Source organism: Lampetra fluviatilis, chromosome 49 (assembly GCF_964198595.1).
Source record: "Lampetra fluviatilis chromosome 49, kcLamFluv1.1, whole genome shotgun sequence".
Taxonomy (NCBI): domain Eukaryota; kingdom Metazoa; phylum Chordata; class Hyperoartia; order Petromyzontiformes; family Petromyzontidae; genus Lampetra; species Lampetra fluviatilis.
Window position 1 is genome coordinate 3,621,271 of NC_136323.1, and position 63,320 is coordinate 3,684,590.

Consider the following 63,320-nt stretch of genomic DNA (forward strand, 5'->3'; position numbering starts at 1 on the left):
GAGTACGTGGGGAGAGAGACGGGGGAGTAGGTGGGGAGAGAGATGGGGGAGTACGTGGGGAGAGAGATGGGGGAGTACGTGGGGAGAGAGATGGGGGAGTAGGTGGGGAGAGAGATGGGGGAGTAGGTGGGGAGAGAGATGGGGGAGTACGTGGGGAGAGAGATGGGGGAGTGCGTGGGGAGAGAGACGGGGGAGTAGGTGGGGAGAGAGATGGGGGAGTGCGTGGGGAGAGAAATGGGGGAGTACGTGGGGAGAGAGACGGGGGAGTAGGTGGGGAGAGAGATGGGGGAGTAGGTGGGGAGAGAGATGGGGGAGTAGGTGGGGAGAGAGATGGGGGAGTACGTGGGGAGAGAGATGGGGGAGTAGGTGGGGAGAGAGATGGGGGAGTAGGTGGGGAGAGAGATGGGGGAGTAGGTGGGGAGAGAGATGGGGGAGTGCGTGGGGAGAGAAATGGGGGAGTAGGTGGGGAGAGAGATGGGGGAGTACGTGGGGAGAGAGATGGGGGAGTACGTGGGGAGAGAGATGGGGGAGTACGTGGGGAGAGAGATGGGGGAGTAGGTGGGGAGAGAGATGGGGGAGTACGTGGGAGAGAGGTGGGGGAGTACGTGGGGTGAGAAATGGGGGAGTACGTGGGGAGAGAGATGGGGGAGTAGGTGGGGAGAGAGATGGGGGAGTACGTGGGGAGAGAGATGGGGGAGTAGGTGGGGAGAGAGATGGGGGAGTACGTGGGGAGAGAGATGGGGGAGTGCGTGGGGAGAGAGACGGGGGAGTAGGTGGGGAGAGAGATGGGGGAGTGCGTGGGGAGAGAAATGGGGGAGTAGGTGGGGAGAGAGATCGGGGAGTACGTGGGGAGAGAGATGGGGGAGTACGTGGGGAGAGAGATGGGGGAGTACGTGGGGAGAGAGACGGGGGAGTAGGTGGGGAGAGAGATCGGGGAGTACGTGGGGAGAGAGATGGGGGAGTACGTGGGGAGAGAGACGGGGGAGTAGGTGGGGAGAGAGATCGGGGAGTACGTGGGGAGAGAGATGGGGGAGTACGTGGGGAGAGAGATGGGGGAGTACGTGGGGAGAGAGATGGGGGAGTAGGTGGGGAGAGAGATGGGGGAGTAGGTGGGGAGAGAGATGGGGGAGTACGTGGGGAGAGAGATGGGGGAGTAGGTGGGGAGAGAGATGGGGGAGTACGTGGGGAGAGAGATGGGGGAGTACGTGGGGAGAGAGATGGGGGAGTAGGTGGGGAGAGAAATGGGGGAGTAGGTGGGGAGAGAGATGGGGGAGTACGTGGGAGAGAGGTGGGGGAGTACGTGGGGTGAGAAATGGGGGAGTACGTGGGGAGAGAGATGGGGGAGTAGGTGGGGAGAGAGATGGGGGAGTACGTGGGGAGAGAGATGGCAGAGTACGTGGGGAGAGCGAATCCAGGAGAGAGTGCACAAAGAAGGGAGAGTACACAGAGAGAGAGCGAGCGCAAGAGGGTAAGGAAGGGTGAGTGGCGGGGTGAGTGATTGGGTGAGTGGCTGGGTGAGTGGCTGGGTGAGTGGCTGGGTGAATGACTGGGTGAGTGACGTGGTGAGTGTTGTGGTGAGTGTCGCGGGGCCACTCACCGCGTCCCCGTCGGGCTCGGGTTTGACTCCACACCCGGGCCCCGCGCGCCCCGAGGGCCCCGTCTCGATCCGGGGCACCAACATCACGAACCCCGGTGCCCGGAATCGGGGGTTCAGGGGTCCGGGGGGGCGCGGGGGGCCCGGGAAGGGGGTCCGCGCGGGGCCCAGTCTCGCCAAGGCGGCGAGGGGGTCTCCAGGGGATGCTCCTGCGGGGGTCTCCTTCCTGTTCTTCCTCGGAGCGAACCACCGTGGCGGGGTTGCGAACCGGGGCGGTGGAGGTTCGGGGGCGATGGTGGTTCCGATTGGTCCACACGCCACCGCACACGCACCACACCTCACCACACCACACACCACACCTCACCACACCTCACACTACGCCACACCGCGCGCGCTCACCTTTCGCACCTATGCACACTCGCAGCCCTCCACAAACCCACATTCAGCCACAAACACCGCTCCCCTCCTCCTCCTGCTCCTCACACACCGCGAACGCCCCACACACCGCACATGCGCCCGCCACCCCCTTACACTCCCCTCAAACACACGCGCACACACCACGCACACACACACGCACACACACACACACACACGCGCACACACACGCACACACACACACGCGCACACACCCTCACACACACGCACACACGAACGCACGCGCACGCACGCGCCCCAAACCCACACACCACCCCAAGCCACAAGCGCACGCACACCCACCTCGCCTCGAGGTAGCGAATCGCCCGCTCACACCAACCACCACCACCACCAACCACCACAACCACCACCACCACCTCCTCCCCGTTCGCACGCGGGGTTCGTGGCTGCTGCTACCGCCGCCGTTCCCCCTCTGAGTCCCCTCGCTAGTGACCCCCTCGCTAATGACCCCCCTCGCTAGTGACCCCCTCGCCAGTGAACCCCCTCGCCAGTGAACCCCCTCGCCAGTGAACCCCCTCGCCAGTGAACCCCCTCGCCAGTGAACCCCCTCGCTCCGCGCTCTCCCGCGAGTGAACCCCCTCGCTCCGCGCTGCCTCGCTATAACTCACGGGGGGCGGGGCGGGTGGGGAGGGGGAGGAGGAGGAGGGGGAGGAGGAGGGGGGTGGGGGGAGTAGCGCAGACGCGGGGGTTCGGGGTTGGCGCGGGCGTGGGTTGATTTGGGGGAGCATGAGGCGGATGCGGGGTCCACCCTGAACCCCTGCGAGGGGGTAAGGCGGCCACCCCCTAAGCCCCAGTGCGGGGTCTGTGAGCACAGGCGGTGGTGCCGCTGCGATGGGGTCTGGTTGTTGTCTGGGTGTAGACTGCTTCGTTACACCGATCTGCTATAGACTGGGCTGTTATCCTGCTCCGCTTTATCGATCTGGTATAGACTGGGCTGTTATCCTGCTCCGCTTTATCGATCTGGTATAGACTGGGCTGTTATCCTGCTCCGCTATATCGATCTGGTATAGACTGGGCTGTTATCCTGCTCCGCTTTATCGATCTGGTATAGACTGGGCTGTTATCCTGCTCCGCTTTATCGATCTGGTATAGACTGGGCTGTTATCCTGCTCCGCTTTATCGATCTGGTTTAGACTGGGCTGTTATCCTGCTCCGTTATATCGATCTGGTATAGACTGGGCTGTTATCCTGGTCAGTTACACCGATCTGGTTTAGACTGGGCTGTTATCCTGCTCCGTTATATCGATCTGGTATAGGCTGGGCTGTTATCCTGGTCCGTTATACCGATCTGGTATAGACTGGGCTGTTATCCTGCTCCGTTATACCGATCTGGTATAGACTGGGCTGTTATCCTGGTCCGTTATACCGATCTGGTATAGGCTGGGCTGTTATCCTGGTCCGTTATACCGATCTGGTTTAGACTGGGCTGTTATCCTGGTCCGTTATACCGATCTGGTATAGACTGGGCTGTTATCCTGGTCCGTTATACCGATCTGGTTTAGACTGGGCTGTTATCCTGCTCCGTTATACCGATCTGGTATAGACTGGGCTGTTATCCTGGTCCGTTATACCGATCTGGTTTAGACTGGGCTGTTATCCTGCTCCGTTATACCGATCTGGTATAGACTGGGCTGTTATCCTGGTCCGTTATACCGATCTGGTATAGACTGGGCTGTTATCCTGCTCCGTTATACCGATCTGGTTTAGACTGGGCTGTTATCCTGCTCCGTTATATCGATCTGGTATAGACTGGGCTGTTATCCTGCTCCGTTATACCGATCTGGTATAGGCTGGGCTGTTATCCTGGTCCGTTATATCGATCTGGTATAGACTGGGCTGTTATCCTGCTCCGTTATACCGATCTGGTATAGGCTGGGCTGTTATCCTGGTCAGTTACACCGATCTGGTTTAGACTGGGCTGTTATCCTGCTCCGTTATATCGATCTGGTATAGACTGGGCTGTTATCCTGCTCCGTTATACCGATCTGGTATAGGCTGGGCTGTTATCCTGCTCCGTTATACCGATCTGGTATAGGCTGGGCTGTTATCCTGGTCTGTTATACCGATCTGGTATAGGCTGGGCTGTTATCCTGGTCCGTTATACCGATCTGGTATAGACTGGGCTGTTATCCTGCTCCGCTTTATCGATCTGGTTTAGACTGTGCTGTTATCCTGGTCAGTTACACCGATCTGGTATAGACTGGGCTGTTATCCTGCTCCGTTATATCGATCTGGTATAGGCTGATCTGTTATCCTGGTCTGTTAAACCAATATGTTATGGAATGGTCTGTTACACTGGTTTGTTAAATTGTCCTTCTGCTATACCGGTCTGCTACGTCTGTTATAAGAACGTGTAGAAATGACGGTCTAGTGTTAGCGGACAGTTATAATCATAAAAATATAACGGCGTCATACTATAGCTGGCAGGGTATACCGGCCTGATGCACAGTCCTGGATTGTGTTATATCTACACACACAATGATCAGCAGCCATGATCTACCCACTGCTGGATGCAGACCGTTTCCGGAGCCGTAGCCATCTTCTCTCTCTCTCTCGAGATACCCCGAGATGTTTGGCGACCCATCTCCTCTCTCTCATCTCCCCCCCATCTCTGTCTCTCGTCTCGACTATGAGTGGCCATCTCTCTCTCCTCTCTCCATCTCTGTTTCTAGTCGAGACCATGAGTGGCCATATCTCTCTCTCTCTCTCGAGACACCCCGAGATGTGTGGCGACGCATCTCCTCTCTCTCATCTTCCCCCCATCTCTGTCGACCATCCGTAGCCATCTCTCCTCTCTCTCTCCATCTCTGTCTCTCGTCTCGACCATCCGTAGCCATCTCTCTCTCTCTCGAGAGATACTCCGAGATGTTTGAACGCCCATCTCCTCTCCCTCCCCCCAACTCTGTCTCTAGTCTCGACCATCCGTAGCCATCATCCTCCTCGCCCTCGTGGTCGTCGTCTTCTCTCCTCCTGGATGAGTCGCCCATCACTCGCCCGGACCCAAATCGCCGCGAAGTCGCGAGCACCTCTCGCTTGACGCGCCTCGTAACATCCTCTACTCCACGTGCTCCTCTGTCTGTCTCTCTGTCTCTCTCTCTGTCTCTCTGTGTCTCTGTCTCTCTGTCTCTCTCTGTCTGTCTCTGTCTCTCTGTCTCTCTCTCTGTCTCTCTCTCTGTCTCTCTCTGTCTCTGTCTCTCTGTATCTGTCTCTCTCTGTCTCTCTCTCTCTCTGTCTCTCTGTCTCTCTCTGTCTCTCTCTCTCTCTGTCTCTCTCTCTCTCTGTCTCTCTGTCTCTCTCTGTCTCTCTGTCTCTCTGTCTCTCTCTCTTTGTCTCTCTCTGTCTCTTTCTCTGTCTCTCTCTCTCTCTCTCTGTCTCTCGCCCTCTTCGTCTCTCTCCATCTCGACGTGAACCCTCTGGGTGGTGATGCATGGGGCGGTGGCGCAGTGGTTAGCGTCACCGCGCTACCTACAAACCCCGGCCACCACAGTTCGATTCGCGCTCACGGCCACCACCAACACCGGTGACGATGATCGGAACCGGTCCTGGGCCTCCTCCCCTAGGTCGGCTCAGCCTCAAACGAGTACAGCACCTGGTGCGGTTGTGTAAGCATCGTCACTGGGGAGACAAAGGCGGCCGGGCGTGGTGCTGGCCGCCCACCCCCCGTGCGCCGTGCCTGACGTCATAGGTGCCGCTCGCTAACGGCACTTGCCCCAACAGTCCGTCAAGGCTACACGGGGGAGCTTTGTCTAGGAGCTCTGCTCTCCCACGAACCCGGCCACCTGAGTTTGATCCCCCGGCTAACATCAGTGGCGAAGCGGGGGGGGGGGGGGGGCGGGGGGGAAGGGTGGGGGGGGGTCTTCACCAACCCGCATTGACCAGAGTGGTGAAGTATGGTCAAACAACCAAACCCCACCTTGAACGCGGCACGCCCTGTGTGGACGGAGGCAATCATCCAGCAGTGGATGTAACGAAGGTGTCACACGTCAATCATGTTTCATTCATCTTCTTGGTTCTTTCGGTAAAGTCACGTAGAAGGGAAATAATAAATGAATAAAAATAAAACAATAAAATACAATTATGTTTAATTTTTATTATTTTATTAAAGTCACGTAGAAGGGAAATAACAAAATAATAAAAATAAAAGATAATCAAATACATTTTTTAATGTTTAATTTTTATTCATTTATTATTTCCCTTTTACGTGACTTTACTGAAAGAACCAAGAAGATGAATCCTTGCAGTCACGAAAGAAGCTTTAAATCGAAATTCATGTTTTATTCATTGATTTTTGCATCGCATATTAATCGCATAACGTACAGGCAGCGCGCGTCATACACACAGCATGCACACAACGCGTACACGTACCCACAATGTGTGTGCGCGTGTGTTGCGTGTGTTGTGTGTGTGGTACATAACGGGGACACACACAGTGACGCGTCTTTGTGTTAAAGCCCAGTGCACACGTTGAGAAATGTCGCGTGTGTGTTGGGGGGAGCGGTGGCGCAGCGGTTAGCGTGCTGCGCTTACGAACCCGGCGACCCAAACCCGACATATATCTACAGCGTTCCTGGGCCTCCCCTAGGTCGACTCAGCCTCAAATGAGTACCTGGTGCTGTGTGTAATAAACATCGCCAGCGGGGAGACAAAGGCGGCCGGGCGTGGTGCTGGCCACCCACCCCCTCGTGCGCCGTGCCGGCCTTCATAGGTGCTGCTCGCTAACAGCTCTTGCCCCAACAGTCTGTGAAAGGCTACACGGGGGATCTTTGTCTTTGTACCTATTTGTATCAAAGCACATGTTTGTTGTGTCATTGTTTTGCGAATTTTACATCTTTATATATATACACACAGACACACCGTATCGTGTCTGCATCTGTTTACTAGTGTGTACAGATACATAACACACACACACAATCGTGTGTCTAAATCAGTGTACACAGACACACTAGTAAATGTACAATATAAAGAAACATGACATAATAATATTACACAATGCTCATAATGATTACAGACACGATGCATGTGCGTGAGCAGCGTGTGTTTGTGTTGTTGTTTGTGTATATGGGACGTTGTTTTGCAGGCGTTAGACACACATCTCGTTGGTTTTGTGGGTGTCCGTTGTGTGTGTGTTGTGTGTATCCACATTGTGTTTGTGTTGTGTGTGTAGTGCGTGCATTCATTGTGTTTGTGCGGTGTATATATATATATTTACATTGTGTTTGTATTATGTGTATGCATTGTATACGTTGTGTATATTGGCTATGTGTACACTGTGTTGTGTGTATCGTGTGTGCATTGTGTATACACAGTGTGTATATGATGTGTGGAGTGCATGTATACACTGTGCTTGTGCTGTGTGTACTTTGTGTGCATATGTTATGTTTGAGACATTAATATGTCTGTGTTGTGTAGATATCGGTTGTATATCTGTCAAGACAAATTAGGTTTCTCTGTTATTTGGCCTCTCATTCTTACGTATTATATATATAGCATATGATACGTGTGTGTGTGTGTCTATGCGTATGAACAGTATGTGTGTGTGAACTGTGTGTGTGTGAGCTGTGTGTGTGTGAACTGTGTGTGTGTGAACTGTGTGTGTGTGTGTACTGTGTGAACTGTGTGTGTGTGTGTACTGTGTGTGTGAACTGTGTGTGTGTGTGCATGTGTGTGTGCCTATGTGTGTGTGTGCCTGTGTGTGTGTGCCTGTGTGTGTGCCTGTGTCTGTGTGTGTGCCTGTGTGTGTGTGCCTGTGTGTGTGTGCCTGTGTGTGTGTCTGTGTGTTTGTGTGTGTGTGCCTGTGTGTGTGTGCCTGTGTGTGTGCCTGTATGTGTGCCTGTGTGTGTGTGCCTGTGTGTGTGTGTCTGTGTGTGTGTGTGGATGTGTGTGTGTGAGTGTGTGTGTGTGCCTGTGTGTGTGCCTGTGTGTGTGTGTCTATGTGTGTGTGTGGATGTGTGTGTGTGTGGATGTGTGTGTGTGAGTGTGTGTGTGTGCCTGTGTGTGTCTGTGTGTGTGTCTGTGTGTGTGTGCCTTTGTGTATGTGTCTGTGTGTGTGTGTGCATGTGTGTCTGTGCCTGTGTGTGTGTTTGTGTGTGCCTCTGTGTGTGCCTGTGTGTGCCTGTGCCTGTGTGTGCCTGTGCCTGTGTGTGCCTGTGTGTGTACCTGTGTGTGTGTGTGTGTGAGTGTGTGTGTGTGTGCGCAAGCAACAGCACTGGAGAGACAAAGGCGTCCGTGCGTTGTATTTACCACGCCACCTCGCTCATGGCTCTGCCGTACCGGCCTTAATAGCTGCTCGCCAACAGCACTTGCCCCACCAGCATGTGAGCCTACAAGGGGCATCTTTGTCTTTGTACATTCTGTGTGTGTGTGTGCGTATATATATGCGTGTGTATAAGTGGGGAGCGGTGGCGCAGTGGTTAGCGCACTACGCTACGAACCCGTCACTGGAGAGACAAAGGCGACCGGGAATGGTTCTGGCTTAACCCCCCCCCCTCCTCCCCTCCTCGTGCACCGTGGCGGCCTTCATAGGTGGTGCTTCTCGCTAGCAGCACTTGCCCCTGCAGTTTGTGACGCCTATACGGGTGATCTTTGTACATGTGCACTGTGTGTGTTGGGAGAGCGGTGATGCTCGCGAACAGCACTTGCCCCAACAGTCTGCTAAAGGCTACCCGGGGAGATCTTTACCTTTGTGTGCATATAATGTGTACCATGCGTGGCAGTGCATGTCACGTGCAAACATGCATCGCAGGACACAAACGCGACACGCAAGACAACAGCATACACAACACACACGTCACAAACAACATACACAACACAAACACACAACACAATACAACACGTAAACAACATACACAACAGACGGACCGTGCTGTGAAGGCAAATACAAAGGTCCCCCGTGTAGCCTCAACAGACTGTTGGGGCAAGTGTAGTCGGCGAGCAGCACCTATGAAGGCCGGCACGGCACACGAGGGGGGTGGGTGGCCAGTGGCGATGTTGTTTACACACCGCACCAGGTACTGATTTGAGGCTGAGCCGAGCTAGAGGAGGCCCAGGACCACCACCGGTGTTGGTAGCCATGGGCTGGAATCGAACTCGGGTGGCCGGGTTCGTAGCGCAGCGCGCTACCTGCTACACTACCTCTGTGACAGGCTACAGCAGCAGACTCACTCACGGCCATTCTGTTCAACACGTGGACTTTCGCGACCGATCTCATTCACAGTAAAAGGTTTTCTGGGGAGGGGGACCCGGGGGGCGGGGGGGGGTTATCTCGCGTAAATATAAACGTCTCGTTAACCCACCCAACACCTGGGCAAAGCCACATTAGCCAGGTTCTTTCTTTTGTGTTTTTTTTCCAAGCGAGATAATTGCGACAACGCGCCTGATGAAGTTGGTTGCATGCGCCAGACGAATCGTCGCGGCTCCTCGACTTGTCAACGTTGTTGTGGCTTCACTCTCCAGCACACCGGTGGTGCTGAAGCAGTCACCGTTCGGCACGTGTTGTTTACGCGACAACCACTTTATAATTATTCTTGGTTCTTTCGGTAAAGTCACGTAGAAGGGAAGTAATAAAATGATAAAAATAAAACATCATAAAATAATTCTCAGGACGGCTGCTTGCGTTGTGGCCGAAACGTCGTGAAAATTATTTTATTATGTTTTATTTTTATTACTTGATTACTTCCCTTCTACGTGACTTTACCGAAATAACCAAGAAGATGAATCCCTGCAGTCACGAAAGCTTTAAATCACTTTATAATTGTCTTGCGTCGGGCGGGCTGAAACGACGCATTTATATCCGCGCGATATAACCCAAACAACAACAACAAAACCTTGATTGTGAATCACAGCGATTATATCGTCTTGCCTTGTATATCCCTGTGTGTCTGTGCATCTCTATGAGTCGTTCTACGTATCGCTGTGGGTCTCTATGTATCTCTATGAGTCTCTGCATATCTCTGTGTGTCTGTGCATCTCTATGAGTCGTTCTACGTATCGCTGTGGGTCTCTATGTATCTATATAAGTCTCTGCATATCTCTGTGTGTCTGTGCATCTCTATGAGTCGTTCTACGTATCGCTGTGGGTCTCTATGTATCTCTATGAGTCTCTGCAAATCTCCGTGTGTCTGTGCATCTCTATGAGTCGTTCTACGTATCGCTGTGGGTCTCTATGTATCTCTATGAGTCTCTGCATATCTCTGTGTGTCTGTGCATCTCTATGAGTCGTTCTACGTATCGCTGTGGGTCTCTATGTATCTATATGAGTCTCTGCATATCTCTGTGTGTCTGTGCATCTCTATGAGTCGTTCTACGTATCGCTGTGGGTCTCTATGTATCTCTATGAGTCTCTGCAAATCTCTGTGTGTCTGTGCATCTCTATGAGTCGTTCTACGTATCGCTGTGGGTCTCTATGTATCTCTATGAGTCTCTGCATATCTCTGTGTGTCTGTGCATCTCTATGAGTCGTTCTACGTATCGCTGTGGGTCTCTATGTATCTCTATGAGTCTCTGCATATCCCTGTGTGTCTGTGCATCTCTATGAGTCGTTCTACGTATCGCTGTGGGTCTCTATGTATCTCTATGAGTCTCTGCATATCTCTGTGTGTCTGTGCATCTCTATGAGTCGCTCTAACTATCGCTGTGGGTCTCTATGTATATCGGTGCGTCTCTATTTATTTCTACGTGTCTATGTATGCATGTGGGTCTTTATCACGATGTATCTCCACGAGTCTGTTGATCTCTGTGTGTCTCTATGGGTATACTGTGTGGTCCATATAGTCTGAGCTACACCATCATCAGTCTGGTGTTTATGACGTTCCGATCCGGTTGATCGTTACACCACCAGTGTCTTCGAAGAGGAGGTGGAGGAGGTGGAGGATGAGGAGGTGGTGGGAGGAGGAGGAGGGGATAGGTGAAGGGAAGAGGTGGAGGGAGGAGCTGGAGGGAGATGTTAACTACCTCGCCTGGTATGCAGGAGAGCGTGGGTTCGAATCCGGCCCCTGACGCCTGCTGCTGCTGTATATTCGGAGTTTGCGTGTTTCTCCCCGCGGTCGCGTGGATTTTTCTCCGGGTCCTCCCGGTTTTCCCCCCTCCACATTTAGAATGAAGGTCACGCGTTTAGAGTATTTGGCTCCTGCCAATATCCACGCGATGATGATGATGACGATGATGATGATGATGACGATGATGACGATGATGATGGTGATGATGATGACGATGATGATGGTGATGATCATGGCGATGGTGATGATGACGATGGTGATGATGGTGACGATGGTGATGATGATGGTGATGATGATGATGACGATGATGATGGTGATGATGATGGTGATGATGGTGATGGAAATGATGATGATGACGATGATGATGGTGATGATGGTAATGATGATGATGGTGATGATGATGGTAATGATGATGATGAGCCCACTTCGTTGAGGCTCTAATTTGTGATGACCAGGTCACTTCCGAAACAAAGATGCGTAGCTCAGTGCGCCCTACCTGGCAGATTTTAAACAAATTATTTTTTAATAGTTTAGAAAGACAAAGCCTGGAGGAGGTGCGGTGATCTTGTTGGGGTCTCGACTGAGGACGCGCTATTCTGGACGTCCGCTGTTGTTCAACTCTGTTCGCCAGGCAGCGTTCCTCCCGATCTTCTGGGTTGAGGGTCGATGTCTCTAGAGGGATGGGTGACCAGCAGCAGCAGCAGCAGCGCATCCCAGACGGGATGATCGGGGACTCGAGTGGGAGGTTATCAGGTGGTAGTAACATCGTGGAGGCACTGGTTGACAATCGGTGGTAGGTGATTGGGTTGGTGGGTGGGTTAATGGGTGGGTTGGTGGGTGGGTTGGTGGGTGGATTGGTGGGTGATTTGGTGGGTGAGTGGGTAGGTGGGTGGGTAGGTGGTTTGGTGGGTGGGTTGATGGGTGGGTTGGTGGTTGGGTTGGTGGGTGGGTTGGTGGGTGAGTTGGTGGGTGGGTGGGTAGGTGGGTGGGTAGGTGGGTTGGTGGGTGGGTTGGTGGGTGGGTTGGTGGGTGGGTTGGTGGGTGGATTGGTGGGTGATTTGGTGGGTGAGTGGGTAGGTGGGTGGGTAGGTGGGTTGGTGGGTGGGTTGATGGGTGGGTTGGTGGTTGGGTTGGTGGGTGGGTTGGTGGGTGAGTTGGTGGGTGGGTGGGTGGGTAGGTGGGTGGGTAGGTGGGTTGGTGGGTGGGTTGGTGGGTGGGTTGGTGGGTCGGTGGGTAAGTTGGTGGGTGGGTAGGTGGGTGGGTAGGTAGGTTAGTGGGTGGGTAGGTGGGTGGGTTGGTGGGTGCGTTGGTGGGTGCGTTGGTGGGTGGGTGGTTGTCGTATGAAAATAGACCTCTCGAACTCTCCTGCAATCTACGCAAGTTTGGATGTTGCAGAGCAGACCAACACGCACGCCTTTCCCACAGCATCATCATCATCACCACGATCCATGTGGGCCGATAGTCCCGTTGGTGTCCACTGCACATTCCATCGTTTGGTTCCACTTTCCTCTCTGTCTTGTCGTGCCAGTTGGCTCCAGTAGTGGCAACATCATTCTGGCAGCAAGCTCGTATGTCGTCAAGCCACACATCCCATCAGCGACGCAGCCTGCCTTCTGAGGATGCATGTCATCGGTGGTGTTGGCTCATCAGACGCACAACTCTGCACCGGGGTTTTGACTTTCAGCGTCTCATCAGCAGAGTCGGGCTCGCTTGAAGCGGTACCGGTGGCCTGCTCAGATGTTTATCATCAAGGGTTGGTTCCGACTTTCAGCCTCTCATCAGCAGTCCAGCTCGCTTGAAGCAAAGATGGTGACCTGCTCAGATGTTTATCATCAAGGGTTGGTTCCGACTTTCAGCGTCTCATCAGCAGACGGGCTCGCTTGAAGCAAAGATGGTGAACTGCTCAGATGTTTAGCATCAAGGGTTAGTTTCGACAGCCAGTTTCTCATCAGCAGAGTCGGGCTCGCTTGCTTGAACGAACGCTGGTGAAACTCCAAGGTAATACAACAACAACAACACACGGGGTCACGCATTCGTAATGTTAATGCAGCCTCGTGTCGCGAATGAATTATAGAACGGCTGAATGAATAAATGAGTAATGGAAACATTGAATGATTATCGGAATGAGCGGACAGGCAGGACTCTTTCCCGTTTTAAGCAACGGCGTTGAACGAATCGATTATTCGTTTCATCACTGAACGCTCACGCTTACAGAACAATGCATTGGCTCGAAGCCTAAACGACTGGATGAATGTGATATCAAATGAGTGAGTCTATGGCGTATGTTTCTCTGCGATGTATGGATGATTGAATGAGTTTATGGTGTATGTGTCTCTTTAGTGCATGGATGAATAAGTCTGTGATGTATGTGTCTCTGTGGTGTACGAATGAATGAGTTCATCTATGGTGTACGTGTCTCCGTGATGTATGGATGAATGAGTGAATGAGTGAGTGAATCTGCTGCGGTGTATGTGTCTCTGTGATGTATGAATGAAAGAGTGAGTATATGGTGTATGTGTCTCTGTGGTGTATGAAGGAATTAGTAAATCTATGATCAGTTTAACACGTCGGCTTTCGCGTTATTTATAAATGTGTCGTAACCCTCCACCACATTATTAATCTATGGTGTATGTCTCTGTGGTGTATGGATGAATGAGTCTATGGTATACGTGTCTATGTGGTGCATGGATGAATGAATGAGTCTATGGTGTATGTGTCTCTGTGGTGTATGAACGAATGAGTCTATGGTATACGTGTCTATGTGGTGTATGGATGAATGAATGAGTCTATGGTGTATGTGTCTCTGTGGTGTGTGAACGAATGAATGAGTCTATGGTGTATGTGTCTCTGTGGTGTATGAATGAGTCTATGGTGTATGTGTCTCTGTGGTGTATGAATGAATGAATGAGTCTATGGTGTATGTGTCTCTGTGGTATATGAATGAATGAGTCTATGGTGTATGTGTCTCTGTGGTATATGAATGAATGAGTCTATGATATACGTGTCTATGTGGTGCATGGATGAATGAGTGAATCTATGGTGTATGTGTCTCTGTGGTGTATGAATGAATGAATGAGTCTATGGTGTATGTGTCTCTGTGGTGTATGAATGAATGAATGAATGAGTCTATGGTGTATGTGTCTCTGTGGTGTGTGAACGAATGAATGAGTCTATGGTGTATGTGTCTCTGTGGTATATGAATGAATGAGTCTATGGTGTATGTGTCTATGTGGTATATGAATGAATGAGTCTATGATATACGTGTCTATGTGGTGCATGGATGAATGAGTGAATCTATGGTGTATGTGTCTATGTGGTGCATGGATGAATGAGTGAATCTATGGTGTATGTGTCTCTGTGGTGCGTGAACGAATGAGTGAGTCTATAGTGTACGTATCGATGTGGTACGTGAATGAATGAGTGAGTGAATGAGTGAGTCTATGTCAGTGCATCTGGTCAGCGATGGGAGTTCATCATCGCGGGGGGTGGATGGGGGAGGAGGAATGGGGGATGAATTCTGATTTCAGGCAACGTAGGGGATGTGTGTGTCTGTGTGTGTGTGTTTGTGTGTGTGTCTGTGTGGGGAGCGGTGGTGTAGCGGTTAGCGCTACGCTACACTACGAACCCAGCGACCCGAGTTCGATTCCACGCTCACGGCCAACACCGGCGACGATTGTCAGAACCCTTCCCTGGGCCTCCACTAGGTCGACTCAGTCTCAAATGAGTACCTGGTGCTGTGTGCAAGCTTCGCCACTGGGGAGACAAAGGCGGCCGGGCGTGGTGTTGGCCACCCACCCCCTCGTCTTCAGTGCCGGCCTTCATTTGTGCTCGCGAACAGCACTTGCCCCAACAGTCTGTTGAGGCTATACGGGGGATCTTTGTATTTGGTGTGTGTAAAGCAATGGGTGTTTTGTGTGATGCGTGTGTGCTTCGATGTCTCCGTGTGAGGAGCGGTGGCGCAGTGGTGGGCGCACTGCTCACGGCCAACATCGGCGACGAACATTCTGAACCGCTCTTGGGCCTCTCCTAGGTCGACTCAGCCTTAAGTGAGTATCCTCGTGCTGTGAAATAAACATGAGCATTGGGGGAGACAAAGTCGGCCGGGCGTGGTGCTGGCCACCCACCCCCTCGTGTACCGTACAGGCCTTCATAGGTGCTGCTCGCTAACAGCACTTGCCCCAGCAGTCTATATGGGGGACCTTTGTCTTTGTCCACGTGTGTACACGTGTGTACACGTGTGTATACACGTCCTCCCAGAGAGTTCACGCGCATTGATCCAACCCGGCCCACACAGAGACCAATTAGTCTTTGATTGACAGCCTGCCTGCTCACGTGATCGCGAAGATGTCGCGTGGTGATGGGTGTGGTGGATGATGATGATGTTGGTTGGTGACGGTGGTGATGTTGGTGGTAATGATGGATGGTGATGATGGTGATGTTGGTGATGTTGGTGATGGTGATGATGGTGATGTTGGTGATGGTGATGATGATGTTGGTGATGTTGGTGGTAATGATGGATGGTGATGTTGGTGATGGTGATGATGGTGATGTTGGTGATGTTGGTGATGGTGATAATGATGGTGATGTTGGTGATGGTGATGATGGTGATATTGGGTGATGATGGTGATGATGGTGATGTTGGGTGATGATGGTGATGATGGTGATGGTGATGATGGTGATGTTGGGTGATGTTGGTGATGTTGGGTGATGATGGTGATGTTGGTGATGATGGTGATGTTGGTGGTGATGATGGTGATGTTGGTGATGGTGGTGATGTTGGTGATGTTGCTTAATGATGATGTTGCTTAATGATGATGTCGGTTGGCTATGTTAGTAAGTGATGGTGATGCTGGTGACGCTCATTGATTTGTGATGGTGGCTGATGATGCTGCCTGGAAGTGGGTGATGTAATGTGTGTGTCAGGAGCGGTGGTGCAGTGGTTGTGGTGGTGGTTGTGTGTGAGCGGTGGTGCAGTGGTTGTGGTGGTTATGTGTGGGGAGCGGTGGTGCAGTGGTTGTGGTGGTGGTTGTGTGTGGGGAGCGGTGGTGCAGTGGTTGTGGTGGTGGTTGTGTGTGGGGAACGGTGGTGCAGTGGTGGTGGTGGTTGTCTGTGGGGAGCGGTGGCGCAGTGGTTGTGGTGGTGGTTGTGTGTGGGGAACGGTGGTGCAGTGGTTGTGGTTGTGTGTGTGAGTGGTGGTGCAGTGGTTGTGGTGGTTGTGTGTGGGGAGCGGTGTTGCAGTGGTTGTGGTGGTGGTGTGTGTGTGAGCGGTGGTGCAGTGGTTAGCGTTCAAGGCCACCAACGCCAGTGACGATTATCTGAACCGGTGCTGGGCCTCCCCTAGGTCGACTCAGCCTCAAATGAGTACCTGGTGCGGTGTGTAATCGTCGCCACTGGGGAGACAAAGGCGGCCGCGCGTGGTGCTGGCCATGCTACCACCTCATTTGACGTGCCAGCCTTCTTAGGTGCTACTCGATAACAGCACTTGCCCCAACGGTCTGTTAAGCCTATACGGGGGATCTTTGTCTGTGTTACAGTGTCTCCCCAGACACCGTACAGGCGTCAGCACCCCGCCCCTCACCTCTCCCTCCCCCCATCCCCCTCACCTCGAAATACTTACCCCCCCCTTCACCCGCCACTCACCACCCGCCACTCACCACCCACCACTCACCACCCGCCACTCATCATCCACCACTCACCACCCACCACTCACCACCCGCCACTCACCACCCACCACTCACCACCCACCACTCACCACCCGCCACTCATCATCCACCACTCACCACCCACCACTCACCACCCACTCACCTCTCTCCTGCACCCCCAGGCACCCAACATCACACCACATGCCAAGCTACAGTGTGCAGGTGAGTGTACAGGTGAGTGTGCAGGTGAGTGAGTGTGCAGGTGAGTGTACAGGTGAGTGAGTGTACAGGTGAGTGAGTGTACAGGTGAGTGTGTAGGTGAGTGTGTGAGTGAGTGTGTAGGTGAGTGTGCAGGTGACTGTGTAGATGAGTGTGTAGGTGAGTGTGTAGGTGAGTGTGCAGATGAGTGTGTAGGTGAGTGTGCAGGTGAGTGTACAGGTGAGTGTATAGGTGAGTGTGCAGGTGAGTGTACAGGTGAGTGTACAGGTGAGTGAGTGTACAAGTGAGTGAGTGTGCAGGTGAGTGAGTGTGCAGGTGAGTGTGTGGGTGAGTGTGTAGGTGAGTGTGTAGGTGAGTGTACAAGTGAGTGAGTGTGTAGGTGAGTGTACAGCTGAGTGTGTAGGTGAGAGTCCAGGTGAGTTCACAGGTGAGTGGGCGTCGTCCCCCCGTGACGTCACCCGCGTACCGCCCACAACCCGCGTCGCTGCTTCCTGCCTGGGCCTCCCGCATCGCTTGCGACCCGCGACACCCCGCGGAGAACCCCCTGGGACCCCCTTGGGACCCCCTGGGACCCCTGGGACTCGGGACTTGAAGACCTTGGGACCTCAAGACCCCTACAACCTTGGACCCCCCCCCCCACGACTTATGGACCTCAAGACCCCCTGAGACTCCGGGAACCCAAGAGCCAGGGTCACCAAGACCCCCTGAAAATCGTGACTTTGTGACAGACGCCCTGAGACTTGGGATTTCAAGACCCCCCCCCCCCGAGACTCAAGACCCCAGGACTTCGGGACCCCCCCCCCCTCCGAGTCGCTTGAACCCCAGTGACCTCAAGAACCTAGAGAGAGAGAGGGAGGAGAGATCCTATCATCATCATCATCAACAACAGCAGCAGCAGCGGTCGCCGTCAGGATCGATCCACTGCTGAATGAGGCCACGTTCCCAAGTCGGCCGTCGTCCCAGCGCTCCGTCTGATTGACGATTCCGTCGCTCCGTCTCCGCGAAGGACGTCCCCCCCCCCCACCGCTAGAGATGATTTAGATCCCCTAACTGTGGTACCCCCTTGATAACCCCCCCCCCATCATCGTGAACCCCCTCGGTTCGGACCTCCAACCCCTCGACCACCACCCCCACCACACACCCCACACATCATCCATCATTGGGGGACAAACTTCACTCTGTTACAAGCCGGGACCCCCCCCCTCTCTCCGAGGGGGTCTTAGACCCCCTTCTACCGCGTTCACAAGGGGGGCTACCTGCCACCTCCACCACCACCTCCACCACCACCTCCACCACCACCTCCACCACCACCTCCACCACCACCCCCAACCCATCTCCTGGATTCAATTGAATACCCCCAAATCTGGACCACCCTTCCTCTTGATCTCCGCGATGGATTCAAGGCTGAGGTGAGTCTACGGGGGATCTTTAAGTTGTCTTCAGGGTGTGTTTAGGGGGTCTTTAAGACGGGGGGGGGGGGGGTCTGTGTCTGTGTGTCCCTTGGGGGGGGTGGGGGGGTGTTTACCGGGCAGGGTGTTCAGGCAAGACCGAGGCTATACGGGACGCCAAAGGCCGCAACTGGCGGCGATTGTTCACGGGGTTCAAGGGGGTCAGAGGGGATAGTTGGGGGGGGGGGGGATTTGAGACCCCAGAAGACCCCCTGAAGACCCCCTGAGACCCCCATCCCCTCCCGGGTTTATTGTTTGAGCGAGACACGGTCCCAAACTGCGAGGTTCAAAAGTTCCGAGTTCGGCTTCAGGAGGAGGGGGGGGGTTGGAGTGGCGTCAAATCGTTGTACGGTACCTCTGGCTTCTTCCTATGGCTCCCGTGTCGCGATATACTGTATGCTTGTCCGCCTATAATGCAAGGCCGACACGGCGTACCGATGACCAGCGTGGTGAAGTATGGTCAAACTCGACTCCCGTGTTTGATTTGGTGGTGCTGGTTCTGGGGTCACTGCCTTTCGCTGTGGCAGTACAGAAAGTGGGTTTGCTGATCTTGCCATGTGCGTAGAGGTTTCAAGTAGTTGGTAACCCACCTGTTAATAATGCAGTGTGATTAGGGGGGCCATCCTAACCCAACAAACTGTGGATCATATGGAAAACCCATAGGCTCATAGAGATACACAGAGAGAGACCTGTGGATATACAGAGACCCATAGAGACACATCGAGTGATATCCCCTCGTAATAATGCAGTGCGATTAGGGGGACCATCCTAACCCAAACTAACTGTGGATCATTTGGAAAACCCATAGGCTCATAGAGATACACAGAGAGCGACCTGTGGATATACAGAGACCCATAGAGATACATAGATACCCATCGAGTGATATCCCCTCGTAATAATGCAGTGCAATTAGGGGGACCATCCTAACCCAAACAAACTGGATCATATGGAAAACCCATAGGCTCATAGAGATACACAGAGACCCATAGAGATACATAGATACCCATCGAGTGAAATCCCCTCGTAATAATCCAGTGCGATTAGGGGGACCATCCTAACCCAAACAAACTGGATCATATGGAAAACCCATAGGCTCATAGAGATACACAGAGACCCATAGAGATACACAGAGACCCAGAGAGATACATAGATACACATAGAGTGATATCCCCTGGTAATAATGCAGTGCGATTAGGGGGGGCATCCTAACCCAAACAAACTTTTGATCATATTGAAAACCCATAGGCTCATAGAGATACACAGAGACCCGTGGATATACAGAGACCCATAGAGACACATCGAGTGATATCCCCTCGTAATAATGCAGTGCGATTGATTGGAGGGGCCATCCCAACCCAAACAAACTGTGAATCATTTGGAAAACCCATAGGCTCCTCGAGATACACAGAGACCCATAGAGATACATAGATACACATAGAGTGATATGAAGAACAGGTCTGTCGGAAAGACAGCGTCTGAATGAAAGACAATGTTAGACGCTGTCTTTCCGACAGACCTGTTCTTCACCTGAGGACGGCTGCTTGCGTTGTGGCCGAAACGTCGTGAGAATTATTTTATTATGTTTTATTTTTATTATTTTATTACTTCCCTTCTACGTGACTTTACCGAAAGAACCAAGAAGATGAATCCCTGCAGTCACGAAAGAAGCTTTAAATCGAAATTTAACTGCCCAGATGTTTAGGGGCAAGGATTGGTTTCGACATTTCAGCGTCTCATCAGCAGAGTCAACGACAACTGATTGCCTGGACCAATGCTTGCTGATGATTTGTACTCCTGGAATGCCGTTCGGCCTGATGGGATGGGTGCATTGTTTTGTAAATGATATAATTATTGTTGTATTTTATTTATTTTATTATTTCCCTTCTACGTGACTTTACCGAACGAACCAAGAAGATGAATCCCTGCAGTCACGAAAGCTTTAAATCGAAATCTTTGTCTTTGGTGCAGGCCCAATCCGGAGAGGCTCATGGAGGTGTTTGTGGAGGTGGCCAGTCCCAAGGGGAACACGGCGGGTGAGTTACCGCACCGCTCACCCGCTCACCCTCACCTCTCCTCCTCACCCTCACCCTCACCGGTCCTCACCCTTCACCTGTCTGGCATGAAGAGCCCCTCACGGTACGGGTGGGTTTAAAAAATAAAAAAATTCCACCAAACCTGTGCCACGCTGGTCTCACAAGATGTCCCAATTTGGGCCAGGGCTCCCCTCTTTGATACAGACAGACAGATGGACAGATAGGTGGATGGACAGACGGATAGATGGATGGATAGATGGACAGGTAGACTGACAGAGACGATGCAATATAGTTCTTTGGTTCTTTCGGTAAAGTCACGTATAAAGATAAAATAATAAATTAAATGCTAGCATACGACGTTTCGATTGCAACACAATCAATCGTCATCAGGTATAAATTAAATAGAAACACCCTACCTGGTTGATTGTAATCAACCAGGTAGGGTGTTGACTGTTATGTTATCCGACTCTCTGTTGTATTACATTCCATTTCTAAGTATACTAAATTTGTGTTTCTATTTAATTTATACCTGATGATGATTGCTTGTGTTGCAATCGAAACGTGGTATGCTAGTATTTAATTTATTATTTTATCTTTATACGTGACTTTACCGAAAGAACCAAAGAATAATCCCTGCAGTCACGAAAGCTCCAAATGAAGTTTAATGCAATATAGGTCCAGTTCCTGATAGCAAGGCGACCTTGTAAGAGATTAATTGGTCGCGCAGGCTTAGGGGCCGGTATATCGTCATGTGGATGGACAAGACATGCAGACAGACATGTATAGAGTCGTCAGACAGAAATGTAGACACAGAGAGACAGACATATAGATACACGGGTAGACGTATAGACACGCACATTATATATAGACGCGCAGACATATACACAGACATGTAAATAGACAGATGTTGAGAGACAGGCATAGGTATAAACACAGACATATAGACACACAGATATGTAGAAAGACACACCACACACAGACGTGTAGACACACACACAGACAGACATACAGACGGACAGGGCTAAATCAATGAGGGTTGCCGCGTGTCCAGGGGCAGTCAGCGCACGTGCTGGACTGATTAAACCTCCACCACCACCACCAACGCCACCACCACCACAACTAACGCCACCACCACCACCAACTACCTCGTACCCCGGGGCGAGTTCCAGCCCAGCAAAGAGGACGCAAGACTCCCCCCGACTTTAGTGTTTTTACTGTGTGGCACTTAAACCCGAAATCATAAAGAGCGGCTCGGAGGTGGAGAGGAGGGGGGGAGGTATTGAGCGGGAGAGGAGGTGGAGAGGAGGGGGAGGGAGGGGAGGGGAGGGAGGGGAGGTGGGGAGGAGGGGGAGGGAGAGGAGGTGGAGGGAGGGGAGGTGGGGAGGGAGGGGAGGGAGGGGAGGGAGGGGAGGGGGAGGGAGAGGAGGGGGAGGGAGGAAGGGAGAGGAGGGGGAGGGAGAGGAGGGGGAGGGAGGGAGAGGAGGGGGAGGGAGGGGAGGTGGGGAGGAGGGGGAGGGAGAGGAGGTGGAGAGGAGGGGGAGGAGGTGGAGGGAGGGAGGGAGAGGAGGGGGCGGGAGAGGAGGTGGAGAGGAGGGGGAGGGAGGGAGAGGAGGGGGAGGGAGGGAGAGGAGGGGGAGGGAGGGGAGGTGGGGAGGAGGGGGAGGGAGAGGAGGTGGAGAGGAGGGAGAGGAGGGGGAGGGAGGGGAGGTGGGGAGGAGGGGGAGGGAGGGAGAGGAGGGGGAGGGAGGGAGAGGAGGGGGAGGGAGGGAGAGGAGGGGGAGGGAGGGGAGGTGGGGAGGAGGGGGAGGGAGAGGAGGGGGAGGGAGGGAGAGGAGGGGGAGGGGGAGAGGAGGGGGAGGGGAGGTGGGGGGAGGGAGGGGGAGGTGGGGAGGAGGGGGAGGGAGGGGAGGTGGGGGGGAGGGGGAGGGGAAGGGAGAGGGGAAGGGAGAGGGAGAGGAGGGGGAGGAAGGGAGGTGGGGAGGAGGTGGAGAGGAGGTGGAGGGGAGGAGGAGGGGAGGGAGGGGAGGTAGAGAGGAGGGAGAGGGGGAGGAGGGGGAGGGAGGAAATGCAATAGTGAGTGATTTAGTGAGCTGTGCGGTTTAACGGGGCCAGAGTGTAGCGGTAGGCATGCTGGGAGACGGTGGGGGCTTGGGTATTGGTGGACTCGGAGGGGGGGGGGCAAAGGATGGGGGGCACAGTGGGGGGTGGAGGGGAGGGGAGGGGAGGGCTGTGAGCCTGAGTCATTAATTTTAGACTCCTTGTGGTGCATGCTTATTTATGGGTTTGTATGTATAGTGCGTGTATGTGTGTGTGTATATATAAGATGTGTGTGTATATAAGGTGTGTGTGTGTGCGCGTAAGATGTTTGTTTTGTAAATGTTGTGTTTGTAGAGGTGCGTGCGTAGTTGGAGTGTGTAGGTCGACTCAGCCTCAAAATGAGTATGTGGTGCGATGCGTAAACGCCGCCACTGGGGATACAAAGACGGCCGGGTGTGGTGCTGGCCACCCACCCCACGCCCTCGTGTGCAGTGTCGGCCTTCATAACACTTGCCCCAACAGTCTGTTAAGGCTTTGCCGGGATATCGTTGTCTTTGTATGTTGTAGGCGTGTGTGAGTGTGCGTATTTGTGTTTTGTGAATGTGCTGTGTGTGTACTTGTGTGTGTATGTGTGTAGGTGTTGTGTGTGTACTTGTGTGTGTAGGTGTTGTGTGAATGTGCTGTGTGTGTACTTGTGTGTGTATGTGTGTAGGTGATGTGTGTGTACTTGTGTGTGTAGGTGTTGTGTGAATGTGCTGTGTGTGTACTTGTGTGTGTATGTGTGTAGGTGATGTGTGTGTACTTGTGTGTGTAGGTGTTGTGTGAATGTGCTGTGTGTGTACTTGTGTGTGTATGTGTGTAAGTGATGTGTGTGTACTTGTGTGTGTAGGTGTTGTGTGAATGTGCTGTGTGTGTACTTGTGTGTGTATGTGTGTAAGTGATGTGTGTGTACTTGTGTGTGTAGGTGTTGTGTGAATGTGCTGTGTGTGTACTTGTGTGTGTATGTGTGTAAGTGATGTGTGTGTACTTGTGTGTGTAGGTGTTGTGTGAATGTGCTGTGTGTGTACTTGTGTGTGTATGTGTGTAAGTGATGTGTGTGTACTTGTGTGTGTAGGTGTTGTGTGAATGTGCTGTGTGTGTACTTGTGTGTGTATGTGTGTAGGTGTTGTGTGTGTACTTGTGTGTGTAGGTGTTGTGTGAATGTGCTGTGTGTGTACTTGTGTGTGTATGTGTGTAAGTGATGTGTGTGTACTTGTGTGTGTAGGTGTTGTGTGAATGTGCTGTGTGTGTACTTGTGTGTGTATGTGTGTAAGTGATGTGTGTGTACTTGTGTGTGTAGGTGTTGTGTGAATGTGCTGTGTGTGTACTTGTGTGTGTATGTGTGTAAGTGATGTGTGTGTACTTGTGTGTGTAGGTGTTGTGTGAATGTGCTGTGTGTGTACTTGTGTGTGTATGTGTGTAAGTGATGTGTGTGTACTTGTGTGTGTAGGTGTTGTGTGAATGTGCTGTGTGTGTACTTGTGTGTGTATGTGTGTAGGTGTTGTGTGTGTACTTGTGTGTGTAGGTGTTGTGTGAATGTGCTGTGTGTGTACTTGTGTGTGTATGTGTGTAGGTGTTGTGTGTGTACTTGTGTGTGTAGGTGTTGTGTGAATGTGCTGTGTGTGTACTTGTGTGTAGGACTGTAGGTGTTGTGTTATGGGGAGTGGTGGCATCCCGAGTTCGATACCTGCTCACGTCCAACACCAGTGACGATTATCTGAGCCGGTTCTGGGCCTCCCCTAGGTCGACTGAGCCTCAAATGAGTATCTGGTGCGGTGTGTAAACATCTCCACTTGGGAGACAAAGGCGGTCGGGCGTGGTGCTGTCCACCCACCCCCTCGTGTGCCGTGCCGGCCTTCATAGGTGCTCGCTAACAGCACTTGCCCCAACAGTCTGGTATGGCTATCCTGAAGTCTTTGTATTTGTATGTGTGTAGGTATTGTGTGTATGCGGGGTGTACGTGTGTATTTGTAGTTGTGTAGGTGTTGTGTGAAGGCGGTGTGTGTGTGGATGTCTGTATGTGTGTGTGACGATTATCTGTCTGTGTGTAATTTGAACTTCTTTTGCACCGTACGTAGCCAACTGCACTAATCGGAAGTGCGGGGGAAGGACAAGCTATGGGTCTCTGTGTGATGAGTCTATGGGTCTCTGTGTGATAAGTCTATGGGTCTCTGTGTGATGAGTCCATGGGTCTCTGTTGTGAGTCTATGGGTATCTGTGTGATAAGTCTATGGGTCTCTGTGTGATGAGTCTATGGGTCTCTGTGTGATGAGTCATCTATGGGTGTCTGTGTGATGAGTCATCTATGGGTCTCTGTGTGATGAGTCTATGGGTCTCTGTGTGATGAGTCTATGGGTCTCTGTGTGATGAGTCTATGGGTCTACGTGTGAGTCTATGGGTCTCTGTGTGATGAGTCGTCTATGGGTCTCTGTGTGATGAGTCTGGGTCTCTGTGTGATGAGTCTATGGGTCTCCGTGTGAGTCTATGGGTCTTGTTGTGATGAGTCTATGGGTCTCTGTGTGATGAGTCTCTGTGTGATGACTCTATGGGTCTGTGTGATGGGTCTATGGGTCTCTGTGTGATTTCTGTGTGATGACTCTATGGGTCTGTGTGATGGGTCTATGGGTCTCTGTGTGATGAGTTTCTGTGTGATGACTCTATGGGTCTGTGTGATGGGTCTATGGGTCTCTGTGTGATGGGTCTATGGGTCTCTGTGTGATGAGTCTATGGGTCTCTGTGCGATGTCTCTGTGTGATGAGTTTATGGGTCTGTGTGATGGGCCTATGGGTCTCTGTGTGATGAGTCGTCTATGGGTCTCTGTGTGATGAGTTTATGGGTTTCTGTTGTGAGTCTGTGTCTTTGTGTGATTAGTCTATGGGTCTCTGTGCGATGAGTCTATGGGTCTCTGTGCGATGTCTCTGTGTGATGAGTCTATGGGTCTGTCTGATGGGTCTATGGGTCTCTGTGTGATGAGTCTCTGTGTGATGACTATATGGGTCTCCGTGTGAGTCTATGGGTCTCTGTGTGATGAGTCTCTGTGTGATGACTCTATGGGTCTCCGTGTGAGTCTATGGGTCTCTGTGTGATGAGTCTATGGGTCTGTGTGATGGGTCTATGTGTCTCTGTGTGATGAGTCTCTGTGTGATGACTCTATGGGTCTGTGTGATGGGTCTATGGGTCTCCGTGTGAGTCTATGTATGTACGTTGAACTTCTTTCGCACCGTACGTCGCCAACCGACTCGGGGGGGGGGCCCGTGTGGCAGGATCGCGAACGCTGGTTGTCGGCTTGGGTGTAGGCCTTCCTTCCGGCAGTAGATAGATGATGGCTGACGATGCTGATGAGGAGGATTGGAAGGGTTTGAGGAAGAGATGGGATCCCGTTATGAGCAGGAATCGAGGCGGATTATCGGAAGTGGGATTTTGAGAGGGGAAGTGCTTGTTGAGTGAGAATGTATGCGAGTTACAGTGTGGGGGGGTGGGGGGGCGGTTAGCGTGCTGCGCTCCGAACCCGATTATCTGAACTGGTCGTAGGCCACCCCTAAGTCGACTCGGCCTCAAATGAGTACCTGGTGCGATTAATACATCGCCACGAGGGGAGACAAAGGCGGCCGGGTGCGGTGCTCACCACCCACCCTTTGTGTGCCGTGCCGGCCTTCAGAGGTGCTCGCGAACTGCACTTGAAGGCCGGCACGGTACACGAGGGGGCGGGTGACCAGCACCGTGCCCGGCCACCTTTGTCTCCCCAGTGGCGATGGTTACACACTGCACCAGGCACTCATTTGAGGCTGAGTTGACCTAGCGGAGGCCCAGGACCTATTCAGATCATCGCCGCTGGTGTTGGCCGTGAGCGGCAATTGAACCCAGGTCGCCGGGTTTGGAGAGCATCGCGCTACCCGCTACACTACCCGCTACACTACCCGCTACACTACCCGCTACACTACCCGCTACACTACCCGCTACACTCCCGCTACATTGTCCGCTACACTACCCGCTACACTACCCGCTACACTACCCGCTACACTACCCGCTACACTACCCGCTACACTACCCGCTACACTATCCGCTACACTACCCGCTACACTACCCGCTACACTACCCGCTACACTATCCGCTACACTACCCGCTACACTATCCGCTACACTACCCGCTACACTATCCGCTACACTACCCGCTACACTATCCGCTACACTACCCGCTACACTACCCGCTACACTATCCGCTACACTACCCGCTACACTACCCGCTACACTACCCGCTACACTATCCGCTACACTACCCGCTACACTACCCGCTACACTACCCGCTACACTACCGCTCCCTATTCTGACACAGACACTCCCACACACACAGACACTCTCACGCACATAAATAAAAAGACACTCACATACACAAAGGCTGAACAGACTGTTGGGGCGAGTGCTGTTAGCGAGCACCTGTGAAGGCCGGAACGGCACACGAGGGGGTGGGTGGCCAGCACCACGTCCGGCCGCCTTTGTCTCCCTAGTGGCGATGTTTCCACACCGCACCAGGTACTCATTTGAGGCTGAGCTGACCTAGGGGGAGGCCCAGGAATGGTTCAGATAATCGTCACAGGTGTTGGCCGTGAGCAGAAATCAAACTCGGGACGCCAGGTTCATAGCGCAGCGCGCTAACCGCTGCACCACCGCTCCCCACAACACACACACACAGACACACACACAGACACACACACAGACACACACACAGACACACACAGACACACACACAGACACACACACACTCACACACACAGACACACAGACACACACACACAGACACACTCATACACACAGATACACACACTCACACAGACACACAAACACACACACACAGACACACACACAGACACACACACTGACACACACACTGACACACACACACACAGACACACACACAGACACACACACAGACACACAAACACACACACAGACACACACACACTCACACACACACACACACACTGACACACACACAGACACACACACAGACACACAGACACACACACACAGACACACTCATACACACAGATACACACACACACACAGACACACACAGACACAGACACACACAGACACACACACAGGCACACACACAGACACACAGACACACACACAAACACACAGACACACACAGACACACACACAGACACACAGACACACACACAGACACACACACACACAGACACACACACAGACACACAGACACACACACAGACACACAGACACACACACAGACACACACACACTCACTCACCCACACAGACACACACACACAGACACACTCATACACACAGATACACACACACACACAGACACTCACACACACTCACACACACAGACACACTCTCACACACACTCACACAGACACACACAGACACACACAGACGCTCACACACTCACACACACAGACACACACACAGACACACAAACACACACACAGACACACACACACAGACGCTCACACACAGACACACACAGACACACACACAGACACACAAACACACACACAGACACACACACAGACACACACACACTCACACACACAGACACACACACAGACACACAAACACACACACAGACACACACACACTCACACACACAGACACACACACAGACACACAGACACACACACACAGACACACTCATACACACAGACACACACACACACACAGACACTCACACACACTCACACACACAGACACACACACAGACACACACACAGACACACACACAGACACACAAACACACACACAGACACACACACACTCACACACACACACAGACACTCACACACACTCACACACACAGACACACTCTCACACACACTCACACAGACACACACACAGACGCTCACACACACTGGCCACCGCCCAGCCCCCGCGTCCGCTGCCGAGTGAATGCCTCCCTCACAGCACCTGTATCATGGTAACGGAAGGCACCATGGTAACCGGAGGTATTGTGGTACTCAATATTACCAGGGTTACTACACCAGGGTAACTGCTGATGACCGGTTGAGCCTGTAGGGCATGCATTGTTGGGGCAAGTGCTGTTAGCGAGTAGCAGCACCTATGATGGCCAGCACCATGCTGAGTGGACCTAGGGGAGGCCCATGGGCGGTTCAGATAATCGTCACTCGTGATGGCCGTGAGCGGGAATCGAACTTAGGTCGCCAGGTTCGTAGCGCAGCGTCGCGCTAACCGCTACACTACCGCTCCCCATGCACACACACTAACACACTAACACACACTAACACACTAACACACACTAACACACACACTAACACACACTTGCATACACTCACACACACTAACACACACTCACACTCAGTAACACACTAACACACACACTCACACACACTAACGCACACTCACACACACTCACACACACACCTAACACACTACCACACACTCACACACACTAACACACACTCACACACACTAACACACACTCACACACAGTAACACACTAACACACACACTCACACACACTAACACACACACTCACACACAGTAACACACTAACACACACACTCACACACACTAACACACATTCACACACAGTAACACACTAACACACACACTCACACACACTAACACACACACTCACACACACTAACACACACTCACACTCAGTAACACACTAACACACACACTCACACACAGTAACACACTAACACACACACTCACACACACTAACACACACTCACACACAGTAACACACTAACACACACACTCACACACAGTAACACACTAACACACACACTCACACACACTAACACACACTCACACACAGTAACACACTAACACACACAATCACACACTCACACACACACTCACACACAGTAACACACTAACACACACACTCAGTAACACTAACACACACACTCACACACACTAACACACACTCACACTCAGTAACACACTAACACACACACTCACACACACTAACGCACACTCACACACACTCACACACACCTAACACACTACCACACACTCACACACACTAACACACACTCACACACACTAACACACACTCACACACAGTAACACACTAACACACACACTCACACACACTAACACACACACTCACACACAGTAACACACTAACACACACACTCACACACACTAACATACACTCACACTCAGTAACACACTAACACACACACTCACACACAGTAACACACTAACACACACACTCACACACACTAACACACACTCACACACAGTAACACACTAACACACACACTCACACACAGTAACACACTAACACACACACTCACACACACTAACACACACTCACACACAGTAACACACTAACACACACACTCACACACACTCACACACACACTCACACACAGTAACACACTAACACACACACTCAGTAACACTAACACACACACTCACACACACTAACACACACTCACACTCAGTAACACACTAACACACACACTCACACACACTAACGCACACTCACACACACTCACACACACTCACACACACCTAACACACTACCACACACTCACACACACTAACACACACTCACACACACTAACACACACTCACACACAGTAACACACTAACACACACACTCACACACACTAACACACACACTCACACACAGTAACACACTAACACACACACTCACACACACTAACACACACTCACACACAGTAACACACTAACACACACACTCACACACACTAACACACACACTCACACACAGTAACACACTAACACACACACTCACACACACTAACACACACTCACACACAGTAACACACTAACACACACACTCACACTAACACACACACTCACACACACTAACACACACTCACACTCAGTAACACACTAACACACACACTCACACACAGTAACACACTAACACACACACTCACACACACTAACACACACTCACACACAGTAACACACTAACACACACACTCACACACACTAACACACACACTCACACACAGTAACACACTAACACACACACACACTCACACACACCCACGCGTGCCCACCCCCCTCCCCGCGTAGACTCGTTATACTAATTAAAGGCAGCCCAAGTTACCCGGGATAATTGGCACCGGGTCCGGCCATAGGGGGCCGGGGGGGGGGTGGTGGTGGGAGGTGGGGGGTTGGGGGGAGAAGGGGGCGAGGGTGGTGGGGGAGAACACACGATTCCCCGGCCGTCTTTGTATCTCTCCAACCCCCCCCCCCCCCACCCTCCCCACCACCCAATCCGGAAACACAGATTTGCAGGCAACCAAGTTGGAGGACCTCCTGACGTTGTTTTAGCGCAGCGTGGACAAGGCGACGTGCCTCTAGAGTAGTGGAAATTACACATTGCTATGACGGGGGCTCACTGGTGACACACCTCGAATTTGTACCGGTTTTGTATCGTCCCGTTTATTTTTTGATTGGGTCAATTCTCACTACAGATATACCCAGTGCGCGCGTGTGTGTGTGCGTGTGTGCATACGCATGTGTGTGTGTGTGCGTGCCCGTGTGTGCGTGTGTGTGCGCGTGTGTGCGCGTGTGCATGTGTGCGTGCGCATGTGTGCGTGCCCGTGTGTGCGTGTGTGGTGTGTGCGTGTGTGTGCGTGTGTGTGTGCGCATGTGTGCGTGTGTGCGTGCCCGTGTGTGCGTGTGTGGTGTGTGCGTGTGTGTGTGTGTGTGTGCGCATGTGTGCGTGTGTGTGTTTGTCTTTGCGTGTCACTGGAGCGGTCGGCGCTGCTTTACGAGCCCAGCAGCAAGCCGGGTTTGATTCCCGCCCACGGCCAACGCCAACGACGATTATCTGAATCGGTCCTGGAACTCCCCGAGGTCAGCTCCGCCTCAAATGAGTACCTGGTGCGATGTGTAAACATCACCACTGGGGAGACAAAGGCGGCCGGGCGTGGTGCTGGCCACCCCGACCCCCTCGTGTGCCGTGCCGGCCTTCAAAGATACTGCTTCTCGCTAACAGCACTTTCCCCAACAGTCTGTTCAGTCTTTGTCTTTTGTGTCACTGGGACTCGAGTCGGATACCAGACTCTGAGGCTTTAGTGGTGTGGTCTGGAGCAGCGGTTCATGTTCACCTGGGGGTGCGTTGATGTCCTTTCTGGGGGTTGCGAGACGCGGCCAGATTTGTGTTTAGAAGGTAAATCATCGAAAACACAACTTAAGCACGGGCACGTAAGTTACAACTTACTTTGTTTCGTCAAGCCCCCCGCGTATTTATTCACGTCGTACTTTTTTTTTGCGGTTGAGAACCAAAGGGGTGGAAGGCTGCAGTAAAGGTCGCACTGCGACCCATCTCACTTTGGACTCAGAATGCCTCTAGGCCAGGGGTCCCCCCAAACCCCGGGCTACAGACCGGTACCGTGTGTGTACACACTCTACACACCGCATAGTGGTGAGCGGTGAGTCCGTGTGTGTACACACTCTACACACCGCATAGTGGTGAGTCCGTGTGTGTACACACTCTACACACCGCATAGTGGTGAGTCCGTGTGTGTACACACTCTACACACCGCATAGTGGTGAGTCCGTGTGTGTACACACTCTACACACCGCATCGTGGTGAGCGGTGAGTCCGTGTGTGTACACACTCTACACACCGCATAGCGGTGAGTCCGTGTGTGTACACACTCTACACACCGCATAGCGGTGAGTCCGTGTGTGTACACACTCTACACACCGCATAGTGGTGAGTCCGTGTGTGTACACACTCTACACACCGCATAGCGGTGAGTCCGTGTGTGTACACACTCTACACACCGCATAGTGGTGAGTCCGTGTGTGTACACACTCTACACACCGCATAGTGGTGAGCGGTGAGTCCGTGTGTGTACACACTCTACACACCGCATAGTGGTGAGTCCGTGTGTGTACACACTCTACACACCGCATAGTGGTGAGTCCGTGTGTGTACACACTCTACACACCGCATAGTGGTGAGTCCGTGTGTGTACACACTCTACACACCGCATCGTGGTGAGCGGTGAGTCCGTGTGTGTACACACTCTACACACCGCATAGCGGTGAGTCCGTGTGTGTACACACTCTACACACCGCATAGCGGTGAGTCCGTGTGTGTACACACTCTACACACCGCATAGTGGTGAGTCCGTGTGTGTACACACTCTACACACCGCATAGTGGTGAGTCCGTGTGTGTACACACTCTACACACCGCATAGTGGTGAGCGGTGAGTCCGCGCGTGGCCCACCCCATTGTTTTATTATTCACCACTTCCGTGCGTGCCTCTTCCCCGCACTGCGCACTCGTCTCAGTCACAGTGTTGGTAAGCCCACAAGCTCTAACCCCTAGGCCAGGGGTCGGCAACCTACGGCTCCGGAGCCGCATGCGGCTCTTTACGGGCTGCTTCTTGACGATATGTACGTATGTACATAGATGCATTGCGGCACTTGAAATACTGAATTTTGTACCGAATTGGAAAGAAATGGCTCTTCTTGTTATTTTGGTTGCCGACCCCTGCCCTAGGCAGAATTAGTAAAAAAACAAACGTCGCCGGAGAGCTTCTTTGAAAAGGGGGAAAGACCCAATGATGACCCCCCCCCCCACCCCCGGTCCGTGAAAAAATTGTCTTCCACGAAACCGATCCCTGGTGCACAAAAAGGTTGGGCACCGCAGCAGCGCTAGAATATCGCATTCTCGACTCTCCCACGGACTCGATCTGGCTGTGAGACTCGTCGACTGTCAACCTGCACGCCTCACTGTGGACTCGCATCTCTGACTCTCCGTAGACTATCCTCGTAGTTTATTCGGTCAAGTCACGTAAGTAAAAAAAATGAAATTAAAATTAATAAAAATAAAATTATAAATCACGACGTTTAGGAGGCAACACAAGTCTCCGTCATCAGGTGGCATCACTTGATGCAGCAAATCTGGCTGTGACGGTCCCACCTGATGACGGAGACTTGTGTTGCCTCCGAAACGTCGTGATTTTTATTATTTTATTTTTATTAAATTAAATTTCATTTTTTTACCTACGTGACTTTACCGAAAAAACTATGAGTATGTATCCTTGCAGTCACGACATCTCCGTAGACTGTCAGGTGATCAAAATCTCGCGTCATTCATCTCGCCCTGAACGCCGGTTCCTTGGGGATTGTCAAAAAAATTCGACTCAAGACTGTCAATTTTTAATAGCTAGACTGCACGCTAGACCCACACTCTCATGGCTTGCTCTAGACTCCAATCTTCGTAGATATAGATGATCATGATTTAAAGCTTTCGTGACTGCAGGGATTCATATTCTTGGTTCTTTCGGTAAAGTCACGTAGAAGGGAAATAATAAAATAATATAGATATAAAACAATAAAAATTCTCACGACGTTTCGACTGCAACACAAGCAATCATCATCAGTTGTGAAATCCACTTCAACACAAGCAATCATCATCAGGTGTGAAATCCACACCTGATGATGATTGCTTGTGTTGCAGTCGAAACGTCGTGAGAATTTTTATTGTTTTACATTATTTGTATTATTTTATTATTTCCCTTCTACGTGACTTTACCGAAAGAACCAAGAATATAGATGATCATCTCGGGCTAACGTCTCTAACTCTAGACTCTGCAGCAGGCTGCTCTTAGGTAAGTCTGGACCAGCAGTTAACGAGCACAAGGGATAACGATGATGGTGGTGATGATGATAACGATGTTATGGTGGTGGTGGTGATGATGATAACGATGTTATGGTGGTGGTGGTGATGATGATAACGATGTTATGGTGGTGGTGGTGATGATGATAACGATGTTATGGTGGTGGTGGTGGTGATGACATGATCCTGATGACGGTGCTATTACACTAATATGACGTTGATATTGGTGGGGATGATGTTATGATGATGATGGTCGTGTTGGTAATGGCTGTGATGTTATGATGGCGATGATGGTGAAGATGATGGCGATGATGGCGGTGGTGATCGTTGTTACCGTCATCTTTGCTGATGACGGATCACGTGACATCACCGGGCAGGCGCGCGCCCAATTAATTAATTAATAACCAATCAATTAGCAAAATCAATTAAACACAACTTAATAATTGGGAAAGGGGGGGGGGGTGAAAAGAAGGAGTGTGGGGGGCGGGGTGTGGGGGGCGGGGTGTGGGGGGGAATAATTGGCCCCCCACATTGGCGTGCGTGGCGGGACATGTGACCTCATTAATTACCTGAGATCCGAGCGTTAATCAGCGCCCACGCCGTGGGGGGTGGGGACGATGGGGGGGGGGGGAGGGGGGTCATCACCCCTTCCCCCTCCCCTCTCACCTTCCCAACTCAGTGGGAAGAATTGAGGGAAGGGTTGGGACTTGTGCCCAGACCCAACACCCCCCCCACACCTCACACCGCCCCCCCCCTCCTCCTCTTTCACAGTGGATAGGTGTGTACAGGTGCACCTAGCCTGGCACGAGTGCGATGGTGAAGGAACAAGACACTTAGTGCCGAGTGGCGGCTGCTGCTGCTGCTGCTGCTGTTGTTGTTTGTGTAATGTTGGCCACCCACCCCCTCGTGTGCTGTGCGCGGCCATCATAGGTGCTACTCGCTAACAGCACTTGCCCCAGCAGTCTGTTGAAGAGAGTGGTGGCACAGTGGTTAGCGCGCTGTGCTACGACCCCATTGACCCCGAGTTCGACTCCCGCACGTAGCCAGCCATCGGTGGCGAATGTTTGAACCGGTCCCAGGCCCCTGCCATGGTCAGGGGTCGGCCACCAAAATCACAAGGAGGGTAACAAATACATTTACACCATTGGAACCTCATTTGCCAGTAAAAAATAACAACAGAAGTTTTGTTGCCAGATAGAAGGGTAAAAAACCAATTATCATATTGCCAGAGAGTAAATGCTTACCCCGAGCTCTCATACTCTGATGGTGCATTGTCTTTGAGTTGTGCGCCTTTTGGCGTCATCTGGTCCAACACCATGTGAGACTAGGCTCTAAGGAAAGCTGTCTCGGGTGTGGACCAGTCAACTTCAAGGACAGTGCATATCATTATCAGAGTTATGTTTTTTGTTTGCATTATGGCTGCAGGTGTAGTAAGTATTCAGGAGGCTTGACGACGGGGTCGGAGGCACACTTATTTATTAACACCAACTTGTGCACAGTAACGGGTACACACAGTACTTAAGGGGTTATCGTCCCCTTCACTCGGCTAACAGGGAGACACAACATCTAACCCCGCTAACCTACGCCCAAGTCCTCCACTACGGAGCTAGGGGAGGCTACCTATCCCAGCCCTGGTCAAGCTGGGATCCCGGCACCCTGAGTCTCCAGACCGGCTCTTATAAGAACGTCAGTCTGGGCTCTCGGGGCCACGCCACCGGCTTGCCCTGGTCGGCCCTGACAAGGACAGCGAGCCAGGGGAGCTCCGGGGCCTATTCTAGCTGGTCTTCAGTCTTCGCTGGTTTAAGCTGATACTCGACCTCGAGCCCTCCGGCTCACCACCTTTTATAGTACTCGGCCCCCCGGGAGGGGCCCGTGGGGGATGCAGGTGCGGACGTCGGTGTGAGCACCTCCTCTGTGTACGGCTCTAACCACGCCCCTTGTGTTTGTTAGCCATCCGTGCCCATGCACAATTACACCTCTACACAGGTATTGTTGTCTATGCAAACATGACTCCTTGTAAAAAAAGGTGTCAGTTGTGTTGCCAGATAGAAGGGTAAAAAAACAATTATCATATTTTTTACTGGCAAATGAGGTTCCAATGGTGTAAATGCTTGCCCCGAGCTCTCATACTCTGATGGTGCATTGTCTTTGAGTTGTGCGCCTTTTGGCGTCATCTGGTCCAACCCATGTGAGACTAGGCTCTAAGGAAAGCTGTCTCGGGTGTGGACCAATCAACTTCAAGGACAGTGCATACATTATCAGAGTTATGTTTTTTGTTTGCATTATGGCTGCAGGTATTGTGGTCTATGCAAACATGACTCCTTGTAAAAAAAAGGTGTCAGTTTTGTTGCCAGATAGAAGGGTAAAAAACCAATTATAACAAATAAATGTTCTTCTTGGTTCTTTCGGTAAAGTCACGTAGAATGGAAACAATAAAAATAATAAAATAAAACATAATAAAATAATTCAGACGCTGTCTCCCCGACAGACCTGGTCTTCACCTGATGACGGCTGCTTGCGTTGTGGCCGAAACGTCGTGAGAATTATTTTATTATGTTTTATTTTATTAAATTTATATTATTTCCCCTCTATGTGACTTTACCGAAAGAACCAAGAAGATGAATCTCTGCAGTCACGAAAGCTTTAAATCGAGAATCAAATAAATGTTGTTCGAATTCGGTAAACGAAAAACCCCTCAGTATTGCAAGAGCCGCATTGCACACGGTGAATAAGAGACCGCGGCGGTCCTGAATAAATAACGAAGCAGCAGTTCCCTGAAAGGGCGGCACGCCTCTACGGAGCCGCAGGTCGACACCGGGGAGACAAAGGCGGCCAGGCCGTGGTGCTGGCCACAACCCTCTTGTGCGCCGTGCCCGGCCTTCGTAGGTGCCGCTCGCTAACGGCACTTGCCCCAACAGTCTGTGAAGGCTATAAGAGTGGTCTTTGTCTTTTGTGTCACTGGGACTCGATTCGGATACCAGAGTCTGAGGCTTTAGAGTCGGGAGCGGTGGCTCTTCTTCATCTGGGCGTGCGAGATGACCTTTCTGGGGGTGCGAGACACGGCCAGATTTCTTTAGAGGGTAAATCATCGACAAACAGAATAATCACAGGCACTTATCTGTGTCTTTGTCTTGGTGTGTATGAGTCATCTCAAGTTCAGACAACCTTTGACCGCTGGGGTCTGCCCTGTGACCTGCCAGCAGCGAGCCACCCACACTTAATGTGATGGTCTCCAAGTGCACCTAGCCTGGCACGGGCGCTGTGGTGACATCACCGACCACTTTGCGGCTGTTGTTGTTGTGTGCGTTATATACGTGTGTGTAGAGGTGTGTATACTACTACGTGTGTATGTGTGTACAAGTGTGTTTGGTGTGTACATGTGTTTGAATGTGTGTATACACACTTCAATAGCACACCGGTTAGCGCGCGCTGCGCTCTGAACCCGTTGACCCGAGTTCTGTTCCCGATCACGCCCAACACCAGTGACGATTATCTGAGCTTGTTCTGGGCCTCCCCTAGGTCGACTCGGCCTCAATTGAGTACCTGCTGCAATGTGTAAACATCACCACTTGGGAGACAAAGGCGGCCGGGCGTGGTGTTGGCCACCCACCCCCTCGTGTGCCGTGCCATGCTGGAGTTCATAGGTGCTCGCTAACAGCACTTGCCCCAACAGTCATTCGAGGCTTTACGGGGGGACCTTTGCCTTTGTGTACACGTGTGTCTACATGTGCGCATCGTGGATCGTGCGTGTACACGCGTGAACACATGTACTCACACGCGTGTGCTTACACTTGTATACTTACACGTGTGCGTACGTGCATGTGTGTTCTCGCTGTTCTTACAGAGCTATGCATAAGTAAAAGGATCGGTCTAATTAATTAATCATTCGTCGAAAATTATTTAACATTTAATGAATGAAACAATGTCCTTACACGCGTAGGGCCTGTTCAACACAGCGAGGGGAGAACACGGGGGGAGAGAGAGAGAGTGTGGGAGAGAGATGGATTGACACGGAGAGAGAGTGGAGGAAGACGGAGGGTAATTGCGTGGAAAGTAGGAGATACGAGGAAGAGAGGAGACGGGAGAGGAAGAGGGGGAAGAGATGGGGAAAGAGGAGCATAGGAGAGGGGAGAGCGCAAGGAGAGAGACAGAGGGGAGAGAGAAATGGATGTGAACATGGAGGGAGTGGAGGAAGAGAGAGGCTAAAGATAGGGGAATGATAATACTGGTACGAACCTCCTGGTTACACCAGCCCACAGGGGATTATTGTGTCCGTCCATCCGTCGTGCAGGGAGGGGCTGGGAGGGGAGGGTGGGGAGGGGCTGGGTGGGGAGGGTGGGGAGGGGCTAGGTGGGGAGGGTGGGGAGGGGCTGGGTGGGAGGCGTGGGGCTGGGTGGGGAGGGGCTGGTCACCCCGTGGTGCCCTAATAAAACTCAACGTTTAACCTACTCACGCCGGCTTGTGCCCGCCCTCACAGTCGGGCATATTTGCGGAATACACCACGCCGCCGTTGACCCTGGCCATTGACCGAGCAACCCAACGTTCCTACCAGCTCCCTCCGCAGGAATGTGTTAGGAAGGTTGGAGAGAGAAGCGCAAGAGAGAAATATGCAGAGAAAGAGGTGGATAGAAGGAAGAGCTAACAGAGATATGAGGGAGGAGAGAGAGAGAGATGGGAGAGGTAGGAGAGGTAGGAGATAGAGGGGAGAGATTGAGAGCAAGAGAGGCGTAGGGAGAGACAGATGGGAGATATTGAAGGGAGAGGTGGAGAGAGAAGGGATATGGGTGGATGGGATGTGATTTGAAGAAAGAGGGGAATGTGTGAGGCTCAGGACTGTGGCTCATGCAGCTGCTGTGGCTGCATCGAGTACCCAGCCCAGACCTCCCCAGAGACCCTTGCCTTGATGTCGGCGGTGTAACGGCGAGCTGAGAGCAGGCCCACTCCCACCGTCAATATCAGTGTTCTTGACTCGTTTTCAGAGGGCGGACACATTCGCCGATAAGACATCATCAGTGCGAGGGCCGCCACGCATTTGAAACCATTGGGGATTAGACAACAGCAGAATGGGGGGGGGTGTTTTCACTTGTTGTGTATTGTCGGGGCCTGCACGTCAGGGGCCGCACTAAAGGCCACCAGTGGCCGCACTAAAGGCCACCAGTGGCCGCACTAAAGGCCACCAGGGGCCGCACTAAAGGCCACCAGGGGTCGCACTAAAGGCCACCAGGGGCCGCACTAAAGGCCACCAGGGGTCGCACTAAAGGCCACCAGGGGTCGCACTAAAGGCCACCAGTGGCCGCACTAAAGGCCACCAGTGGCCGCACTAAAGGCCACCAGGGGCCGCACTAAAGGCCACCAGGGGTCGCACTAAAGGCCACCAGGGGCCGCACTAAAGGCCACCAGTGGCCACACTAAAGGCCACCAGGGGCCGCACTAAAGGCCACCAGTGGCTGCACTAAAGGCCACCAGGGGCCGCACTAAAGGCCACCAGGGGCCGCACTAAAGGCCATCAGGGGCCGCTGGTTGCCCGCGGGCTTTGCAACGAAGAACAATGGTCTACAAGGTCACACGTCCATGATTGAGGAGGTTTGGAGAGCCGAGCGGCGCTGCGAGCATGGGTGGCGGTCGTGGGTTGCCGAGGAGGTGGTAACAGCCTCAGCAGCACGAATTCCGCTATTATTCCATCGGGAAAGGAACCTGCAGTGCCACACTCATAACCATCCGTAAGGAAATAAGTAATATTTAAAAATACTTTTTTAAAACCACGCTTTAATGAAATGTACCGTACTCGTAATGGCAAAACTCGACGACTCCAGGAAGTGTCCTCAAAGCTTGCCATAACGTAAGGGGCCGTGGTGATTTACAGCCAACGTCAGTTGAGCGTGGACAATTAGACCCAAGGCGAAACATAACATGTAAAAAAGAATGTTTAAAAATACTTTTGTTCTTTTTTTGGATAGAATATAGTATTGTCATCAGTATGACATAAGTATACCAAGTTTGCAGTCGATACCACATTGGGAAGTGGGTTCAAATTGAGTTACAAGATTTGAGGATACGACAACAACAACAACAGAGTGCGTTTAAAAGAGCGGTGATCCAATCTCTTGACCCGCACGTCTAATGAGTATTTTTTTCCCCCGTGATATCCTGGGGGGAGCGGAATCCCATGAGCTCAGGTAACAACGTCACGGTGCCAAGGGTGGGGTTGACCTCGCTAGGGCTGCAGAGCCTTAAATATTGGAGGAAGTAGCGCACCCTCTGTGAGTGGCTGGCTGGATGTGCCTTTAGGAATAGCGCCGGGCAAACTGTTGAGCGGAGGGGGGGCGGCGGTGATTGCGTGCAGGGTGCCCTACATTGCAATGTACGTATCAACTAAACTATTTTTCTTCTTGGTTCTTTCGGTAAAGTCACGTAGAAGGGAAATAATAAAATAATAAAAATAAAAGATAATCAAATAATTTTTTTTATGTTTTATTTTTTTTATTTTATTATTTCCCTTCTACGTGACTTTACCGAAAGAACCAAGAAGATGAATCCCTGCAGTCACGAAAGCTTTAAATCGAAAATTACATTTTTTTGTTATTTTACCAGGCAAGGCCCACCGAGCTGCATAGCTCAATGAAGTGGGCTTATTATCATCACGTGGGAATGTTGCGCAGCCACATACTCTAAAACGCGTAGAGATGTCGATTCTAAATCTAAATGTGGAGGGAAAAACCGGAGGACACGGAGTAAAAATCCACGCGACCACCACGAGGTAGTTAACATCTCCTAGCCACCGTGATGATGATGATGAGAGAGAGACACGCAAACTCCAAATATACAGCAGGCGTTGTCAGGGTCGGGATCGAACCCACGACCTCCTGCATACCAGTCGAGGTAGTCAGCATATCATAGCCACCGTGATGATGATGATGAGAGAGAGACACGCAAACTCCAAATATACAGCAGCAGCAGGCGTCAGGGTCGGGATCGAACCCACGGCGACCTCCTGCACACCGGGCGAGGTAGTTAACATCTCCTAGCCACCGTGATGATGATGATGAGAGAGAGACACGCAAACTCCAAATATACAGCAGCAGGCGTCAGGGTCGGGATCGAACCCACGGCGACCTCCTGCACACCGGGCGAGGTAGTTAACATCTCGCCACCGTGATGATGATGATGATGATGAGAGAAGACACACAAACTCCAAATATACAGCAGCAGGCGTCAGTGCGGCATCGAACCCACGGCGACCTCCTGCACACCGGGCGAGGTAGTTAACATCTCCTGGCCACCGCGGCGCCCCTGTGTGTACGTTGAACTTTTTCCGCACCGTACGGAGCCCACCGCGCCGATCGTTACCGCGCTGCGTGAACCGCTCGACGCGGCGCGGAAGGCCGAACGATTCCGATCCGCTGTAGGACCACAGAACTTGGGGCAACCGCTGGTTTCCCTGGCTGCCTTTCCAGGCGCTCCTCTGCGATTTTTTTTTTCTCCCCACCGTCTCGTGGGGGGAGAGGGTGGGGGAGAAAACTGCACAAATTCCACGGCGGCATTTTGGTCCGCAATTAGAAATGAAACGACTGAGTTTCGATTTAAAGCTTTCGTGACTGCAGGGATTCATCTTCTTGGTTCTTTCGGTAAAGTCACGTAGAAGGGAAGTAATAAAATAATAAAAATAAAACACAATAAAATAATTCGCCTTGACAAAGGCGCCCAGCTTATATACATGCTCCAAGCTCGTGTGCTGTTTCATTCAGACTCTGTCGCCTCGACGGACCTGGTTTTCACCTGAGGACGGCTGCTTGCGTTGTGGCCGAAACGTCGTGAGAATTATTTTATTGTGTTTTATTTTTATTATTTTATTACTTCCCTTCTACGTGACTTTACCGAAAGAACCAAGAAGATGAAAACGACTGAGCTTTGCGTACCCTGTGCCTGTACACAAATAGCGCGGCGTTATAAATTGTCGTCATCACGACTGCCCGCTTGGACACTGGGGTTTGGAAAGATGGGTCCGCTGTGCTGCTTATGTGGCTGATGGCATGGAGACGTTTCCATAGCTGGGTCAGTGTGCGTGCTTAGGACCGCAACCGGTTTGGCATCGGAGGTCTCGCTCCAGAATCAGTCGAGCGGCATTGTCTTTTCATCTGCCGCGTCGGTGACGTGACAGCTTGCAAACTAATTCTAGATTTGAAGCTTTCGTGACTGCAAGGATTCATGTTCTTAGGTTTTTTTCGGTAAAGTCGCGTAGGTAAAAAATTAAAATTAATAAAAGTAAAATAAAAGTAAAATAAAAATCACGACGTTTCGGAGGCAACACAAGCCTCCGTCTTCAGGTGGAACCGTCACAGCACGATAGCTGTATCAAGTAAATGAGAAATTCCAATTTTATTTTACTTTTATTAATTTTAATTTAAAATTTTTACCTACGTGACTTTACCGAAAAAACCTCAGAATAAGTATGCAAACTACCTTGGCCTGTCGCTCCACACGACGCTCCGGGGCCAGAGTCACGCGAAACGTGGGACCCCCTTTAAAGGAGCATCTGCGCCGGTTAGAAATATTCTGGCCGGCCTGCCGATACAATCCATCCTGCGTTTAACCAGGTTGGATCACAGTGTGAGGAGCTCACAAATCCTTGAAACGTCTGGACACGGTCCCAAACATTGAGCTCCTCTGGCAGGCGAGGCTGCGTTGGCTGGGTCACGTAGCCCGCATGCCCAGCCACCGCATGCTGCCCCAAGCAGCTTCTGTTTGGAAGGATAGAGGGGGCTAAACGGGTGCAGCACGGGCTGGAGAAGGGGGGGGGTCAAGAGCGATGTGTATTTGTGCATCTCTTTGTGGAAGTGTGCGTATCGATTTCTGTGTGTACGTGTATATATGGACGTGTATATTTGTGGGGAACGGTGGCGCAGCGGTTAGCGCTACGCCGCGCCACGAATCTTACGACCCGATTCTAGATTTGAAGCTTTCGTGACTGCAAGGATTCATACTCTATGTTTTTTTCGGTAAAGTCACGTGGGTTAAAAGAAAGCAAATTAATTCAAATTAAATCACGACGTTTCGGTGGCAACGCAAGCTTCCGACCCGAGTTTGGTTCCCGCTCACGGCCAACGCCGGTGACGATTATCTGAACCGGTCCTGGGCCTCCCTCAGGTAGACTCAGCCTCAAATGAGTACCCGGCGCGGCGTGTAAACATCGCCACTGGGGAGACAAAGGCGGTTCGGAGTGTTGCTGGCCACCCACCCCCTCTCGTGTTGCCGTGCCGGCCTTCTTTGGTGCTCGCTAACAGCACTTGCCCCGGCAGTCTGTTGGGGCTACACGGGGGATCTTTGTCTGCTAGTCTCTTGGAGTCTTGAGCTCGCCATCGTTGTTCCTCCTCATCCCTTATCTCTCTCTCTCTCTCCCGGGCTCTCTCTCTCACTCCCGCGCTCTCTCCCCCCGCTCTCTCCCGAATGGTACATGCACCCGCACATTCCAATTCTCACTTAGCCCGCTCCACAAAGAGGCGTTAAATTGCACCCAGCACGGTGCTCCAATGGGGTTACACACACAATAAACACATCTCCTGGCCCGTCATCATAGCCACTTCACACTCGCACACAACAAAGGCAAATACAAAGATCCCCCCTAAAGCCTTAACAGACTGTTGGGGCAAGTGCCGTTCGCGAGCAGCGCCTATCTACGAAGGCCGGCACTGCACACGAGCGGGCGGGTGGCCAACGCCACGCCTGGCCGCCTTTGTCTCCCCATTGGCGATGTGTACACGCAGCACCAGGTACTCATTTGAGGCTTAGTCGACCTAGGGGAGGCCCAGGACCGGTGCAGATAATCGTCACCGGCGTTGCCTGTGAGCGGGGAGCGAACTGCGGCCGCCCGGGTTCGTAGCGTAGCGCTAACCTGCTACACTTCTGTTCCCCACCACACACACACACGTACACACACACACGTACACACACGTACACACACGTACACACAGGTACACACACACACACGTACACACACACACACACGTACACACACGTACACACACACGTACACACACACACGTACACACACACACACACGTACACACACACGCGTACACACACACACGTACACACACACACACACACGTGCACACACACACACGTACACACACGTACACACACGTACACATCACACGTACACACACACGTACACACACACACGTACACACACACACACGTACACACACGTACACGCACACACACGTACACACACACACACGTACACACACACGTACACACACGTACACACACACACATACACACACGTACACACACGTACACACACACACGTACACACACACACGTACACACACACACGTACACACACACACACGTACACACACGTACACACACACGTACACATCACACGTACAGAGACACATGTCCCCTGTGTAGCCTACACAGGCCGTCGGGGCAAGTGCCGTTAGTGAAGCAAAGTGCTATGAAGGTCGGCACGTCACGCAGCTCCTCACCCGTCTGTTGTCGTCTTCCCCGTACTGCGCTGATGCTTATTGCACACCGCAGCAGGTGCTGATTTGAGGCTGAGTCGACCTACGGGATGTGCGGGGGAGTGGTGCAGATATTCGTCGCCGATGTTGGCCGTGAGCGGGAATTGAACTCGGGTTGCCGGAGTTTGTAGTGCAGTGCGCTAAGCACTGCGCCACCGTTCCCCCATGTAAATACAGTATGTGCACACACACATGAGCACATACAAAAAGAAAGATCCCCCGTGTAGCCTTAATAGACTGTTGGGGCAAGTGCTGTTAGCGAGCACCTATGAAGGCCGGCACGGCACACGAGGGGGTGAGTGGCCAACACCACGCCCGGCCGCCTTTGTCTCCCCAGTCGTGATGTTTACACACCACACCAGGTACTCATTTGAGGCTGAGTCGACCTAGGGGAGGCCCAGGACCGGTTCAGATAAACCTCACTGATGTTGGCCGTGAGTGGGAATCGAACCCGGGTCTCCAGGTTCAGGTTCGCAGCGCGCTAACCACTGCACTACCGATCCCCACTATTTATACACACATACACAACAACAACAACCGCCATTCGCCACTAAGTGGCGGTGACGTCACCACGACGCTTGTGCCAGGCCATGTGCACCTTGAGGCCACGTGAAGTGTCGAACGCCCGCTGGCAGGAGGTCACGGGGCAGACCCAGGTGCCACGGGTCGACTGACCGAGATGACCGAGATGACTGGCTGATGCACCACCTGTGCCCCCTACTGTACCAACTTGCTGTGCTTTAGCCACCCGGCGCTCCGCTCGTTGTTGTGAGCGTTGCTCCTCCGCCCTCCGTTGTTGCTGGAGGGCGACTGCCTCCAACTACCCAGTAGCGTCCTTCACGAGCCTCCTCCACAGAGGCCGATCTTGACACCGCTGGTACCAGTCATCGGCAAGTCCACTCAGCTCCACATCCTCCTGTACCACATCACTCCATCTCTGCTCCAGCCCATGCCGCGCCCGTTTAGCCCCCTCGATCCGGCCGAACAAAAGCTGTTTAGGCATGCGGTGGCTGGACACATACACGCACACATGCACACACACACACACGAGCACATGTATACACACACATGCACACACACAGTCACCACTTCTCCTGGCCTGTCATATCCATTCACAGTCGCTTATACACATGCACGCAACACACGCACGCGTTTTTTTATTTACATGCATGTACTTGTACAGTGTGAAAGAGGTTCATTTAAGATTGTGCATGCGTGTGTGTATCTCTACACCCGTGTGTTTGTGTGTGTGCGTGGCGTGTCTGTACATGCATGTGCCTATGTACGTGCGTCTATCGATATTCGTGTGTCTATACGTGTTTGTGTGTGTGTCGAGTGTAGTGGTTAGCGCTACGCTACGAACCCGGCGACCCGAGTTCGATTCCCGCTCACAGCCATCACCAGTGACGATTATCTGAACCGGTCCTGGGCCTCCCCTAGGTCGACTCAGCCCCAAATGAGTACCTGGTGCGGTGTGTAAACATCGCCACTGGGGAGACAAAGGCGGCCGGGCGTGGTTGCTGGCCACCCACTCCCTCGTGTGCCGTGCCGGCCTTCATAGGTGCTCGCTAACAGCACTTTCCTCAACAGTCTGTTAAGGCTATCCGGGGGATCTTTGTCTTCGTCTTGTGTCTATATACGTGTGTGTGTACGTGTCTGCTGCCATCCTCTGAGTGAAGTGTTCACAGAGGTAATTGGCTAAGAAATTCGCTCTGCACCCGACAACACAGAGGGGGGGAGGGGAGGAGTGGGGGGGGGCTGCTCCCCCCCCAACACCCCCCCCCTCACTCCTCGTCAGGCACCATGGCTCTATAATCTCATTTTCGGCTTTAACTCGGTGAGGGAGCAGGGGGTGGGAGCAGGAGGGAGAACAGTGGGGATCAGGAGGATCTGTGTGTTAGTCTTGGTCTTGCTCGGTCTGCGTGAGTCTGTGGGTGTCTGTGTGAGTCTGGGTCTCTGGGTGAGTCTGTGGGTCTCTGTGCGAGTCTGTGGGTTTCTGTGTGAGTAGTCTATGGGTCTCTGTGAGTCTGTGGGTCTCTGTGTGAGTCTGTGGGGTCTCTGTGTGAGTCTGTGGGTCTGTGTGAGTCTGTGGATCTCTGCGTGAGTCTGTGGGTCTGTGTGAGTCTGTGGGTCTCTGCGTGAGTCTGTGGGTCTCTGTGAGTCTGTGGGTCTCTGTGTGGGTCTATAGGTATCTGTATGAGTCTGTGGGTCTCTGTGGGTCTCTGTGTGAGTCTGTGGGTCTCTATGTCAGTCTGGGTGTCTATGTGAGTCTGGGTCTCTGTGTGAGTCTGTGTGTGGGTCTCTATGTGAATCTATGGGTGTCTATGTGAGTCTGGGTCTCTGTTAATCTGTGGGTCTCTATGTGAGTCTGTAATACTCTGTGTGGGTCTATGGGTCTCTATGTTAGTTTACGATATGCTGTATGAATCTGTGGGTCTCATTGTGAGTGGGTGGGTCTCTATGTGAGCCTATGTGAGAGTCTGTAGGTGTCCGTGTGACTCTGTGGGTCTGTATGTTCGTGCATGTATTTTACGTGAGTTTGCGGGCCTCGTTGAGAGTCGATGGGTTGCGTCAAGGCGTTGGTGACTAGGTTGAGACCATCGACCCATTGAACTTTCTGCACCACAACAGTCCACTTCCTCTCCAGCTCGTGCCACTCGCCCACTCTTACATCGACTCACCCACCCACTTATCCACCCACCCACCCATCCCCCCACCCATCCACCCACCCACCCATCCACCCATCCACCCATCCATCCACCCACCCACTCATCCACCCACCCACCCACTCATCCACCCACTCATCCACCCACCCATCCACCCACTCATCCACCCACCCACCCATCCACCCACCCACTCGCCTATCAGTCCATCTCTTCTCCAGCCCGTGCTGCCCCGTTTCGTCCCCTCCATCCGGCCCAACAGAAGCTGCTTGGGCAGCATGCGGTGGCTGGGCATGCGGGCTACGTGACCCAGCCAACGCAGCCTCGCCCGCCGGAGGAGCTCACCGATTTGGGACTGTGTGCAGATCTTTCAAGGATCTGTGAGCTCCTCACACAACCCAGCCTGGTTATACCCAGGATGGATCGTATTGGCAGGCCCAGCCTGAATGTTTCTAACCGGCGCAGATGTTCCTCTTGAGGAGAAGGAAGGGCATGACTGTGGCCGAGAAGACCCCGAGCTCCATGTGGAGCGACAGGCCAGGTAGCTTATTGTGTAACAAAGACAAAGATGCCCCGTAGAGCATTTTGCAGACCGTTTGGGGCAAGTGCTGTTCGCGAGCACCTGTAGAGGCTCGTCATGAGGGAGGTTGGTATGGCCAGCTCCCCATGCCCGGCCGCCTTTGTGTCCCTCAGTGCCGGGTACTTATTTCAGGCCGAGTCGACCTGCACGTTGCACACAGACGCAGGCACACCTCTCGTTAGGATAGCTGTGTCGCCGTGGGGGGTTCTGGGGAGGGGCTGAGGGGCGGGGGGGTTCAGTGGGAGCCCAAATGAGGCTAAAAATAGACGTGTCACGTGACTCGCAGCACCGTCTCGTGCTGGGGGGCGGGGCTGAAGGGAGATGTTGGGGGGGACGGAGGGGAGGGGCTAAGGTAGGTGTGGGTACTTGTGGGGTGTGTACAGTGTGGAGAGTGGTGGTGCAGCGGTTAGCGCACTGCGCTACGAACCTGCCGACCCGAGTTTGATTCCCGCTCACGGCCATCACGAGTGACGATTATCTGAACCGGTCCCTGGGCCTCCCCTAGGTCGACTCGGCCTCAAATGAGTACCTGGTGCGGTGTGTAAACATCGCCACTGGGGGAGACAAAGGCGGCCGGGCGTGGTGTTGGCCACCCGACCCTCTCGCGTGCCGTGTCGGCCTTCATGGGTGCTACTTCCCCCGAACAGCCTGTGGGACTTCATGGGGGAGCTTTGTCTGTGTGCGCGCGCGTCGACGTGCAATTGTACCTGTGCGGGTGCTACGGAGGGACAACAGCGGTGTTCAACCTTGAGCCCAGCCTTTGCTGTGTGCAGCAGCAGCAGCAGCAGCACTAACCGTGGTGTCTGTGTGTGTGTGTGTGCGTGCGATTGCTGTGCGTGTTGTGCGTCTTTGGTCTTTGGTTGTTTGTCTGTGCAGACCCAGAGGTGATTAGGACATATCCACAAGATTACCCTGACCAGGTGAGGCATCGTCAACAACATCAACATCATCGCTCATCCATCGTCATGATCATCGGCAGTTCTTCATCATCATCGTCCTACAATACAACGTGGATTGATTTATGTTCTCAATACGACTGTATCCCCTGGAAGTCATTATTAGGTCCTTGTGGGTCTCTGTGGGTCTCTGTGTGAGTCTGTGGGTCTGTGTGAGTCTGTGGGTCTCTGTATGAGTATGTGGGTCTCTGTTTGAGTCTGTGGGTCTCTGTGTGAGTCTGTGGGTCTCTGTGTGAGTCTGTGGGTCTCTGTGTGAGTCTGGGGGTCTCTGCGTGAGTCTGTGGGTCTCTGTGTGAGTCTGTGGGTCTCTGTGTGAGTCTGTGGGTCTCTGTGTGAGTCATATTAGGTCAGGACCACTGAGCCACGTAGCTCTTTTTCAGATGGAACCTGGCCACAAGTGATAGCCCAACGAAGTGGCTTATCGAGTGGAAATTTATAGCAGCAGCCAAATCCTCTAAACGCGTGATGTGGATTCTAAATGTGAAAGGGAAAAACCGGAGGACCCAGAGGAAAAATCCACGCGACCATGGGGAGAGAGAGAGAGAGACACGCAAACTCCAAATATACAGCAGCAGGCGTCAGGGTTGTGATCGAACCCACGACCTCCTGTAGACCAGGTGAGGTAGTCAACATCTCTTAGCCACCGTGATGATGATGAGAGAGATAGAGACACGCAAACTCCAAATATACAGCAGCAGGCGTGAGGGTTGGGATCTAACCCACGACCTCCTGTATACCAGGCGAGGTAGTTAACATCTCCTAGCCACCGTGATGATGATGAGAGAGACACACAAACTCCAAATATACAGCAGGCGTCAAGGTCGGCATCAAACCCACGACCTCCTGTATACCAGGCGAGGTAGTTAACATCTCCTAGCCACCGTGGCTCTCTCTCTCAGCGCTTTGCGTTCCCTCTCCCCCGTGTCACTCTCCCCCCCCCCCCCCCTCCAGTCACAGGTGCCCCCCCCCCCCACAATTTAAACCTAGCCAGCGGCCACGGAAATCTGTCAATCGATTAAATGTTTTAATAATTGATAAATTAGCTGCCCACTTTTCACGTCCGCACAAAGACAAACTCTTGACGACCAATGCGGTTCACGGGCCAAGCATCGGAGCGTAGCAGCACCCTCCTGCACAGTAGCGTCCTGAGACTCGGTGAGGCTACCCCAGGTGACTAATTGGCGGCATCAGCATCCTCAATTTATCATCGCCGCCTGTATTTTCCACGAGCACCATCATCATCGTCATCACCATCGTCATCACCATCGTCATCACCATCGTCATCGCCATCGTCACCACCATCGTCATCACCATCGTCATCACCATCGTCACCACCATCGTCATCGCCATCGTCATCGCCATCGTCATCGCCATCGTCATCACCATCGTCATCACCATCGTCATCACCATCGTCACCACCATCGTCATCACCATCGTCACCACCATCGTCATCACCATCGTCACCACCATCGTCATCACCATCGTCATCACCATCGTCATCACCATCGTCATCACCATTGTCATCATCATCGTCATCACCATCGTCATCACCATTGTCATCATCATCGTCATCACCATTGTCATCATCATCGTCATCACCATCGTCATCACCATCGTCACCACCATCGTCATCGCCATCGTCATCACCATCGTCATCACCATCGTCATCACCATCGTCACCACCATCGTCATCACCATCGTCACCACCATCGTCATCACCATCGTCATCACCATCGTCATCACCATCGTCATCACCATCGTCATCACCATCGTCATCACCATCGTCATCACCATTGTCATCACCATTGTCATCATCATCGTCATCACCATCGTCATCACCATTGTCATCATCATCGTCATCACCATTGTCATCATCATCGTCATCACCATCGTCATCACCATCGTCATCACCATCGTCATCACCATCGTCATCACCATCGTCATCACCATCGTCATCACCATCGTCATCACCATTGTCATCATCATCGTCATCACCATTGCCATCATCATCGTCATCACCATCGTCATCACCATCGTCATCACCATCGTCATCACCATCGTCATCACCATCGTCATCATCATCAAAAGACTGCTTGTTTATTTTAACATGGATATGGCAGGAGGATATTCCTGAATTAACGACAGCGTTGAGACTTTGCTGAGGCTTGCCTGGCTAAAGAGAGGGTAGTCATCATCATCATCGCTTGCTCATTATTTAAACGGGAATTGGATTTCTCGTGTAAATTGATTACATCATCATCGTCATCATCACAACCGCCATCACCATCGTTCCATTTTGTCACCGTTGTGTAAGCCTCGTTAAGCGCCTTGAGTGAATGTGCTCCGATATATAAATTAAGATTAGGTATAAAAACAGATCCTGTTTGCCCGACAGAGCCTTATTGAGACTCGACGAGGCTTTGTAAAAATCATTAATCGTAACGACCACCACCGCCACCAACGTCATCGCGATCGTCATCGTCGCCACAATCCGAACATTTATCTCCTTTTGTTTCAAACGGGACTGGCCAAGTGCACTGTGGCAGGACCCTCCCGTGCAAATTGAGTCTTGAGACTCGGCGAGGCTGCCACGCTGGGTAAATCACGTTACTGAGTGGACTACACAATTATCATCTTTTGGGGTGGGTGCGGTCCTGGGCGTAAGGTTGGGGGGGTCGGGGGGGTGGGGGCGAGCGGGCTATTTATCCAGCGAGCGTGTCACCAATTATTGTGCGTAGAGCTCCCGCGGCAGCAGCAGGCAAGCACGGGGGTTAGGGTTCAACTCCCTCCCAGGAGACCCGACGCTCCCGCCACCACCACCACCACCACCACACCCATGCCTCCACCACAACTCCATTGCCACCATCATGCTACCACCACCACCACAACAGCACCACCATCATCACTACCACGAAACCACCGTAACACCACCACAGCCACCACCACCACCAAACCACTATACCACCACCGTCACCACCAAACCACTATACCACCACCGTCGCCACCACCACAGCCACCACCACAGCCACCCTGCCACCACCACCACCAAACCACTATAACACCACCGTCGCCACCACCACCACAGCCACCGTCACCACCAAACCACTATACCACCACCGTCACCACTAAACCACTATACCACCACCGTCACCACCAAACCACTATAACACCACCGTCGCCACCACCACAGCCACCCCGCCACCACCACCACCACCACCAAACCACTATAACACCACCACCACCAGACCACTATAACACCACTGCCACCACTGCATGGCGTGGCGCCGGCCTTCATAGGTGCTCGCTCACAGCACTTGCCCCAACAGCCTGCTGCAGGCTCCGCAAGGGATCTTTATACATGCACACCGCGCTGCAAACTCGCTCACGGCAACACCGGAGACACACATCAGGTCCACTCGGCCTGCCAACAGCACTTGCCCCACCAGAACAGCTTGTGTAGACTTCACAGGGCATCTTTGTTATTGTCTTTGATTTTGGGGGGTGGGTGGAGGAGGGTTGGCGGGGAGAGACCGCGGTGGATATGCGGGGAGTTGTGGCTGGTGAGGGTTCAACGGGGGAGGGGTGGGGGAAGGGGGGGGGGGAGCAGGGGATTTGGATCAAGGCTTTAACTGGGGGTAGCCCTCTGAGCCCCAAGGGGGATCAGTGCTACCGCTCCACGTCTGTGCTCCGAGGGGACTCTGGAAGGGTTCGGAGTTGCTGCTGTTGGGGTTGGGTAGGTGGTGGAGCGGGTGGGGGGTTGGGGGGGGGGTGCGGGGTTTGGGGGGGGGGTCACGGACCCCCCACTGGCGTCTCGTGGCTTTTGTTTGAGAAGACGGAGAGAAGTGACAGATCAGGGGTGGTGCGAGTGAGCGTGAGATTGAGCGAGTGCATGGGTGTGCGAATGTGTGTGCGAGTGCGTGAGCGGGTGTGTAAACGTGTGTCTGTGAGCTAGTGAGTGTGCGAATGTGTGTATGTGTGAGTGTGTGAGCTGGTGAGTGTGTGAGTGTGTGTCTGTGACCGAGTGAGTGTGTGCATGTGTGAGTGTGAGATCGTAGAATCGGATACTTGCATAGTGTGTGGTTTGTGTGAGTGTGTGAGCTAGTGAGTGTGCGAATGTGTGTGTGTGTATGTGTGAGTGTGTGAGCTGGTGAGTGTGTGAGTGTGTGTCTGTGACCGAGTGAGCGTGTGAATGTGTGAGTGTGAGATCAAAGAATCGGACACTTGCATAGTGTGTGGTTTGTGTGAGTGCGAGTGAGTGTGTCACAAAGGCGTGGTCCTGCCCACCCACCTCCTCGTGCGCCGTGCCCGGCCATCGTAGGTGCTCGCTAACAGCACTTGCCCCAACAGTCTGTTGAAGCCTATACGGGTGGCGGGGGGGATCTTTGTCTTTGTTGTACGATGTTGTGTGCATGAGCGTGTGTGTACGTGTGTGTGTGTCGTGAATGACACGTTTAAATCATTTGTGCATTGCCAGACGACAGGCGGAGAGGCGTTCGCGTCATCTGCGCGTTATATGGGCGAGTGTGTAAAGGGTGTGTGCGTGAAACAGGAGCGTGTGTGCGTATGTGCGCTCGTGTTGGGGAGCGGTGGCGCAGCGGTTAGCGCGCTGCGCTACGAACCTGCCGAGTTCAATTCCCACTTCGCGGCCGACGACAACGGCGGCTGGTTTCTGAACTCCGTCCCGAGCCTCTGCTCGGTCGCCTCGGGCCAGAAGCGTGAGCGTGTGAGTTCGCGTGTGTGCGAGTGTGCGAGTGTGCGAGTGTGCGAGTGAGCGTGTTACACGTGCGAAGGTGTAAACGTCGGCACTGGGGAGACAAAGGCGGCCGGGTGTGGTGCTGGACAACCACCCTCTCGTGTGCCGTGCCGGCCGTCATGGGTGCTCGCCAACAGCACTTGCCCCGGCAGTCTGTTAGAGGCTACACGGGGGATCTTTGTCTTTTGCGAGTGCGCGTCCGAGTGCGAGTTATGAACCCGTGGCACCTGAGCGTGTCCCCGTGACCTGTCAGCGGGCCTTCGACACTTGACGTGGCCTCAAAGTGCACCTGGCCTGGCACGGGGGCGGCGTGGTCACCGCCAATTAGTGGCGAATGACGGCTGCTGTTGTTATGAACCCGCCACGTGACGGTATCTGTAGCCACGGCGATCGTGAACCTCGACACGGAGGTAGCTGAGAGACGCCCAGTCCAGGACTCAAACACGGAAACCTCAGAAAATGCCAGAATCGGAATCATGATACTTACGCTGGAGGAATCCGATCAGCTCTAAAGCGCTTTTTCAGCGTCTCTGACACGGCCATTATGAACCCGCTGAGCAGTCCCACAACACGCAGTCCCCCCCACCGCGATTAGTCGTCGGTGCCAGGCTAGGTTCACGGGATGGGGGGGGGGTAGCCCTAGCCTCCGGGTGTTGAGATTTGTTAAAAACTTGAGACCTTGGGGCCCGTGGGAGTTTAGCTCGAGGGGGGTGGGGGGGTGATGGTGGTGGGGGGCTGGCGGGGGGATGGGGGGAGGGGCCCGGGTATCAGAGTGGATTAAGGAGATGCCTTGGGGGGGAGGGGGGGAGGAGGGGGTGACGTGGGGGGGGGGGTGACGATTACAGCTCCCAGCTGCTAACTCCCCCAAGGAGGAGAGAGACGGGGAGAGGCAAGCAAGAGGAGAGGCAGAGAGAGAGAGAGGTAAGGAGAGAGGACGGGATAGGAGAGGAAAGGGAGAGGAAAGGGAGAGAAAAGGGAGAGGAAAGGGAGAGACAAGGAGAGAGGACGGGATAGGAGAGGGAGAGGGGAGGCAGAGAGAGAGAGGTAAGGAGAGAGGACGGGATAGGAGAGGAAAGGGAGAGGAAAGGGAGAGGAAAGGGAGAGACAAGGAGAGAGGACGGGATAGGAGAGGGAGAGGGGAGGCAGAGAGAGAGAGGTAAGGAGAGAGGACGGGATAGGAGAGGAAAGAGAGAGGAAAGGGAGAGGAAAGGGAGAGGAAAGGGAGAGACAAGGAGAGAACAAGGGAGAGACAAGGAGTCGTAAGGGCAGAGGAAAGGAAAACGCAACGGGAGATTAAGAGAGAGTAAAGGATGTTAGGGGAGAGGAGGGGAGAGGCAAGAGAGTGAGCAAGGGGAGAGGCAACGCGAGAGGGAAAGGAGAGGAAAGGAGTGGGGGGGGGGAGTAAAGGAGAGAGGGGAGTGTAAGGAGCGGGGAGAGGCGAGAGAGAGAGAGACAGGGGCATGGTCTGGGTTTTGCTGGGAGGAATGGAGCGGGAGGGAGCTGGAGGCAAGAGGGATGAGGAGGGGGGGGGGGAGGAGGGGGGAGGCTGAGAGACTTTCTGCCTCTTGGGACTCAATTAGGACGAGCCCGGGAGAGAGAGCGGGAGGAGAGGGAGGAGAGAGCGGGGGGAGAGGGAGGGGAGAGCGGGGGGAGAGCGAGGGGAGAGCGGGGGAGAAGGGGTGCGAGAGAAGTGGGGAGCAGGAGAGAGATCAATGACATTGAGGGAGTAGGGAGGGGAGATGGTGGGGAGGGGGGGCAGGGGAGCAGTGAGGTGGGAGCAGGGAGGTGGGATCTATGTTGTTGTTGCTGCTGCCTCAATACAGGATTCGTATTGCATAGGCGAGATGAGATGGGGTGTGGGTCTTTGTCTGACGGTGGTGGTGGCGGTGGTGGTGGTGATGATGTTGGTGATAGTGGTGATTGTCATGATGTTGGTCATGGTGGTGATGGCGGTGATGGCGGTGATGGCGGTGGTGGTGATGGTGTTGGTGATAGTGGTGATTGTCATGATGTTGGTCATGGTGGTGATGGTGGTGATGGTGGTGATGGTGGTGATGTTGGTGATGATGTTGGTGATGATGTTGGTGATAGTGGTGATTGTGGTGATTGTGATGATGTTGGTCATGGTGATGATGTTGGTGATGGTGGTGATGTGTGTGACGCAGGACGTCGTGAAAACGATTGCCAAGTTCTGCTTCCCATTCGATGTGGAAAGGTACGAATAACCCCGCTCACCACTAACCCTAACCGCTCACCACTAACCCTAACCACTAACCCTAACCGCTCACCACTAACCAAAAGCACTAAACCTAACCCCTAACACTAATCGGAGCCCGAAACCTAACACCCACATCTCTCCGTGTCTCCCCGCATCTCCCTGCGTCTCCCCGCGTCTCCCCGTATTTCCCCGCATCTCCCCGTATCTCCCCGTGTTTCCCCGTGTCTCCCCGTGTCTCCCCACATCTCCCCGCGTCTCCCCGTGTCTCCCCACGTCTTCCCGTGTCTCCCCATGTCTCCCCACGTCTCCCCGTGTCTCCCCACGTCTCCCCGTGTCTCCCCGCGTCTCCCCGCATCGTCTCCCCGCGTCTCCCCGTGTCTCCCCGTGTCTCCCCACGTCTCCCCGTGTCTCCCCGCGTCTCCCCACGTCTCCCCGTGTCTCCCCGTGTTTCCCCGTGTCTCCCCGTGTCTCCCCACATCTCCCCGCGTCTCCCCGTGTCTCCCCACGTCTCCCCGTGTCTCCCCGCGTCTCCCCGCGTCTCCCCGCATCGTCTCCCCGTGTTACCCCGCGTCTCCCCGTGTCTCCCCGTGTCTCCCCGCATCTCCCCGCATCGTCTCCCCGTGTCTCCCCGCATCGTCTCCCCGTGTTACCCCGCGTCACCCCGTGTTCCCTTCCACTGCCGGACAAATAAAACGCAGGATCTCATTTCCTATCGCTTCTCAACGACTTCCTGGGGTGATGACCCCGGCTTGTAACCCTGTCATGTGATGGCTCCTTCAAACACACCCTCCGCTAACACCAGCGTCACCAGCATCGCCAACATCCACATTGGTGTCTCCCAACATCACCAACATCACCGTCGGTATCTCAACATCACCAACATCATCAACATCACTGTCGGTATCGCCAACATCACCGTGTTGGTATCTCCCAACATCACCAACATCACTGTCGGTAACCCAACATCACCAACATCACCAACATCACCTTCGGTATCACCAACATCACTGTCGGTATCACCAACATCACCAACATCACTGTCGGTATCCCAACATCACCAACATCACCTTCGGTAACCCAACATCACCAACATCGCCGTCGGTATCACCAACATCACCAACATCACCAACATCACCGTCGTCATCGACCCACATCACCGTCGGTATCCCAACATCACCAACATCGCCAACATCACCTTCGGTATCACCAACATCACCGTCGATAACCCAACATCACCAACATCACCGTCGTCATCGACCCACATCACCGTCGGTATCCCAACATCACCAACATCACTGTCGGTATCACCAACATCACCAACATCACCAACATCACCGTCGGTAACCCAACATCACCAACATCACGTTCGTCATCGGCCCACATCACCGATCTTTCCAAGTCGCAAAGCTCCACCGCACGTCACTCAGCTGGGATCGTGGTCGCAGGGGCAGCGATCATCGGCCCTAGGTCACTAGCAGCATCGTCGCTCACTCCTTCACTCATTCACTCACTCATTCGTTAACTCATTCATTCGTTAACTCATTCACTCATTCACTCACTCATTCGTTAACTCATTCATTCGTTAACTCATTCACTCATTCACTCACTCGTTGACTCCTGCAAATGTGACTCATCCTGGTGACCTCCTGAGTTCCCACCTGGTTCAACAAAATAAACTTGAAACGTAACAACACGCAGCTTCGTCGCTCACTCATTCACTCATTCACTCACTCATTAGTTAACTCATTCGTTAACTCATTCACTCATTCACTTACTCATTCGTTAACTCATTCACTCGCTCGTTGACTCCTGCAAATGGCACTCATCCTGGTGGCCTCCTGCGTTCCCACCTGGTTCAACAAAATCAACTTGCAACGTAACACACAGCTTCGTCTTTCACTCCTTCACTCATTCACTCACTCATTCGTTAACTCATTCGTTAACTCATTCACTTATTCACTCACTCATTCGTTAACTCATTCACTCGCTCGTTGACTCCTGCAAATGGGACGTATCCTGGTGGCCTCCTGCGTACCCATCTGGTTCAACAAAATAAAACTAAAGTTCGATTCCCGTTTTTTTGGTTCTTTCGGTAAAGTCACGTAGAAGGGAAGTAATAAAATAATAAAAATAAAACATAATAAAATAATTCTCACGACGTTTCGGCTGCAACGCAAGCAGCCGAAACGTCGTGAGAATTATTTTATTATGTTTTATTTTTATTATTTTATTACTTCCCTTCTACGTGACTTTACCGAAAGAACCAAGAAGATGAATCCCTACAGTCACGAAAGCTTTAAATCGAAATTTCGATTCCCGTTCACGGTCAATGTCCGTGAAAAAAAAATCGGAACGGGTTCTGGGTCTCCCTAGATCGACTCAGCCTTAAATGAGTAACTGGTGTGGTGTGTAAACTTCAGCACTGGGGAAACAAAGGCGGCTGGTGTCTGTGTTGGCCACCCACCCCCTCGTGTGCCATGCCGGCCTTCATAGGTGGTGCTCGCTAACAGCACTTGCCACAAGTCTGTTAAGGCTATACGGGGGGTATTTGTCTTTGTGTGTGTGCGTGTGTGTCTATGTTTGATAATGTAATGGCTATTCATTTTATATGTGTCTCTGTCTTGTGTGTGTGTCTGTGTCTTTTTGTGTCTGTTTCTCTGTGTGTCTTTTCTTGTGTCTGTGTGTGTGTCTCTGTTTGTGTGTGTCTATGTCTTTGTTTGTGTCTCTGTGTGTGTCTTTGTGTGTGTGTCTTTGTGTGTGTGTCTCTTTGTCTGTGTGTCTCTGTGTGTGTGTCTTTGTCTTGTATGTGCGTGTGTCTGTGTTTTTTTTGTGTCTGTATGTCTCTCTGTGTGTCTCTGTATGTCTCTGTTTGTGTCTCTGTTTGTGTGTGTGTGTGTCTTTGTTTGTGTCTCTGTGTGTCTCTTTGTCTGTGTGTATCTGTGTGTGTGTCTTTGTTTGTGTCTCTGTGTGTCTCTTTGTCTGTGTGTCTCTGTGTGTGTCTTTGTCTTGTATGTGTGTGTCTCTGTGTGTGTGTCTCTGTGTGTGTCTTTGTTTGTGTCTCTGTGTGTGTCTTTGTGTGTGTCTCTGTGTGTGTGTCTCTGTGTGTGTCTCTGTGTGTGTCTCTGTTTGTGTGTGTGTGTCTCTTTGCCTGTGTGTCTCTGTGTGTGTCTCTGTGTGTCTCTGTGTGTCTCTTTGTCTGTGTGTCTCTGTGTGTGTCTCTGTGTGTGTGTCTCTGTGTGTGTCTCAGGGTGAAACACGGACACATTGGACAGAACTTCACGTTTGTGCTCACCGACGCCGACGGGAAGCACAGTTTCGGGTTCTGCCGCCTCTCTTCTGCCTCCCGCTCCTGTGTGTGCTTACTCAGGTACAGCTCACCTGTACACCTCACCTGTGCACCTCACCTGTGCACCTCACCTGTGCACCTCACCTGTGCACCTCACTTGTGCACCTCACCTGTGCACCTCACCTGTGCACCTCACCTGTACACCTCACCTGTGCACCTCACCTGTACACCTCACCTGTGCACCTCACCTGTGCACCTCACCTGTGCACATCACCTGTGCACCTCACCTGTGCACCTCACCTGTGCACCTCACCTGTGCACCTCACCTGTGCACCTCACCTGTGCACCTCACCTGTGCACCTCACCTGTGCACCTCACCTGTACACAGTAGGCGGAGTAACCTTTAACAGTAGGCGGAGTTACTTTTAACAGTGGGCGGGGCTACCTGAGATGTAGGCGTGCCTAGCTGCCTCTCAGAGCTAATTGATTAATCAACAAACTCCAAACTGCAATTCGCGTTCGGTTCATCTCGGCCGGTTGGGGAGATGCTACAGCTGGGATTCATCACAGCTCACTGCCCCCCCCCTCCCTCCTTGATCCCCCCCCCTCACCCCTCACTTCAACCCCCACCACTTCACCCCCGCCCACCAACGACAACTGATTGGGAGTTTATCTCTTGAGTGGGCGACGTCTTAAACAAACAGTGGCTGCCCAAACCCCTCCCTCTGATCCCCCCCCCTCACTGTCAATCACCCTCCCCTCCACACCCCCCTAACCCCTCCCCTCCACACCCCCCTAACCCCGCCCCACCCCCCTAACCCCTCCCCTCCACACCCCCCTAACCCCGCCCCACCCCCCTAACTCCTCCCCTCCACACCCCCCTAACCCCGCCCCACCCCCCTAACTCCTCCCCTCCACACCCCCCTAACCCCGCCCCACCCCCCTAACCCCTCCCCTCCACACCCCCCTAACTCCTCCCCTCCACACCCCCCTAACCCCGCCCCACCCCCCTAACCCCTCCCCTCCACACCCCCCTAACCCCCCCTGTTAATCAAGCAGAACAGAACGCCCACCTGAGTTCGAATCCCGTTCGTGGCCACGTGGTGTGATGATTCGCCCTTGCGGTCTTGGGCCTCCCCTAGCTCTACTCGGCCTCAAATGAGTACTTGGTGCTGTGTGTCAAAACAAAGGCGGCTGGGCGCGGTGCTGGCCACCCGCCCCCTTAGTGTACCGTGCCGGCCTCCATAGGTGCTGCTACTCGCTAATGGCACTTGCCCCAACAAAGTTTGTTAAGGCTACAACAGGGTGGGGGTGGGGGGGGCGAACTTTGTCTCTGTGCGTGCGTGTGTGTACGGGATCATAACGTGCATCTTACCGCTCATCTCAGTCGGCCGACCCATGGCACCTGCTGGGTCTGTCCCTCCTGCACCTAGCCTGGCACAGTCGGGGGGTACAGCTGGTGGTGCATCTACCGGTCATCTGAGTCAGCCTACCCATGGAACCTGCTGGGTCTGTCCCTCCTGCACCTAGCCTGGCACAGTCGGGGGGTACAGCTGGTGGGTGCATCTACCGGTCATCTGAGTCAGCCGACCCATGGCACCTGCTGGGTCTGTCCCGAGACCTCCTCCTGTCACGCTTCACGTGACCTCAAAGTGCACCTGGCCTGGCACGAGCCCCGTGGTGACGTCACCGTCACCTAGTGGCGTTGGTATTGGTGTTGTGGATCATAACGCAGACTTCAGGGTTTGTCAGCTAGCTCAGTGAGCATTCAAAGGCCTATTTACAACAGTGGTTCATCCACGCGGTTCACGTGTTATTCTTATCATCAGCACCCCCCCCCTTCACCCACCACGGTGCAGACAGGGGCAGCCCCCATCCACCGGATCCTCTCTCTGTCTGTCTTCTCTAAAGAAGGCCCATTGCCCGAAACGCCGTGGTTCGCGGCAGCAGAGATAGAGAGAGTGGGGGGTTTAGGGGGGGGTCGGTGGGGGGGGGACATGGTGATGATAATAATTCATTAATCCATCACGCACGTTGATGGGCATTCATTCATTACGTATGGTGATGATTCATTCATTCATCACGCACGGTGATGATGATAACAATTCATTCATCACGCACGGTGATGATGATTCATTCATTCATCACGCACGCACGGTGATGATGATAATTTATTAATCACGCACGGTGATGATGATAATGAATTCGTTAATTTATCATGCACGTTGATGATCATTCATTCATCACGCACAGTGATGATAATCATTCTTTCATTCATCACGCATAGTGATAATGAATTCGTTAATCCATCGTGCCCGGCCAGTGAAGGGCCGTTGCCCTAAACGGTGTGACCTCTTGACCAGGGCGTTTGCATTTGGACCGCTTCCTGCCGCCATACACCGGGTGTCTCGAGCGATTCGTTTGGGGGTCCCCTGAATAAGACTCACGACGTCGTGAACGCTGATCGATTGCAATCGATTTATTATACAGCGTGACATTTAGAATAAACCCCAACTATAAATTTCGATTTAAAGCTTTCGTGACTGCAGGGATTCATATTCTTGCTTCTTTCGGTAAAGTCACGTAGAAGGGAAATAACAAAATAATAAAATAATATAAATATAAAACAACAAAAAATCCTCAAGACGTTTCGACTGCAACACAAGCAATCGTCATCAGGTGTGAAATCCCATCTCACTTTTTTCAAATGTTCTTGCTGTGGATTTCACACCTGATGATGATTGCTTGTGTTGCAGTCGAAACGTCGTGAGAATTTTTTATTGTTTAGTATTTGTATTATTTTATTATTTCCCTTCTACGTGACTTTACCGAAAGAACCAAGAATATAAACCCCAACTATGTTTGTCTGTTCGTTCATCTCGTGTCACGTGTATGAAGCGCCTTCATCCAAGGCGCTCTGCAAGGCCTGTGAGCGGTTCTGTGAGTTCTAGATTTGTTGAAGCTTTCGTGACTGCAAGGATTCATACTCTTAGGTTTTTCGGTAAAGTCACGTAGGTGAAAAAATTATCATAATAAAATAATAGAAATTATTATTTATGTTATTTATTATTATTTATTTAAAGTCACGTAGAAAAACTAAAATAATAAAATAATAGAAAAAATTTCCCCCTATTATTTTTTATTACTTATTTTTCACCTACGTACGGTACTATGAGGGTAGCTGAAGAGGATGCGGTGAATATGGCCGGGGTATGTGGATGGAGGTGAGTGAGTACGGGAATTACTGTGGGGGGCGGGAGGGGTAAGGCCTGGCTGGTCATTACACCATCACTGGGACCGCTGTTGCTGCTGTAGCCCATGTTGATGGGGGGGGGTGGGGGTGGGGGGAGGGAGGGGAGGGGCTGATTCACACCAGACACTGCTGACAATGATCAGGGTCCGTAAAACCACGGGGGGAGGGAGGGCTGGGGGGGGGGAAGTTGCGGTGATGAACCCCCCCCTCCCCCACCCCCCCCCCTACCCGAGTACTTGGCTTTGTAGTTTGACCCCTGAGACCCCTGACACAATCCCTGCTCCCCCCTCTCCGCTCTCCTTCCTCCTGCTCCCCCATCTCCCTGCTCCCCCATCTCCCTGCTCCCCCCCACACTCTGCTCCCCCCACACTCTGCTCCCCCCACTTCCTGCTCCCCCCACACTCTACTCCCCCCACCCCCTGCTCCCCCATCTCCCTGCTCCCCCCACTTCCTGCTCCCCCCACACTCTGCTCCCCCATCTCCCTGCTCCCCCCCACACTCTGCTCCCCCCACCCCCTGCTCCCCCATCTCTCTGCTCCCCCCACACTCTGCTCCCCCCACCCCCTGCTCCCCCATCTCCCTGCTCCCCCCCACCCCCTGCTCCCCCATCTCCTGCTCCCCCCCACACTCTGCTCCCCCATCTCCCTGCTCCCCCCCACACTCTGCTCCCCCATCTCCCTGCTCCCCCCCACACTCTGCTCCCCCATCTCCCTGCTCCCCCCCACACTCTGCTCCCCCCACCCCCTGCTCCCCCATCTCCCTGCTCCCCCCCACACTCTGCTCCCCCATCTCCCTGCTCCCCCCCACACTCTGCTCCCCCCACTCTCTGCTCCCCCATCTCCTTGCTCCCCCATTATCCTACTCTGCCCACACTCTACTCCCCCTCCTCTCTCTGCTCCCCCCTCTCCCTCCTTCCCACACTCTCTGCTCCCCATCTCCCTGATCCCCCCAACCCTCCCCCTGCTCCCCCCTCTCCCTGCGCCCTCCTCTCACTGATCCCTCTCTCGCGACGCTCTCCA

General features: G+C 52.8%; 1 protein-coding gene and 1 long non-coding RNA gene across 2 annotated transcripts in view; one reads left to right on the forward strand and one right to left on the reverse strand.

Moving 5' to 3' along the window:
* Nucleotides 1-2,342, reverse strand: part of LOC144948377 (LIM/homeobox protein Lhx9-like) — a 56,180-nt gene extending 53,838 nt beyond the window's left edge. Inside the window, 1 exon segment of the mRNA XM_078877803.1 lies at nucleotides 1,598-2,342. Coding sequence (XP_078733929.1) covers nucleotides 1,598-1,681 — 84 coding nt within the window. The 5' untranslated portion in view covers nucleotides 1,682-2,342.
* A 17,902-nt stretch (nucleotides 2,343-20,244) lies between these two features.
* On the forward strand, nucleotides 20,245-59,089 carry LOC144948380 (uncharacterized). Its single transcript, XR_013640150.1, has 4 exons — nucleotides 20,245-20,364; nucleotides 48,712-48,755; nucleotides 55,710-55,759; nucleotides 59,010-59,089. It is a non-coding gene; the product is annotated as an uncharacterized LOC144948380 (long non-coding RNA).
* The last annotated feature ends 4,231 nt before the right edge of the window (nucleotides 59,090-63,320 follow it).